The sequence below is a fragment of the Acomys russatus genome, chromosome 1 (assembly GCF_903995435.1).
Source record: "Acomys russatus chromosome 1, mAcoRus1.1, whole genome shotgun sequence".
Lineage (NCBI taxonomy): Eukaryota > Metazoa > Chordata > Mammalia > Rodentia > Muridae > Acomys > Acomys russatus.
Genome location: NC_067137.1, coordinates 66126867 through 66198408, shown reverse-complemented (window position 1 = coordinate 66198408; position 71542 = coordinate 66126867). Strand labels below are relative to the sequence as shown.

Genomic DNA, 71542 nt, shown 5'->3' with positions numbered 1-71542 from the left:
CCTCTTACTCACAGAGATCTCTCTCCTGTTCCCAAGACCTGGGATTAAAAGTGTACTTTTTAAAAGACTTTTTTGACAGAATTTTAGGTTGATGGCAACACTGAGCTGTGGGAACAGAGACACCCCATACACCCACCACCCCGACACAGCAGCATCCCACAGCAGACTGGACCAATGTTTCATTCTGTGGACCACACCGATGTGTCCTTGTCACTCAGCACTCACAGCTCACATTAGGGCTTATGTTTTGTAGTACAACCTTAGGTTTGACAAGTATATCCACCATATATATATAACAGGAAATAATCCCAGCACTCAGGAGGCTAAGGGAAGTGGAGGTCAAAGCCAGTCTGGGCTACAGAGTCAGACCTTGCCTAAAAAATAAATTGATAAGGAGGGAGGGAAAGGGAGAGAGATAGGAGGGAAAGAGTTGGGGGGGGAGGGAAAGAGTTGGGGGGGAGGGAAAGGGTGCTCCTCCTAGTCACCACCACTCCCTTCTTAAGCTCTGGCAACCACTGATCTTGCCTACCAGCTCCACGGTTTTGCCTTTTTCCTAAGGTATAGTTAGAATCAGAGAGCATGTGCTTGGCGTCTTTTATTATTAGGTATTTAAGTATTTGAGGTGCCTGCTTTCTTTTTCTTTCTCTCTCTCTTCCTTCCTTATTTATTTTTGTTTTGTTTTTCGAGACAGGGTTTCTCTTGTAGTTCTGGCTGTCCTGGACTCCCTTTGCAGACCAGGCTGGCCTCAAACTCACAGTGATCCATCCACCTGCCTCTGCCTCCCAAGTTCTGGGATTAAAGGCGTGTGCCACCATGCTCGTCGCCTTACTTCTTTTCATAGCTTTGAATCTCTTTCTTTCTTTCTTTCTTTTTTTTTTTTTTTTTTTTTTTTTTTTTTTTTTTTTTCTTTTTCTGAGACAGGGTCTCTTTGTGTAGCTTTGGCTGTCCTGGACTCTCTTTTTAGACCAGGCTGGCCTCAAACTCACAGCGATCTGCCTGCCTCTGCCTCCCAAATGTGGGGATTAAAGGAGTGTGCCACCACACCTGGCCTGAATCTCACTTCTTTTAGTGCTGGACTGATATTCCACTGTCTGGATATACTGCAGTTTATCCACTCCACTGTGCAAGACGTTTGTTTGGCAGGGAGTATTGTTGACACAGGGTCTCATATACCCCACGATGACCTTGTGCTACTAACACGCCTGCCTCTACCTCCCAAGTGCTGGGATTTACAAATGTGTGTCAATATCCTGGCAAAATATCTTTCTCGGTGTGTGTGTGTGTGTGTGTGTGTGTGTGTGTGTGTTGTATTCAAACATGTGTGAGAGTGTCTTGAGACAGCATTTCTCATGGAACCTGGAGTTAGGTTATAGCCAGCAAGCCCCAGCAACCCTGTCTCCACCTCCAAACAGTGAGGCCATGCTCTCAGTTTAATATGGGTGCTGGATCCGAACTGTCAGGTCTTCATACTTGACCACCTTTCTAGCCCCTTTTTGTTTTGAGACAGGATCTCGCTCCTTAATCCAGACTGACCTCAAGGGCACATCTTAGCCGATACTGACTTTGAACTTCTGATTCTGTCTCAGCTTCCTAAGTGCCAGAAAAACAGGTCTGTTGCCAGGACACCCAGGCAGACGCAACTTTCACAGATGTTTTCTTGAACTCTGTGGCTTGCTTTCTCATTCTCTGGGAGTTACTGTTAAATTATGTGTTTAATGTTAATACACCCCAAATCCATTCTATAGTCCAATGGGCACACCCCTATAGTAATGCCAAAGCATCTTCCAGAGAAACTAAAGCAGTTAAAGCAGAGGACTCCATGACCACCTTCTATGGTGTGTAAGGCCAAGCCCGCCCTCTAGTGGCCACCTCAGCAAAGACAAGCACTAATAAAGCTTTCAAGACTCAAGAAAATACTTGAAATTGAGGGTAATTCTTGTTCCCTCTCCCTTCCTTCCTTTCTATTGGTTTTGGTTTTGGTTTTTCGAGACAAGGTCTCTCTGTGAATCCTTGGCTGTCCTGGACTTGCTTTGTAGACCAGACTGGCCTCGAACTCACAGCGATCAACCCGCCTCTACCTCCCCGAGTGCTGGGATTAAAGGCGTGGGCCACTAGGCCCAGCTGTGCGCCGGCTTTTATAAAATCAGGATTTACTTTGTTATGTGAAGGGGTGGTTTTTGCCTGCATGTACCCCATGCATGCCTTGCTTTTATAGGACAGAAGAATGTCAAATCTCTTGGGGTTGGAGTACAGATGGTTATGAGTTGCCGTGTGGGTGCTGAGAATTGAAACCCAGTCATGACTGCTGAGCCACCTCTCCAGCCCCAGATTTTACCTCTTGAAAAGAGAAATTCTTTCTGTTGTATGTAGTAGCAGGTTTATATTCCCAGCAACATGGGATGCTGAGACAGGAGAATCAAAAGTTCGAGTCTCTCAAAATATGTTGTATACATTTTTTTTTTCAATTAAAAAAAAGTGTAAGGCCTATGCGGGCAGCTTAGCAAGACTTTGTCTCAAAATAAAGAGTCAAAAGAGTACTAAGGTTGTGTGTGGGTCAGTGGTAGGATGCCCATCTGTGTTTCATTCATAAAGAAGACCCTGGGTCAGTCCCCAGCATCACAAAAAAAGAGCTACATTTTATTGAAGAATGTACAGCCTCCTTTTTACTAGCTTTTCAACTTCTGATGAATTTATAATGATCTAAAAATGAATGAAGTGACTTAGGCCTAATACAGTGATACACAGCTATAATCCTTCCCACGGTGGGGGTGGGTGAGGCAGGAGAGGCAGAAGTTCAAAAATCACCCTGAGATACCTAGTGAGTGAGGCTATCCTGGGCTACATGAGACCATGTCTCAAAAGAAGTTAAAACAGAAGAATAGGTTGCTGTGGCTCAAGCTTATAATCACAATAAGTAGCGAGCTGAAGCAGGAGGATAACTGTGAGCTTGAGGCTAGCCTGAGCTGTACCTAGTAGTCCAGGTTAGCCTGGACTACAGAGTGAGTCTTTGTTCAAAACACAGACAAGCTGGGGGTGGGGGCAGGGCAGGGGGAGGGGCGGTACACACCTTTAATGGCAGCTCTCAGGGAGGCAGAGGCAGGCAGATCTCTGTGATACGAGGCTAGCCTGGTCTACATATCGAGTTCTAGGATAGCCAGGGTTACACAGAGAAACCCTGTCTTGGGAAAAAAAAAAAAAGACAAGTTCAAAGCCAGCCTGGTCCACAAAGTGACTGCAGGACAGCCAAGGCTACACAGAGAAACCCTGTCTCAAAACAAAACAAAACAAAACAAAACAAACAAAAGCAACCAAAAAACATGGCTAAGAGAGGTGGTTTAGTGAATAAAAATGTTTGGTGTGTAAACCCAATGACCTGGAACACAAGTGAAAAGCCCAACGCAGTGATGCACACCTGTAATCCCAGTACTTGTTTAGCAAAAGATCAGGGAGGGACAGAGCTGGCCAGAGGCCTGCAGGCCCGCTAGCCTGGGGTACATAGCGCAGAGGCAGAAGCTAGAGACTGCCTCAAAACAAGGTGCAAGGAAAAAGCCAAGTAACTTCCAAAAAACCAGACCTCCAGATTATGCATTCTCTCTCTCTCTCTCTCCCCCCCCCCCTCTCATTTCTTAATTAATTAAAAATAAAATGGCTTGGTATAGGTGCACTCACCTTTAATCCCAGTGCTTGGGAGATAAAGGTAGGTAGGTTTCTTTGAGGTCCAGACCAGCCTGATCTGCATAATGAGCTCCAGGCCAACCAGAGCTACACAGTTAGACCCTGTCTCCCAAACAAATATTGTTTTGTCTTTGTAGATCAGCCTGGCCTTGAATTCACAGAGATCCACCTGCCTCTGCCTACTGAGTGCTGGGATTACAAGCATGAGCCACCATATCTGGCTCAAATAAATTAATATAATATAATAAAGTACATGAGCCAGGCGTGGTGGCACGTGGAGGCAGAGGCAGGTGGATCTCTGTGAGTTTGAGGCCAGTCTGGTCTACAAAGCAAGTCCAGAATGTCCAACATAACAGAGAAACCCTATCTCAAAAAACCAAAATAAATATGTGGGAAAGAAAAAGCCTTGTCACAGGTGGGAGCAGTCTTTGCAGGCTTTACCCTTGGGGCACCCCATGAATACCTTGTGACAGACTAAGTGGAGCCATCCTGGGTCTGGAATTCAGGAAGCAGACCTGGGAACCCCACCTGGACTATTGTCTTTCTAATGGACCCTCACCGGGAGAAGGAGCCGGTCCTTCCCACGTGACTCAGGCAGTTGGGGAAGAGAGAATAACAAAGTCGGCTGCAGAGGGAGCACACAGGCCAGAGAGACACCTAAGGACCCGTCCCGTGGAACGGCTACCGGAAGGTTCACTCTTTTGTCCCTTTAACCTTTTTCCTTCTTGTATAAGCTAGTTGGGTTGTATAATAAAGTTTAATTGCTAAGAAACAGAGTCAACATAAATAAATTAATAAATAAAGTACATGAGCCAGGTATGATAGCACACTCCTGTAATCCCAGACTCAGGGAGGCAGAGGCAAGTGGCTCTTCATGAGTTTGAGGCCAGCCTAGTCTACAAAGTGAGTCAAGGACAGCCAAAGTTACACAGAGAAACCCTAACTCAGGAGGGGGGGGGGAAGCCCATGAACTTTATTCTGGCCTCTGCTGAGAATTCAGAGATTTGGATTGAGACTTGGCTTCTATGGTCCAACATTGTCCCAAATTGCTTTCTGCTCCCAACCCCTATAGGGCATCCTAGAAGAAGGGATGAAGTTGTTTACACTCACTAGGAAAGGAGAGTAATCCAAAGTTCCTTTAGAGTATGCACATGTCCTCAGTGCACCTCGACACAGAGAATGCCTTGTATTCATGGCTTCTGCATCCTGCAAAACGAAACACTCTGTCTTGTGTACATTCCCCATTGTCAGTTCCTGCCTTGTCTTACCACACATGAGCAGACAGCAGCAGAGAGGTTGGAGCAGGGATCTGGGCTTGTGTTGTTTGAGTAAGAGTGACTATGGGTAGACTATGACAAAATATGATTTTTAAGAGTGTGGATACTTGCCTACCACGTTGGGCATCTCTTATTGTTTTTAAATTATCTGTATTATCAGTAGATCTGGCCAGCAATCAATCAAAACACAGACACCTGTTATATTTTAAAATTTTAAAATAGCCTTAGTTAACCTGGGGCAGGGCAGATATCAAACCTCTAAACTATTTCCCGGAGTGGGGCAAGTATCCCATACTTGCTAATGCTTTTTATCTGGGCCAAATCTCCATCCACGCCTGCCACGTGTTTCTCTTCCATCTAACCCATGGTGGCCTTCCTGCTCCTCTGGTCTCTCTTTGGGTCTTCTTCCTCCTCATGGCGCTCATTTTTCTTCCCAGGATTCCTCTCCCCCACCCCCCAAGGAATCTTAGCCACACTGCTATTTCCTTTGCCCTGCCCAGGGGAGATGGTTTTTTATTAATTAAAAGGTGGGCCACAGAGACAGCAAGCAGTAATTAGCATCAAAATACATCAGACCATCACCCAACAACCCCTCCCCCCACTTATATATTTGAATGCTTAGTCACCAGGGAGTGAAACTCTTTAAGGATTGGAATGATTAGGAGGTGTGGCCTTGTTGCAGGAAGTGTGTCACAGGAGGTGGGGTAGGGGTGAGTTTGAGGTATGAAAACCCCCATTGTAGCGCCCTCCTCCCCCGTCTCTGCCTCTTTCAGTCTACAGGTCAGGGTGTAGCTCTCAGCAACCTCATTCTTGCCTACTTGTGTGCTCCCTGCCATGATAATAATGGACCAAGCTCCTGAAACTGTAAGGCAGCCCCAATTAAACGCTTTCCTTTACGAGTTGCCTTGGTCATGATGTCTCCTCACAGCAATAGAACAGTGGCTAAGACAGATTTATCTCTTTCTTTCTCCCGCATCTCTCCCTCCCCCTGCATTAGGGACCAATGGAGTCTCACTGTGGAACTACTGAGTTTATGGGGTACAGATTGAAAGCCAGTCACTGCCCGCAGCTGGACCTGGTGGTACAGGCTTGATTGACAGCTCTTTGGGAGGCTGAGGCAGGTAGTTCAGATTTTCAAGGTCTGCTTAGAGTACAGAGCACACATTTAGTCCTTGGAATTTATCTCAAAGAGAAAAGAAAAGGAAGAATGAGCCACGAAAGTACTTAAACCCTCTATTTTAGAGAGGAAAAAAGTGTGTCCCAGAGGTGGCAAGTTGCTAGTCTGGACCTGGGACTGGGAGTGTAGAGATCCAAAGCCTTGGTTCCCGCCGGTGCAGCATGTTTCTTCTCTTTCCACACAGAACCGACCCACGTCCTTCATATCCACAAGGCAGGAGCCCACCAGTGGGCCACACCCCCAGCCTACTTGTATTTCTGTGAAGATGTATTTGTTCTCTGTCCTGTCCCCTGGGGGCCAGCAGTAGGTCATTAATCCTTGAAGGCAGCTTCATCGACTAATCTGTAATTGGACGTTTATGGACAAGTTTAGCTTAGTAAATGGTGTCAATCAAGGTGTAGCTGTCACAGTCCCAAGAGGAAACAGATGGCACAGTCAATTAGCAGAACTCACGGGAAGGCCAGTAAAGACACAGTGTGACGACTGTCTAGGGAAACCACAAGGCTTTTACTCCTAGGGGCTGGCACCATGGAGAGGCACCCACCAGCCCTAGCTGAGGATGAAGTTGGGCGATAACGCCATCTAATCCGATCTCCATGAACAATTGCTTTGGCTGGACTCTAGTGGAAGGCGGACATTGAAGCACTCTACACAGGCCAAGATAAGGGAGGTTGGAGAGCAGCTCCAAGGCAAAAGGAAGATACACAGTCATGCCATCCTAGTCAGTTTCTATTGCTGTGATAAGCACCAAAAGCAAAAGCAACTTGCAAGAAGAGGGTCTTTATTTGGCTTACTCGTCTACATCCTATCATCAAGGACAAAGCATGACTCGAGGCAGAAACTGAGGCAGAGACCTCGAAGGAATGATGCCTGGGCCTGCTCCCTGAGGCTTGCTCAGCCTGCTTTCTCATAGCACCTAGGACCACCTGCCTAAGGGTGCCACCACCCACAGTGAACTGGGTCCTTCTTCATCAGTCATCAGTCAAGAAAACGGCTCCACAGGCTTATGTACAGGCTGATCTGCTAGGGAGGCATTTTCTCAAGTAAGGCTCCTATTAATCCGAAAGATAGGAAGCGAAAGACCACTGACACAAAGCAGCATGGCCAAATTAATTTTTTTTTGGGGGGGGGGGGTGTTTCGAGACAGGGTTTCTCTGTGTAGCCTTGGCCATCCTGGACTCATTTTGTAGACCAGGCTGGCCTCGAACTCACAGCGATCCACCTGCCTCTGCCTCCCGAGTGCTGGGATTAAAGGTGTGCACCACCATGCCCAGCCCTCTTTTTATTATAGGCTTAGAGCTCTCTGAAAATATAGTTTAAAGATGGGGAGGTAGGGCCTGGAGAGATGGCTCAGAAGCTAAGAGCACTGTCTGCTCTTCCAGAGGTCCTGAGTTCAATTCCCAGCAGCCACGTGGTGGCTCACAGCCATCTATACTGGGATCTGATGCCCTCTTCTGGCATCCAGGTGCACATGCAGGTAGAGCATTGTATACATAAAATAAACAAATCTTAAAAAAAAAAAAAAAAAAAAAAGATAGGATGGTCATACAGGTTACACCCCCTGAAGGAATAAAATTCAGTAAATAAGATAGATTGACTAAAATAAACTTTTCCTAGTTGATAGCGTAGATGATAAAACCTATAGTAAAAGAAGTTAGGTAATAGTATTTGCAATTCATTGATAGGAATTCTCCTGCTGACAAAATGAACCAATTCAGGCCAAGTTAAAGTATAAAGGCAGGTTTATTGGGGACAGCTTTCAAGCTGGCTCACCAGTCCTAAGGAAAAGGTCCAAGGAAGTCAGGGAGACAGAGAAGGGTAGTGGGGAGAAAAAAAGAGCATGTGCTCACCTGTACAGACACACACACACACACACACACACACACACACACACACACAGTCTGACTTATGTAGTAAAGAGCCTCTGGGGGAGAGAAAGCCCAGCTCCTGGGGGAGAGAAAGCCCAACTCCTGGGCTGAAAAGTTTAGTGTAGAGGGTAGGATATGTCATGCCAGCCACGCCTTGTAACAGTCAGGGACTGAGGGATGCTGGGAGAATCCGGAGGCCAGGTCCACTTTGATATTTTTGTTTTGTTTTGTTTTTTGAGAAAGGGTTTCTGATTTTTTTTTTTTTTTAAGATTTATGTGTTATGTATACAGTGCTCTGCCTGCATATACACCTTCAGGCCAGAAGAGGGCATCAGATCCCATTATAGATGGTTGTGAGCCATTATGTGGTTACTGAATTGAACTCAGGACCTTTAGAAAAACAAACAGCCGGGCGTGGTGGCGCACGCCTTTAATCCCAGCACTCGGGAGGCAGAGGCAGGTGGATCGCTGTGAGTTCAAGGCCAGCCTGGTCTACAAAGTGAGTCCAGGATGGCCAAGGCTACACAGAGAAACCCTGTCTCGAAAAAACCAAAAAAAAAAAAAAAGAAAAGAAAAGAAAAGAAAAACAAACAGTGCTATTAACCTCTGAGCCATCTCTCCAGCCCCCCATTTTGATATGTTAAATAGGCACATCAGTGGATTGTGCAGGGTCTGAAACCCAACATTTGTAAAAAGACTAGTTCAGGCCGGGCGTGGTGGCACTTGGGAGGGAGAGGGAAGTAGATTGCTGTGAGTTCGAGGTTAGCTTGGTCTACAAGGGGAGTCCAGGACAGGCAAGGCTACACAGAGTAGCCCTGTCTCACAAACAAAGAAACAAAAGACTTGTTCAGATATTTTCTGCTTGTCTGGAATGCTCTCAGACTACAAACATTGTCAGCCTAAAAGCAGGCTGTCATATATTAAATGTGTTTGCTTGGGGCCTGGAGAGAGAGCTCAGAGGCTAAGAGCACTGGCTGCTCTTCCAAACATCCTGAGTTCAATTCCTAGCAACCACATGGTGGCTCACAACCATCTATGGTGAGATCTGGTGCCCTCTTCTGGCATGCAGGCACACATGTGGGCAGAACACTGTAGAAAATAATAATAATAATAATAAAAACTAAACTGGGCTGTAGTGGCTCACGCCTTTAATCCCAGCACTTAGGAGGCAAAGGCAGGCAGATTGCTGTGAGTTCCAGGCCAGCTTGGTCTAAAAAGTGAGTCCAGGATAGCCAAGGTTACATAGAGAAACCCTGTCTCGAAAAAACAAAAGAAAAGAGAAAGAAAGAAAGAGAAAACCCTAAATCTTTTTTAAAAGTGTGTTTGCTTTGGAAGAGATATTCTTTTTTGCGGGGTCGGATTTTGTTTTTTTGGTTTTTCAAGACAGGTTTCTATTGTAGTCCTGGCTGGCTGTCCTGGACTCCCTTTGTAGACCAGGCTGGCTTCAAACTCACAGAGATCCGCCTACCTCTGCCTCCCTAGTGCTAGGATTAAAGGCAAGCGCCACCACCACACCTGGTGGAGGAGACATTCTTTAGGTTCTTTTAGTTGGACTTATAAGGCTAATACCAATAATAAAATCTATTCTGTTTGGTGTTTTTATTTTTTAATTTTTATTTATTTATTTATTTTTGAGACAGGGTCTCTCTGCATAACCTTGGCTGTCCTGGGCTTACTTTGTAGACCAGGCTGGCCTCGAACTCACAGAGATCTGCCTGCCTCTGCCTCCCGAGTGCTGGGATTAAAGGCATGCGCCACCACGCCCGGCTTTCTGTTTGGTGTTTTTAATTGTAACTAAACTTGTAACCCTAGATATGTAATGAGAAATTAAACACATATTCTGTACCACTTGGATAATCAATAATCTATCTTTGTTCTGTGAAACTTGTATAAAGAAAGAAGCACCTGGTTGCAAGTGAATCAGAGCCACAGAAGGGGCCTGACTGCTTGACAGTCAGTACAGAACCTTTTGTAGTTCTGGGGCATAGTTCAATCCTTAAGAAACAAAGGTTTAATCATAAACAGGATAGAACCTAATTTGTCTTTACTACAAGATGGCTTTTAAGCCTAAGATGGAGGCAGGCTGGTTCTTCAGTTCTCTCTTCCCAGATGACCCTAGCTTGTGTCAAGTTGACAAAACCATAACCACACACACACACACACACACACACACACACACACACTGCACTGCACACAATCTAGAAAGGCCCCCTAGAGCCATCTCAGAACACCAAAAACCTACCCTGTGTTCACTTAATCACCACATTGCTGGGGGAAATCTAGGAATGTGTGGAGAGCAAGGAAGCCAAAGCTCCTTCTATACTCTCTCTGGTTCCAAGATACAGTTTCCTTCATCTTATTTAAATTTAAAATCAGGATGTAGCTTATGGTTGGCATGGACACTTAATATGCTTTTCCGTCTTCCTCAGGCACCATCAGCACTTATTGGAATTGCAGAATAAACTATGTCAAAGGGTGCCTGTGTCTTTTTACTTCTCCTTGGTCCGTGGGAGAATATGATGACTACAGTAATATGTGTGCTTCACAAAGTGACGCTCACATCCTGCTGCCTTCTGGGAACTGGCTGGCGTGCTGCCCTGTGCATATTTACAACAGCCAGCTGCAGAGTTAAGCACTTTTATTCTAAAAGCTTAGAGTGCTTTAGAGACACTGGCTGATACTCCACAGTGAACAGCAAAACCTCTTATGTGTCCAATAAAAGGCCATACACACATTTTCTTGGAAAAAGGCTCCCCCCACCCCCTGGGACAGGGTTTCTCTGTGTAGCCTTGGCTGTCCTGGACTCACTTTGTAGACCAGGCTGGCCTCGAACTCAATGAGATCTGCCTGCCTCTGTCTCCCAAGTGCTAGGATTAAAGGTGTGTACCACCACCACAGGGTCTTACCATGTAACTCTGACTAACCTGGAACTCCTCGTGTACATCAGATTGACCATAAACTCAACAGACCAGCCTGCTTGTATCTCCCCAGTGCTGGGATTACAAGTGTGCACCCCCTGGCCAGTAATGGGTAGATTCTTAATTAGGCATAAGGTTAATAAATAGTCCCTTTTGAGATTTCCATAAACTATGGCAAATGAAGAATTTGATGATAGTTAAAATAGCTGAGGCAGGGGCCAGCAAGATGGCTCAGCAGGGAGAGGGACTTTCCACCAACTCTGAAGACCTGAGTTTGGGTCCTGGGACCCACGTGATGGGAGTCACAATCAATTCCTGCAAATTTTTCTCTGACCCCACCCCTTCCCACAAGTTAATAAAACTGTTATTGAAGTGAGTGAGTCAGAAAATAGCCTCTTTAAGCCTCAGATTTTTCCTCTTTCCTTTTTTTTTTTTTTTCAACACAGCGTTTCTCTGTGTAGCCCTGGCTGTCCTGGACTTGCTTTGTATTCCAGGCTGGGCCTTGAACTCCCAGAGATCCACCTGCCTCTGCCTCCTGAGTGCTGGGATTAAAAGTATGTACCACCATGCCCAGCTCTTTTCTTTTTTTACATAGGGTCTTTCTATGTAGTCTTGGATGTCCTGAACTGGTTATGTAGACCAGGCTGGCCTCAAACTCACAGAGATCCAGCTCCCTCTGCCTCTGGAAAGCTGGGATTAAAGGAAGGCACCACCACCACCTGGCTGGTGGCCTTTTCTTTCTCTTTACTTTTTCCTTTCTTTATAGCCGAAGTTGGCCTTGAATTCACAAGTAGCCCAGGCTGAATTTGAGATCCTCCTGTCACTGCCTCTCCAGTGCTGGCATTACAAATATGTATCACTATGCCCACTTTGCCATAGGTCTTTGAAGGGTAAGCCATGAGATATGCTTTGGCCTCTAACATCTCTCATATCGGGGACAAGGAGCTCCCTGTGGAAAAGTCCACATGGCAAAGAACTGCACCACCCAGTCACAAGCCAGCATCACTATATGTAGGCAAGCAGACCTCACCACTACCAACACACACACACACACACACACACACACACACACACACACACACGCACACAGAGTTAAGCCTTCACATGACTGCTAAAGTCAGTTTGCAACTTCAGGACAGATCTAAGAAAGAACATTCTGAGCCAGGCATGGTGGCGCATGCCTTTAATCCCAGCACTCAGGAGGCAGAGGCAGGTGGATTGCTGTGAGTTTGAGGCTAGCCTGGCCTATAAAGTGACTCCAAGACATCCAAGATAACATAGAGAAACTCTGTCTCAGGGGGAAAAAAGAAAGAAAGAAAGAACATTCTGGCTAGGCCCTTTAAAATTCCCAACACACATACACACACACACACCAGGAGAAATAAATGCATCTCTCTCTCTCTCTCTCTCTCTCTCTCTCTCTCTCCTCCTCCTCTCTCTCTCTCTCTCCTCTCCTCCTCTCCTCCCCTCTCTCTGTTTCTTTGAGACGAAGTTTCTCTTTGTAATAGCTCTGGCTGTCCTGGAACTCTCTTTGTAGACCAGGGAAAGTCCTGCGTCTGTAATCAGAATGTTGCTCAGACTTAGGCTCTCTGCCAGCTGAGTAACAGGAAGTACATTTGCTGGCCGGGCATGGTGGTGCACGCCTGTAATCCCAGCACTCGGGAGGCAGTGGCAGGTGGATCGCTGTGAGTTCGAGGCCAGCCCTGGTCTACAAAGTGAGTCTAGGACAGCCAAAGCTACACAGAGAAACCACGTCTCATAAAAACCAAAAAAAAAAAGAAAGAAAAGAAAGAAAAAAAGAAAAAAAAAGAAAAACAGAGCTTTCTTTCTTTCTTTTTTTTAAGGAGAACAAAGTTTTGAAATAACAGTTGAGATGTCTGTCAGTGGACCTTGAAAGGTGGGGCCTGGGCCTCCAGGGGGCTGGAATTACAGATGTGTTGCCGCCACGTACAGTTGTCTTCAGGCTGTGAGGAGAACCACGAAAAAGAAGTGGGTAGAGTTGAATGATTTTTTTTTTCCTCTAGCACTGATTTTTTTCCCTTTAATGAGAAGTATTGTTTAATCACATGGGAACCGTTGGAAATTGAGTTGCAAAACAAAACCAGCTCAAACTAGCTCCAGAAAAATAGGAATTTAAGAGAATTTCAGCTCTACAGCATGTAGGGCGTCATGTATATTACTTCCCCACTGCTGTGCCAAATCCCTCTAAGCTTGCAACTGGGATGAGCTCAGTAGGCTTGCCTAGCAAGCCTGTAATTCCAGCGCACTGTGGAGGTAGAGACAGCAGGATCAAAAAGCCAAGGTCATGCTCACCCTCATAGTGAGTCCCAGGCCAGGCTAGGCTTTTAGGACTCAGGTTTTGTTGTTGTTGTTCTTGGTTTTTGGTTTTTTGGTTTTTCAAGACAATGTTTTTCTGTGTAGCCTTGGCTGTCCTGGATTTGCTTTTGTAGACCAGGTTGGCCTTAAACTCACAGTGAGCCTGCCTCTGCCTCCTAAATGCTAGGATTAAAGGTGTGAGCCACCACATCCAGGTCCCCTCCCCCCTTTTTCTTTTCCAAGACAGGGGTTCTCTGTATAGCCTTGGCTGTCCTAGGCTTGCTTTGTAGACCAAGCTGGCCTCGAACTCACAGTGATCCACCTGCCTCTGCCTCCTGAGTGCTGGGATTAAAGGCATGCACCACCATGCTGGGCTAGGGTTCTGTTTAAAAAAAAAAAAAAAAAAGTGTGGCGGCGATACACACTTTTAATCCTAGCACTTGGGAGGTAGAGGTAGGTGGATCTATGTAACTTCAAGGCCAGCTTGGCCTACATAGTAAATTCCAAGCCAACCAGGGCTACACAGTGAGACCCTGTTTTAAGACAAAACAACCAAACCAAACCTAAATAAAGCCCCAAAAGCCAACACCCAAAACCAAAACACTAATAAGGCTGTGAATTGTCAGAGTACAAAGGAAACTTCATTAAAATTGAGGTCTCCGATCAGGCTGGTGGCAGAGCTGGAGCCCATGTGGAGACTGCTCTTGTTCTGCTTCAGGTCACTTCTGCCTGAAGTGCCAGAAACTGTCTTTCTCCCAGTGCTACCTCAGTCCCCTGCTCTGCCTCACTCCCCCACTTGTAAGAACAGCCTCTGGACTATATGGGGCTCATCTATGTAGTCCAGAAGGACGTCTGGTCTCCAGGTCTTTATCCCCCCTGCAAACTTACTTGTCCTTTGCCGTGAAAGTCAGTACAGTCGCAGTTGGTGGTAGTTAGAGCCTGGGCCTGAGGGTATGCTCATTATCTTGCCCACTCCATTGCTTAACATTAAGCATAGAACTATACCAGCAGGGGCTGGAGAGATGGCTCAGTGGTTAAGAGTGCCACCTGCTCTTCCAAAGGTCTTGAGTTCAATTCCCAGCAACCACATGGTGGCTCACAACCATCTGTAGTGTGATATGGCACCCTCTTCTGGCTTGCAGGAGTACATGCAAGCAGAACACTGTATACATAATAAATAAATAAATCTTTTTTAAAAAGAAGTATACCAGCACTGTGGGAGCTCAGAGATCTGCCTGACTCCGCCTCCCAAGTGCATCACCACTGCCCAGCTAATGCCAAAGATTTTACTTGATCATCTAAAACAGCTGTTCTCAGCCCATGGGTCACAACCCTTTTGGGGGTTGAATGACCCTTTCACAGGGGTCGCCTAAGACCACCGGAAAACACACAGATATATACATTATGAATCATTACCGTAGCAAAATTGCAGTTATGAAAAAACAACAAAAAATGATTTTATGGCTAGAGGGGGTCACCACACTGTGAGAAACCGTATTGAAGGATCACAGTTTAGGAAGGGTGAGAACCACTGGTGTAGAATATACAGAGACGGTAGTAGATGATTACTAAGGAAGTGAAGGACACCCCAAGACAACTGTGGGCCCTGGGTCTGCGGCATTCCAAGTCCCCCCAGGTACCACACTCTAATCAGTGTGCAGAGTCTTCAACACAGGGGACTTCAGGTCACAGGACACTTTAGCAACTTGACATTTTTTTTTTCTTGCCAGTCTGAAGACCAGTCTACCCAGTCGAGGTGGCTCATGTGTTTGTCACATGACAGGTCTTGCATTCCATCTCAAGTGCTGTCATTACCTTTGGTCTGCTTATGCCTGGTGCCCTTTGCCTCCACTTCCTCCCCACAATGGCACTTTCAGGCTGTCAGTCAAGGACTGCTGCTCCTGCTCCTCTGGAGTTAGATTCCCAGTCTCCACACAGGCTACAACGTGCCCTTCCCCAGCATCCTCACTCACTTTCTCAGCACATGGCTAACGTGGTACCTATTTAACACAGCAAAGCACACCTTGGCCTCCTGCCTCTGTCCACACGTACCTGCTACAGAGTCCTGGCACTTCTCACTCTTGCCCTGACCCTAAACCTCTCCAGCACCTGCACTGCCCTTCTCTTCTCTTCCCTTCCCTTCCCTTCCCCCGGCTTGTGATTTCTATAAAACCTGCCATTTCGGCCACAAATTCTCTGTGTCCTTTGGTCCCCTCTCTGGCTCCTCCAATCTCTCTCCTTTCATAGCCTGGTCTTTTCTGCAGGCCATATTCAGTCTGGACTCTTCTAGATGCCTCTGACTGCTCTCTCCCTCATATCTACAACAATACTTTCTCCTCAGGGGTATCTAGAAGCAGTCATGTCTTCCTTTTCATTCAGTATAAAATTACAGTCTAGCTCTTCCTCTCTTCCTTTCTTGTTGTCTCTATCTCCCTCTCTCTCTGTCTCTCTCTTTGTCTCTGTGGTACCCTCTCACTTCCCTGCTCTCCCATGTTCATTTGTTTGTTTGGTTTTGGTTTTTCAAGACAGTTTCTCGGTGTAGCCTTGGCTGTCCTAGACTCACTTTGTAGACTAGGCTGGTCTTGAACTCACAGAGATTCACCTGCCTCTGCCTCTGGACTGCTGGGATTACAGGCATGTGCCACCTTGCCCGGCATCTCCCATGCTCATTTAATGAATTTCTCCATATAAAAAGAAAAAGAAGTCAGGCCTGGTGTCACATGCCTTTAATCCCAACACCTAGGATTTATTTTTATTTTTTTGCATAATAGGCTTATTTAAGGGAAAGGAGTATAGCTCAGTGGTAAAGCACATACCTAACATTTACAAAGCCCTGGATTTGGTCTCTAGTACCACGAAGAAACAACAAATGAAGACATAGTCGAAGGACCTGGGTGTGATGGTGCATGCCTGTACTCTTACCTCTAGGAGACAAGAGACTAGCCTGGTCTATATGTTAATCAAAGCAAGGCATGCTGTCTCTTCCCCCTTAGAGCTTCCATTCAGGTAAAGCCAAACCCTTGATCATGAAACAGTTTTAGGGTGAGTCTGAGTGAAGCAAAGTGACTGTGATTTGTTAAGGTAAGGTAAGGGAGACTACACACTCTAGATTTAAATGGAGGCTTTAGAAAATGGGGCGTATACAGTGAAGTGCTTTGCACCCCCCATGGATGTACATTGCAACTTCTTCTTCTTCTTCTTCTTCTTCTTGTTTGTTGAGACAGGGTTTCTCTGTGTGGCCTTGGCTATCTTGACTTACTTTGTAGACAGAGATCCACCTGCCTCTGTCTCCTGAGTGCTGGGATTAAAGGAGTCTGCCACAACACCTGGCTTCTCTTTCTTTCTTTCCTTCTTTTCTTCTTCCTTCCTGTCTTCTTTTAATTAATTAATTAATTTCTTTTGGTTTTTTGAGACAGGGTTTCTCTGTGTATTCTTAGCTGTCCTGGACTCGCTTTGTAGACCAGGCTGGCCTCGAACGCACAGCAATCTGCCTGCCTCTGTTATTTTTTATTTTTATTTTATTTTTGAAACAGGTTCTCATGTAGCATAAGCTGGCCTCAAAGCCAAGGATGACCTTAAACCCTAAACTTAGGATCCTCTTACTTGCACCTCCCATGTGCTAGGATGATAGCCATGCCATTAGAACCAGATCCCTGACTATTTAAGTTACAATGTTCCTAGGATAGAATTTACAACAAAGTTTAAAGATTAAGCAAAGCTTAAAAACAAAACCCAAACGCTTAATAATTAAATAAAAACATGGTTTACTTATTTCTCTTATCCTAAAGAATTTCCTTTTGCGAACGAAACTCAAGTGCGGTTTATGAGCTTTAGATTTAAGGATCACAGGAATGCTAAATAGTAAAACTCAGGGTTACAAACATTCTGGCCCTGCCTGACTAAGCATGGCTTGTTTGAGTAGTCTTTAGGAAAACACACAGTATCTCTGTAGGCAATGTGGACATTATCAGCTGTGTTCAAGTTTCTTAACCTTTGGTCAGCGGGCAAGGCAAGCTAGACCCCAGGGTGTTTTCCCTTCTTTTGTGCCCTTATTTAACTGTTCTTGTCTACAGCTACATAGCTATATCCTGTCTCCAAAAACCAACCAACCAACAACAAAAAAGAAGGCAGGATGGTCAAAAGGGAGCCAGCCTAGCCTAACCTAGCGAAGCACAACAGTAGTCCCAAACGCAGAGGGAGCTGAGGTAGGATTGTGAGTCTGAGGCCCCACCTTGGAAACATACTGAAACCCTGCCTGAAAAACAAATGGTCCAGGAAGATGGCTCAGTGGGTAAAGGGGCTTACTTGCCTCTAAGCCAAAGGACCTGTGTTCCACCCCCAGGACCCACACTAGGAGGAAGAAAAGCGACTCTTGAAAGTTATTCTCTGACTTCCACGTGCTCTCACTGCCTCCCAATAAATACAGAACTAAATAAATGTAAAAAAACAAAAAATGTTAAGCCGGGCGTGGTGGTGCACGCCTTTAATCCCAGCACTCGGGAGGCAGAGGCAGGCAGATCGATGTGAGTTCGAGGCCAGCCTGGTCTACAAAGTGAGTCCAGGATGGCCAAGGCTACACAGAGAAACCCTGTCTCGAAAAACAAAAAAAAAAAAAAAAAAAAAAAAAGTTTAAAAAATATCAAAAGTCAAAGCAGGAAGAATTAAGCAGAATCTTTGGAGTGATGTAAGAAAGGATCATAAAACCAAGAATGCAGAAGCATGGAGGGCAAGGACGTGCACCTTCTGCAAGTCTCTAGAAGGAGCTAGATCTGCCTGTTAGCATACCTGCCTCCAGGTTGCCTGGCAACCTATGACATCATCACTGCCTGTCACTAGGTGTGCCAGGTACCCAGGATATAAAAGGCCAAGCATTGTCCCACCTCTTCTCTCTCTCTCTCTCTCTCTCTCTCTCTCTCTCTCTCTCTCTCTCTCTCTCCCTCCCATGTTTCTACAATAAACTTCACCATATCATATCTGTTGCTTGGCATCTTATTTTTTTATTTTTATTTATTTTTTTTGATTTATTTGTTTTTTTTTTTCAAGACAGGGTCTCTCTGTGTAGCCTTCGCTGTCCTGGACTCACTTTGTAGACCAGGCTGGCCTCGAACTCACAGTGATCTACCAGCCTCTGCCTCCTAAGTGCTGGGATTAAAGGCATGTGCCACCACGCCCGGCTATTTATTTATTTTTTATTTTTTTTATTTTTTGGTTTTTCGAGACAGGGTTTCTCTGGGTAGCCTTGGCCATCCTGGACTCACTTTGTAGACCAGGCTGGCCTCGAACTCACAGCGATCCACCTGCCTCTGTTTCCTGAGTGCTGGGATTAAAGGCACACACCACCAAATCTTATTTTTTAATCATAGTGCTGCCAACTCCTGACTTTAGCCATGTGAGGGGCTTATTGGGGGGTAGATATGGGCACATCATTTCCAGTTGTTGTCCATTGGAATCTCTTACACAGCTGCTCCTGTCTGCAGAAGTGACATCATGAACAAAGAGATCCTGAGAATATCTGACCTGCCTCCTCTATAGACTTTAATGGAAGTTTCTAGACATTGGGTACCAAAAGTTAGATAAATGCCTTAGGCTCCACATGAATGACAAACTTAAAGGGGGAAAAAAAAGAGTAATGCACACATTGGCCACACCGGTCATGTCTTGGTGAATTCTGCACAGCTGAGGTTGGTTTCTTTTGGAAGTTTCTTTCTTTTCTTTTTTTTTTTTTTTTTTTTTTGTGTGTGTGTGTGTGTGTGTGTGGTTTTTCGAAACAGTGTTTCTCTGTGTAGCCTTGGCTGTCCTGGACTCGCTTTGTAGACCAGGCTGGCCTCGAACTCACAGCAATCCGCCTGCCTCCGCCTCCCAAGTGCTGGGATTAAAGGCATGCGCCACCACGCCCGGCTAAGTTTCTTTCTTTCTTTCTCTCAGGTTCTGTTTGTTTAGTTGGTTGGTTCATTGGTTGGTTTTTTGAGACATGGTTTCTCTGTTACACAGAGCCCTGGCTGTCCTGGATTTACTTTATAGACCAGGCTGGCCTTGAATTCCCAGCTATCTGTCTGCCTCTGAAGTGGGATTGAAGGCATGCACTACCGCCCAGCTTTTTTCCAGAAGTTTTGATGGTTTCCTCAAGCACAGGTAAGGGTGGTACCTGTTCTGTTAAATGTAAGAGGGAGAAAGAAATACTCTGAATAACTCTGAATTCGGTGTATGCTGCGGAGAATACACATGGTCTGTGTTACTTGCCCTTAGAAAGTGCAGGGCTAAGCCAGGCATGGTGGTGCATGTCTTTAATCCCAGCATTTGGGAGGCAGCGGCAGGCGGATCGCTGTGAGTTCAAGGCCAGCCTGGTCTACAAAGTGAGTCTAGGATAGCCAAGGCTACACACACAGACCCTGTCTCAAAAAAAAAAAAAAAAAAAAAAAGTGCAGGGCTAAGGAAATTATGTAAACAGCAAGATCAAGGAAGGGGCTGACTAATCTGGTTGTGGAATTTGAAAGTAAATGATTCAGTTCGTTTTCGGAAAAGCAGAAATGAACAGCAAGAGGTTTTGGGTACTGGCTCTGGGCTTCTCAGAAAGCCAGGACTGAATTCATCCTAGATGCGGTGAGGAATGGGGACAGACAAAGGATAGAAACTGAGACAGAAAGAAAGTTTAAGCATAGGCTTTCTTTTGTCCCCTCTCCCTCCCTCTCTTATTTTTTTTTTCTCTCCCCATTCCATTACCCCTCCCCCCTCCTCCCCCACTTCTACTCCTCTATTGTTTTAATTGAAAAATCCAAAATTCTATTTCACCAACACAGACTCCAGAGCCAGATGTTGTGGTGAAAAATCTGCTCGCTCAGAGAGGCAGAGAAAGCACCCAGCTGACCTTCCTACTCAGCTTACATCCCAATGGAGAAGGCCCAAAATGCTCACTAGCTCAGCTGACAGACAGCCCAGGAGGAAAAGGCCAAGGAGCTGAAGAGCTCTAGAGCCAGAGAGCTAAAAGCTAAAGAGCTAAAGCTAAAATCCCAAGAGTAAAGCCCAGGAGCTAAAAGTGCCAAAGACCTCCTCCTTCTACTTCTACACGCTGTCTTAAATGCCCCTCACCTCAGAGTCCCTCCCACTCTCTAACCCCTGTCAGCTGGTTTCTTGCTCCGCCTCTCAACATAGGGTTAACTTGTTCATTCGATCTCGGGATCACAATGGGATCAGTGACAGATTTTTACATTTCAGTCTCATGAGTCACATTGGGATCAATATCTTTCAACACTCCCCCTTCTCTTCCTATTTGATATAGGTCTTGCTATGTAGCCTGGGACTTATTAATACATAGACCAGGTTGCTCTTAAACTTGTGATAATCCTCTTGCCTTAGCCTCCCAAACCGAGGATTACAGGTATGTGCCCCCATTGCCTGGCTGTAGAGGTGTTCCGAGTTTTGTCTGAGTCCTCCATAGACTTCCACTTACACCCTGACTTCAGGCCTGCCTCGCCAGGAGCCTCACACTGGGAAGACCTGATACACAGACGAGGCTGCCTCCCAGAGTTTGAGGAACTCATGCAGATTGAGAAAAGGAGTTGGAGTTTCCATCATAGCACAGGGAAAACCTCGAGACTTCCCCCTGCCTGATGGAGCAGCACTGATTAGTAAGGGAGCAGCCGGCTGGCACCTCACCTCACAGTGCTCATGTGGGAAACAAGAGCCTCAACTTGGGCCAGTTAACCTCCAGACTCTTAGCCTCTTGGGATTCAGGCCTTGAACAAGCGGCTGAGGTGCCTATGTAACCAAAGCAGACCTGGCCTCCAAGTTCTCTCACCCACCATGCCTCAGTCTCTACCTATTACAGGGCATGGCTGGCATACCCCACCCTCTACCCTGAACTTTCCAGCTCAGGGGTGGGGCTTCCTCTTCCCCAGAAGCTCTTCACTAGATAATCCAGACATTTTGGGTCCCTGTTCTCTCTGCATTTCCCCTCTCTCCTCTCTCCCTGGGGTGTGCTCTCTCCCCCCCCCCCCCCACTTTTCTGTCTCCCTTTGCATAGAGACTTCCCTGGCCCATTCCTTTGGGACTAGTAAACCCACCTGAGAGCTACCCCCAATAAGCCTACCTTTATATACTTTTTGGCGGGGGAGGTTCGAGACAGGGTTTCTCTATGTAACAACCCTGGCTGTCCTGGACTCTCTTTGTAGACCAGGCTGGCCTCAAACTCCCCAGAGATCCATCTGCCTCTGCCTCCCAAGTGCTGGGATTAAAGGTGTGCGCCACCACGCCTGACTAAAGATTTATTTATTATTATGTATACAGTGTTCTCCTTGCATGTACACCTTCATACCCGAAGAGGGCATCAAATCACATTATAGACGGTTGTGAGCCACCATGTGGTTGCTGGGAATTGAACTCAGGACCCCCTGAGGCACAGTCAGTGCCTTTAACCACTGAGCCATCTCTCCAGCCCCTTTATATACTTTAATTTGGTTTGAATTGGTTCATTTCATCAGTGGAGAGAATAGCTCCGCAGCCTAGAAATGGAAAATTGGAGAGGAACATTTAGAGATCAAAATTTAGAAATTTAAATTTGGTATTCATTCATTCATTCAAGACAGGGTCTCACTATACAGCCCTAGCTGTCCTGGAACTTACTATGTAGAATAGGCTGACCTCAAATTCACAAAGATCCACCTGTCTCTGCCTCCCAAGTGCTAGGCCTAAAGGCATGTGACACTACACCCAGCTAAACTTGGGATTTTAGTATTCACAAAAGCAAACCTTATTTTATGTAGGTGGCAAGTCAGGACTCAAGTCCAAGCAATTCTGTCTGATTTAAGTCAATGCTTGAAAACCCCATTCTCTAACTTTTCTGCTCATTGTTAGCCTTGCTTTCTATTTTTCAGCTTTTTCTTGCATTTTGTTGCAACTCAATTAAAAATACTTGCTGAAGGTCTGTTAAGGAATTCTCCCTAGTCTACTATCATAGTAGACAGACAGCTTTCTTCTGGATTTAAGTGAGATCTGCAGAAATGGCTCAGCAGCTAAGAAGCACTTGCTGCTCTTGGGGAGGACCTGAGTTTGGTTCCTAGCACCCACACTGGGCAGTAGTCAACCAACTGTAACTCCAGTCCCAGGGCATCTGCCACCCTCTTCTACCTTCTGCAGGCATGCACATGCTCACATGACTATGTGCCTGCACAGATACACACATACTCATAATTAAAGACAAAATTAAATCGTTTGTTTGTTTTGTTTTTCGAGACAAGGTTTCTCTGTGTAGGCTTGGCTGTCCTGGACTCGCTTTGTAGACCAGGCTGGCCTCCAACTCACAGTGATCTGCCTGCCTCTGCCTCCCGGAGTGCTGGGATTAAAGGCGTGTGCCACCACGCCCGGCTTGAGATAGTCTTTCTATGTAGCTCTGGCTGTCCTGGAATTCACTATGTAGATCAGACTGACCTTAAACTTGAATGGACCCACAAGTATCTGGCTCCCTGCGCTGAGATTAAAGGTGTGTACTACAATGCTCTACTGATAATTACTTCTTATCACTCACAGAATATTGCTTGTGACCTTAGCTCAAAAAGGAAAGCTTAGGTATTAGTTAACAACTTTATTATTTTCAAGGACAAGTTCTTTATGCATGTGAGTTTTCTGCTACGGATTACAGCAGCAGTAATTACCATAGATCTTTGTTAGTCATTTTAATTGTGCTACTTGTATTTTCTTTGTTTGTTTGTTTTTGGTTTTTTATTTTGTTTTTTTCTAGACAGGGTCTCTCTATGTTATCTTGACTGTCCTGGACTCCCTTTGTAGACCAGGCTGGCCTCTAACTCTTATCGATCCACCTGCCTCTGCCTCCCAAATGCTGGGATTAAAGGTGTGTGCCACCACGCCCGGCCACCACTTGTATTTTCTTTTGTTTGTTTTCAAGACAGGGTTTCTCTGTGTAGTATTGGCTGTCCTGGACATGCTTTGTAGACCAGGCTGGCCTCAAACTCACAGAGATCCCTCTGCCTCTGCCTCCCTGAGTTCTGGGTCTAAAGGCATGCACCATGGTGCCTGGCTGCTACTTGTATTTTCAATCCCATCCTGTATGTTTTTTTATAAGTATGGATTTTAACCTTTTGTCATTTAAAAATTACAGTGTCTCTGAGCTGAATGTTGACATTTAAGACTCTTGGATAATGACTGAGGGAGGGCCAGGGAGATGGCCTAGTGGGTAAAGCTGTTTCCCACGCAGAGCTGACATATTGAGTTCAGGGCTTTGAACACATAGTGGAGGGAGAGAAACAACTCCCAAAAGTTGTTCTCTGACCTCTACATGTGCACTGTGGCACACCCCCTCACATCACACTCAAATATTGATAAGTAAGACGTTTAAAATTACTGAGTCCAGGAAAGCCAGGGCTGTTATACAGAGAAACCCTGTCTCAAAAAGACAAGCAAACAAACAAACAATAACAACAAAAGAAAAAGTAATTGAGGCATTTGAAGTGTTTCTGTATGACCCTTTTCAACCTTCATCCTCACAGACAAACATGACTCTTCCGTGAGTTGTTCACAAACCCGGCTCATTAGCTGTAGCCCCACACCCCTTTCCAAACCTACTCATTACAGGTACCATTATCTTCAACCAAAACAAACAAATTAGCACTTTTTAGTTGTTAACAAATCATTTAAGAACTCCCTTTTTAGGTATGTGTATGGCGGGGGGGGGGGGTGGCAGGGGAAAGTGGGGAGGAAGGGGGCTGAGGGCTGAAGGGAGGAGAGGCGAGGAGAGAGGCAGGGAGGGAGGATCCCATGTGGCTTAGGCTGCTCTCAAATTCCCTGTGTAGCTGAGGAAGACCTCGAGGTCCTGATCTTCCTGCCACTGCCTTTTAGACTTACAATGTTGGTTTTTTGATTCACATGTAGCCTAGGCTGTCCTAGAACTACTATGTAGGCTATCTGGGCCTCCAACTCATGGCAATTCTCCTGCCTTAGCCTCCGAAGTACTGGGATTACCACTGTGAACCACCACATATGCTTGGCTCACTAAAACGTTTCTCCTGATAGTTTATCATTCCTCATTGATACAGCACGCTACTTCATGGCTCGAAGTTTAGGACACCATTTTAGGGGTTATGGAGGTGGCTTCAGAAGTAACTTCTATCCCTAGAACCTGAGTTACCGGTTTGTAATGCCAATGCTTGAGGAGGGCGTCTTGCTAGGATGCCAGTCTTGTCTAATTAGTGAGCTTCAGTCGAAGAAAGACCCTGTGCCATAGAAGTGAATAGCCTTCCTTAGGAGGACACCGGAGGTTGTCTTTTGGCCTCTGCATGTATACATACATGTGCACATACACACAAACATGTTGTTTTGTTTTTAATTTTTATGATTTATTATTATGTATACATAATAATACATGTACACCTGCATACCGGAAGAGAGCATCAGATGTCATTATAGATGGTTGTGAGCCACCATGTGGTGGCTGGGAATTGAACTCAGGACCTCAGAATGAGCAGCCAGTGCTCTTAACCTCTGAGCCATCACTCCAGTCCCGTGGTGATACATTTTTAAAGGTCTCTTTAGTAGCCATTCAATGCTTCGAGAAAACAGAAACAAAAGACGAAATGTAAAGTCCTCCTTCACACCATTTTGGGGAGGAACAGTCCGGCTCAACTCTCCAGGCATACAAAATAACTGCACGGAATTATTAGCAAATTTGCCATTTCTTAGGAGCTTCAACTCAGTGAGATAGGGTGAAGGATGTGGCAAGGTAGGGAGGTATTCAAGTAGGAAGGGCTTAGAATTGTAGACTGACCAGTCTGGACCATTAAGGAGTGATGGTGGCTCATTAAGATAACTGAGAGGGGCCGGGCATGGTGGCCCGTGCCTTTAATCCCAGCACTTGGGAAGCAGAGGCAGGCAGATCTCTGTGAGTTCGAGGCTAACCTGGTCTATAGAGTGAGTTCCAGGACAGCTAAGGCTATACAAAGAAACCCTGTCTCAAAAAAAAAAAAAAAAAAAAGGAAAAGAAGTCATCCACATCTCTGTTGTAGGATAACAACAGTATCTGTGTACAATATGGAAAAATTAGGAGCTATTGAGTAGTGATGGAACACATCTATAATCCTAGCATTTAGGAGGCTGAGGCAGAAGGATCACAAGTCTGAGGGCAAGAGAAGAAGGGGAGGGTACAGCCTGAGGAGTCTGGAAGAGCCCAGAGCAGGAAGAGAAAGACTGAACATGGCCAAAAGCCTGGACCAGGCCAGGAGAGGAGGTGTCAGGATGGGGTGAGGAGAGTGAAAGAGGAAGGGAAGAGAGAGCCAAGAGGAGAGATCCAACAAAGCAAAGAGAGAGCCAAGAGGACCAGGAGACAGAAAGAGAACCAAGGGCCAGAATCGCTTACAGGAATGAGAAGCCATGGGGAGGGAAGCCCAGGAGCTGCAGAGTTTAGGTAGGGAGCATGGTGAACCGAGCTGGGCGGGGCCAGGACACTGGCATGGACTCTGGAACAGACACTTGGAATGCTGAGAGAGCCTGGAGGCCTGCATTCACTGTGACTTGCTAATAGGCACCACAGCCATTTGCTTGGAGGTTTTTTTTTTTTTAAATCTGACATTCCAGATTTATTATTGATGATAAGGGGCACTGCACTCTCTTCTGTAACTGCTTCTAAGCTGAAATTAGAGTGTCATTGTTGGGGCCCAGGAAGGTTGGGGTGCTAGTAAGGCCAGGGCTGGGGAGAGAAATCAGGCCAGGGGATGGAGACATAGATGTACCTGTGTGGGAAGGAAGGTGGCATTTGTTTGCATGTGAGGAGTGAGGAAGATGAAGGATACGAATAGGACAGGTTTCTGGTTAGAACCTTTGAAGTGATGACGTCATTAAATCAATGGGGACACAAGGATTGCTTGGGCGTTCCTTTGCAGAGGTGAGGGATAGTGTGTTAGAAATGTTTTTTTCTTGTATATGGATGGCTGTCAAAGGACAACCTGCAGTACCTTTCTACCTTGTGGGTCAGTCCCTATTTTGTGGTGTGTGTGTGTGTGTGTGTGTGTGTGAAAGGACAACCCCTAGTACCTTTCTACCTTGTGGGTCAGTCTTGGGGATTGAACTCATGTCACTAGACTTAGCAGCAAGTACTTTTCCTCACTGCTAAACTATCATGCTGGGCGGAGGAATTATTTCCTTTTTGTTGTTTATTCTAGGCAGGGTTTCTCTGTGTAATAGCCCTGGTTGTCCCAGACTCACTTTGTAGATCAAACTGGCCTTGAACTCACAGCGCTCCGCCTGCCTCTGCCTTCCTGAGTGCTGGGATAAAAGCTATGCCACCATGCCCAGCTGATTTCCATGTTTTGAAGTGTCTGGTGCTATTCAGCTGAACAGTTAGATTAGGTCTCAGGACTGTTCTTAGTATAAAGGCAAGAATGAGAGCAGTAATGAGAGCAGCTCTTTTTTTTTTTTTAATGAGTGCTCAGTCATTAGCACTCCGAACTGAGGTATTTATTACTTCCCCAGCAGTAAAAGCTTGATTATAGCCCCTGTCTGCGAACTGTGCGCAGGCTCTTGGTTCCTGAAACTTCCACAGGCAATATGGTATTAATGGTGACTAATCATCAAGTAGCTCAATACAATGAAAAGAACATTTACTGTGGCTTCCGGGGGGTGCTTGCACAGTTTTTCTGGGGCCCTCGGGGTAAGGGAAGTGGACAGCTCTCCCAGGAGCCCTTGGGCCTTCCCAAGCTTTGAGCTGGCCAGCAGGGAGCTGTGACTACTGCTCTGGGTCCTCTTACCTGACTCAAAGATTCCTGTGTCCTCCACCCCCTCACCCCCCACCCCGTCCTGCGCGCGGGCAGGGGGCGGGACTGGCCCTCGGCTCCTCCCTCCGCCCCACCCGCGCGGCCCGCTCGGTTCGTGGCCTTGCTTGTGCGTCTGCGCGAGCCCTGGACTCGGAGCAGCCATGATGGTGGGTGTTCACGGCGGCGCCGAACTCGGGGCGCGCGGTGGGGGCGGCGGGCGCGGGGACGGCGCGGGCCGGGCGCTAATGTCTCTCTTTGTGTCTCCCTCTTCCCTTCCTCTCCCTCGGTGTGCCGGGCCCGCCGACTCCGCAGGAAGGCCTGGATGACGGCCCCGACTTCCTCTCGGAGGAAGACCGCGGAGTAAGTTGTGTCTTCTCTCGCCTTGGACCCTCGGTCCCATCCCCGCCGTGGCCTGAGCCCTGCGCCGCCCTTCCGACCTCCGCGGGGTGCGCCCCGCCCTTCTGCAGCCATTCTTCCCTGGGGTCCCGTGCTTCTCGGTTCCGCGGGTCCCGCGGGTCCCGCGGCCGCTTTCTTGACCTGGGCAAGTGATCCATTCCTATGCGGAGCTCTGCTCTTCCCAGGCCCCGTTGCAGGTGGGGTGGCGAAGGTGGATGGAGGTCGGGTTGGAACGCCCCCATCCTCGACTCCTTGGCCCAGGAAACCCATTCTCCGACCTTCCCGGTGGTACCGTCAGAATCTTCTTTCTGTGGCTTTCTGGAACCCCGTTTCCCCTTTTTTTTCTGCCGAATGGTATGGATTTAGTCTAAATTTACTCTTGTAATGATTTTTTGCAATCAGCAAATCTCAGTTGAGCCCTAACAGATTTTGTAAAGGTAGCCCTCGGTGGCTTTACTTTTTCTAGTATAACCCCTAATCTCCTTCCATTTAAAGGTTCTCTGGGTATTGTTTCCCATCTCTAGCACTATTGAAGTTTGACTTAGAAAACAATAATTTATATAATTAAGATGTACAGCGTGGTATTTCCATGCTTGTAGAGGTTGTGAAATGATTACCATTGTCAAGTTAATCAGCATATACCTCACCCAGTTTCTATCTGATGAGAATACTTGGTCTACGCTCAGCAAGTTTCAAGTATACATTATTATTAATCACATTAAGTATCCAGAACTTGAACCTGAAAGTTTGTATCCTTTGACTACCCCCCACTGTTCCCCATCCCAGCTCCTTGTATAAAGCTCTGACTTCTCCCTCCCTGCGCCTCATTTGTCTTTTAGTGAAGGGTAACAGTGCATGTAGTGACTTGTACAAGTGCTGAATTGAAAAATACTGATAGTGATGTGTGATTGCCAGTAAGCAAAGTTCCAGTGTCACCTACCATTTTGGCATTTAACAGCTCGCACTTACTTTTTAGGCTTTTTTTTTTTTTTTTTTTTTAAGATACGTTTCCATGTAGCCTGGGTTGGCCTGGAGCTTAAGGCATTTTTTCTGCCTCTGCCTTCCAAGTGTGGATTACAGGTGCATGCCACCCAGCCTAGTTTTTACTTTTGTTTTCCATTTTGCTTTTATTCATCCTAAACAATGTGAGAGATACAGGTGTTGGAGATAGAAGCTAGACATTGCAGGCGTTGTTGTTGGAAAGACATTAGGAGTTGATGAGCTGGTCATGATGGTTTATTCTTCCAATCCTAGCACTCTAGAGGGCAGAGGCAGGTGGATCTCTGAATTAGAGTCATAGCCAATTCCAAGTCAGCAAGGGCTAACTAGTAAGACCCTGGGAAGAGAGGAGTTTAAGGATTCTATATCTGTGTGTATGTGCACGCGCATCTGTGTGCAGATGCTTGTGGAAGTCAGAAGGCATCACAGTCTGAGGCTGGAGTTACGGGTGGTTGGGAGCAGTCTGTGGATGCTGGGGATTGAACTCAGGTCTCTGTAAAAACAGTGTGCTCTGAGTCCTGAAGCCATCTCACCAGCCCCTGAAGCAGAGGGGCACACACTACTGCTGATCCCTTTTCTTCCTCCAGATAATCCCCTTGCTGCTTCCACGTTGTACATGTATTCTGTTACAGAGAACAATTTAGAGCAGTCAGCTCTCTCCTTCCGCCTTTTACATGGGTTCTGGGATTAAACTCAGATTGTTAGGTTTACGCAGCAAGCACTTTACTTACTGAGCCATCTTGCTTGTCAAGGTTAGGGTTCAATAAAGACAATATTTTAACACAGGCTTAAGCATGACAGTTGAGAAAGAGCCACTCCCCCTGACAGACAGACAGACACACCCAAGAGCATGGGATGTGAGCTTCTATATGAAGTCTCATACTATGGATATAGGCTCACCAAGACTCATACGAATATGATTTCTGATTTTTAAAACCTCTAGTTACTACAAAAAAATGTGTGTGTATGTGTGTGTGTGTGTAATTCTTGGATAAGACACTTAGAATTTACTAATTGTGTTCTGGGTTTTGTTTTATTTGATGTTGGGAGGTCTTACTTTGTAGCTATGGCTAGCCTGGAACTCACAGATGCTTGCTTGCCTCTGCCTCCCCAGTACTAAGATTAAAGGCATGTGCCACTGCCTGGCATATTTTGAATTTTAAGGGAAAAGGACTGGGGTTGTAAATCTGGTGAGTGTACTTGCCTAGCATGCATAAGACCTTCACCTCAATCCTTGGTACTGGAAATAAAATAGGAGAAACAAGATGAAAGAAATTAGTTCAGTTAAACTGGTTGTTCTTAAAGCATGTAGTCTTTTTTGGTTTTGTTTTTGATTTTTCGAGACAGTGTCTCTCTGTGTAGCCTTGGCTGTCCTGGACTCACTTTGTAGAGCATGTAGTCTTTTTTAGATTAAAAAAAAAAAGTCTTTTGTTATGTACCATAAAAAGCAAACAGTTCAGGCAGGGGAGGCGCACACCTTTAATCCCAGATTGAGAGGAAGAGTCAGGTGGATCTCTGTGCGTTCGAGGCCAGCCTGGTCTACAAAGTGAGTCCAGGACAGCCAAGGCTACACAGAGAAACTTTGTCTTGAAACAAACAAACAAAAAATAGAATAGAAAGAGCAAACAGGATTTGTTTGTCAAAAGTGTTAATTTTGTAAAAAATGTTTTTACATCAGTGACATGAAAGGTGGAATGTTTTCTAATGCATAATTTGTTTTTGCCTTCATAAGATTTGTGTACAGAACACAAAGTACTTGGATGATATGTCTGAGAACTTTCCACATGGCTGAAAATTAGAGGGAGAGGAAGCAAAAAGCACAGCTGACCAGGGGGTTAGTGTAGAATGTTGTAAGTGAAAATGATTTTATTTATTTATATTTAGTAGAGCAAATATTGATTGATTGATTGATTATTTATTTATTTATTTTGAGACAGGGTTTCTCTGTGTAATAGCCCTAGCTATCCTGGAACTCTCTTTGTAGATCAGGCTGGCCTGGTGTGCCACCACACCTAATCCAAATGTTGATTTATTAAGGAAATGTGAGAAAGACTCCAGAGAGTGAAAGGGGTTCCAAGGAGGATTAATAGCCCTGGATGAAAATTTTTAGTATGAAAGAGGAAAAACAAATACTCAAACCAAACACAGGTTGGAGGTGTAGCTCAAGAGCAGAGCTTGTACAGCACAGTTATGTGACTGGGTTTGGTTTCCCCTCCCCTAAGTGGAAAGAAAACATGTTATAAATTTTGAACTGCAAGATGGTTCCACTGAGGCTGAGGACCTGAGTTCAAGCCCTGCGATGCAGATGATGAAGAAAACAAAAAACAAAAATATCAGTTCTCACGAGCTGCCCTCTTTAGGGCCTCTGCATGTATTCTGTGGCATGCCTCATGCATAAAAAAGAAGTAAAATGTTTTTTTTTTTTTAAAAGCCTAAATCTCCAAAAAGAACTGTTTTAGGAAGTAGTGATAGCTGTGTACATCTGTCCAGTTCTTTCTTATTTTGGTGCTGTGGAACTGGTAAATCAGCAGTTATAACTGGACATATATTAAGCACTGTGCAGCTGGGTGTGGTGGTGCACGTCTTTAATCCCAGCACTCGGGAGCCAGAGGCAGGCGGATCGCTATGAGTTCGAGGCCAGCCTCGTCTACAAAGTGAGTCCAGGATGGCCAAGGCTACACAGAGAAACCCTGTCTCGAAAAACCAAAAAAAAAAAAAAAAAAAAAAAAAGCACTGTGCAAACTGTTCAGTCAATATCTGAAGCCTGGTTTTCTCTCCTTTTACATTTATTTATATAGCATATGTATGGCTGGAGTGGTGGTGGCATACACCTTTAATCCAAGCACTTGGGAGGCAAAGGCAGGCTGAGGCCAGCCTCATCTACCTGTCTACCCAGTATAGCCAAGGCTATGCAAAGAAACCCTGTCTTGAAGTAGAGTGAGTGTGTATATATGGGGGCATGTATGCCATGGCAAACTTATGGAGGTCAGAGGACAGTGTGGGCCCTGGGAGCAAACTCAGGTCATTGGGCAAGCACCTTTACTTGTGAGCCATCATGCTGGCTCCTCTGTGAAATCTTTACTGTACCCCCTTTATAGCTGAGAAATTGAAAACTTGTGAAGAACTTTAGTAGTTTGGGGTCACACAACATGGAGTAAGAGCTGGATTTTAATGCCTTGATTCTGCCAGCTAGTACATGTGTTTCTCAAGCATTCTTGAAATGCATTTATCATGTTGGTTGTAGTAGGGTGTGCCTGTAATCCCAGCATTTGACAGGAGGATTGCCTTGAGTTCCAGGGTGGACTGTGTTACATAGAGAGTGCTAGGACAGCGTAGACTACAAATCGAGCTCTTATCTCAACCCCTGCCCAAGAAAAGACTTGCATCAGAGTCACCTGGTGTCCTGGATGACGTAGTGCATTCCTATGGCACTCTAGAAATTGAAGTGGACGAGGGCCAACCAGTTCAAGGCCACCCTGGGCTAGAAAGCAAGACCCTATCTCAAAAAAGGTCCAACCAAACCAGAATCACTTGGTGTGTTTGAAAAGCAAAATAAATATTTTGGGGTCCTTGTCCTAACTAAATCAGAACCTCTTGGTTGGAGAGGACAACCACTGTTTCAATTTATTTTAGGACTTAAAAAAAAAAAAAAAAAAAAAAAAGACAGGGTCTCTCTGTGTAGCTTTGGCCGTCCTAAACTGCTTTGTAGACCAGGCTGGCCTTGAACTCGCAGAGAGCCACCTGCCTCTGCCTTCTGAGTGCTGGGATTAAAGATGTGCAATACCAGCCGGGCATGGTGGCGCACGCCTTTAATCCCAGCACTCGGGAGGCAGAGGCAGGCGGATCGCTGTGAGTTCGAGGCCAGCCTGGTCTACAAAGTGAGTCCAGGATGGCCAAGGCTACACAGAGAAACCCTGTCTCGAAAAACAAACAAACAAACAAACAAACAAACAAAAAGATGTGCAATACCATGACCAGCTCCGTAGTCAGATTTTAAGGCATGGTGGTTCTTGTTTAGACTTTAGATCAGTGGTTCATGACCTCTTGGGGGAAAAAAAAAATCTAAGGACCCTTCCACAGTGTTTGCCTAAGACCATTGGAAAACAGAGATGTTTATAGAACGATTCCCAACAGTAGCAGAATAACAGTTATGAAGTAGTAACACAAATAGTGTTCTGGTTGGAGGGTTCGCCACAGCATGAGGACCTATATTAAAGGGTTGCAACGTCAGGAAGATTGACTGAGAACCTTCCTGCTTTCCATCACCTACCTTCACATTGTATTTCTTTGGTGTTTATTTTCTGTGGGGGACACACGTGTGAGGTCTGAGGACAACTAATGGGAGTTGGCTCTCCTTCTATCAAGTTGTTGGCTGGGCTCCTTCACCCACTGAGGCGTTGCACCTCTTCTCTTTTTCCTCCTCTCTGACTCTTTTCTTCTGTTTTGTTTTTCAAATAGGTTTCCCTATGTAGCCCCACCCCAAATCCTAGTTCTCCTGCCTCACCTTCCCTGTATTGGGACTGCCCATGTGAACCACCACACCCAGTTTTTGAAAAGTATAAAGTGAACATTTGATTTGTGTTGCAAAAAGAGACATTAAAGATTCAGAAATAACAGGCATATAGGGCAATAAGTAGGTAAAACTAAAGCCAGTAGTTTAAAGTAAGTCTTTAAAAGCAGACAGGTTTCCGTGATGGTATTTTTATCAGCTCTGATGAGAAGAAAATGTTTTCAGTAGCGAAAAAGAAGGCTTAAAGTAATAATTAGCTGGATGTAGTGATACATACCTGTAGCCCATGCTTTTGGGAGAACTGAGGCAGAGGGATGGCTGGCCTGGAGTGTGAGACTTAACCCCTGCCCCCCCCAAAAAAAAGTTAAAAGACAAAGCAAAGCCTTAGAGTATGGGAAGCTGTTGGCTAAGCTTTGTTTTCTTTAGCCCCACCTCTTCAGAGGCCACACACAGAGAAATAAAGGACAGTGACATATTATTTAATAAACAAATGAGTCCTTTGAACTGGGTGAACTTTGTTTTGATGTGCAGTGCATATCAGAGTGATGGCCTAGTTCTCTTAGCATGTGGTTTCAATTCTAAATGGCATGCTGTTTTAAAAAATGACTTTAGGCTGGGTGTGGTGGCGCACGCCTGTGATCCCAGCACTGGGGAGGCAAAGGCAGAGGCAGGCGGATCACTGAGTTTGAGGCCAGCCTGGTCTACAAAGGGAGCCCAGGACAACCAAGGCTACACAGAGAAACCCTGTCTCAAAAACAAAGACTTTAGAGTTCCTTAGTGGTGACACATGCCTTTAATTCCAGCGCTTGGGAGGCAGAGATAGGCAAATCTGAGTGTGAGTACAGCCTGGTCTACAGAGTGAGTTCTAGGACAGCCAGAGCTACACAGGGAAACCCTGTCTCAAAGCTCACCCTCCCCTGCAAAAAAAGAAAGAAAAAGAAAAAAAATGACTTTAGGTTGGTCAGTTGCATCATCTGGCCTCCTAGTCCTACCCTTCCTCTGCATTCCTTGTCTTGTTATCACTTTCCAGTTGTGCAAAGAACTCTGGATCATACATATCTCCTCGTATCAGAACCATCACTGAGCCCAACTTCACCTTGGAAATATTTGCTCTATCTTTAAAAAAAAAAAAAGTTTAAAGCTTTTGTTTATTGTTATTGAAAGTATGGAGCATGCCTTTAATCCCAGCACTCGGGAGGCAGAGGCAGGCGGAACGCTGTGAGTTCAAGGCCAGCCTGGTCTACAAAGTGAGTCCAGGATGGCCAAGGCTACACAGAGAAACCCTATCTCGAAAAAAAAAAAAAAAAAAAAAAAGAAAGAAAAGAAAAGAAAAGAAAAAGAAAGAAAGTATGGTGGCCAGAGGACAAGTCCATGAAGTTGGTTCTTCCTTCCACTTTTACATGGGGTTCCAGAGATAGGTCATCAGGCTCGCGCTGTTGAGTGACCTGCTGTGGGAAGGAAAAGCTTTATTTGGCTTATAGGGTATGAAATCCATCAGTGAGGGAAGGCAGGAGGAGCTCAAGGTAGGAACCTGAAGCAGAGGTGGGGAGGAATGCTGCTTTCTGACTTGCTCAGCAGCTTTACTTACACAGCCCAGGCTCACCTGAGTAGGACTGGCTCCACCTACAGTGGGCTAGTCTGATAGAGTCAGTTCCTTAGTTGAAGTTTGCTCTTCTCCAGTGACTCCTAATTTGTGTTAAGTTGACAAAAACTGGCACAAGTGGCCGGTGCCTTCATCCACTGAGGCAGCTCATTGGTCCTGCCCTACTTTTTTACCTATTAGCTTTGGTGTTTCTCTGGATTGTAGCAGTACGGTCTTTCTGTTTTCCACGCACCCTTTTTGTTTACTTAGAGTTTCATAATTAAAATTATTAAATCATTTCACTTTCCAAAACTACTTCCTTGTACTCCATTTCTTTTGGAGGAAGACCCAAACATCTTATGCTGTGTTTATCAACCCTTTGTGGCTGGCCAATGCATACCCCTCCCACCCCATACAGACTTGGTCTGCTTGTCTTTTAGGAAGCACTTCCACACCTGTCTACTATGTGTATGCGTCCCAATGCTGTAGGGTGTTCGACACACACATTTTCTTTGCCTGGAAATTCTGTTTTTAAAACCTGGCACAGGGATGGAAAGATAACTCGCGTTAAGAGCACTGACTTCTTCCAGAGGTGTCCTGAGTTCAATTCCCAGTCACCATATGGTGGCTCAGGACCATCTATAATGGTATAGTACATTAGTACTATAATACATTAGTAAATTACATTAGTACATTAGTAATACATTAGTAAATAATACATTAGTAATAATGTATTAGTAATACATTAGTAAATTAAATAATAATACATTAGTAAATTAAAACCAAAACAAAACCTGGCACACATATTTGCATTATTTCTGTGCCTATATTTACACGGATTCAGAAAGATTAAACAACTGGTTACAGTCATGTACAGCTAGTAGGAGCTGTAGTCAGACACACTATTTAGCTTCAGGGTCTGGGCTCTTAACCTTTGTGTTGTCACCAAAATGAACTAACTCCTGAATACTGATCTAGAATATTGTAGAATCTGAGAGAAAGGGAGGAGTGCTACCAGAAAGAAGCCAGGCAAGGTGGCACACGCCTGTAATCCCAGCACTTGGAGGCAAAGGCAGGCAAAGACACTGTGAGTTCAAGGCCAGCCTGGTCTAAAGCAAGTCCAGGACAGCCAAACAGCCAAAGCTACACAGAGAAACCCTGTCTTGAAAAACCACACACACACCAAAAAAAAAAAAAAAAAAAAAAAAAAAAAAGAAAGAAAGAAAAGAAAGAAAGGCAGACTGTGAGAGAGTCCTGGGATAGAGAATCTAGTGAGTACCAGGCAAGATTGATTTTGATTGTTTTACCTACATGTTGTGTGTATGTCCTAGCATGGGGTGAGCCCATGAGGCTGTAAGAGTGCTCTCATCCCCTGGGGCTGTAGATGGCTGCCTTTGTGAACCTTGTGACCTGTGTGCTGAGAACTGGACTTGGGTTTTTTACAAGAGCAATGAATGCTCTTAACTACTAAGATGCCTCTCCAGCTCCTATTTTTATTCGTTTTTAAAGCACTTTATTTTATTTATTTATTTATTTCTATTTATTTATTTATTTATTTATTTTTGGTTTTTTGAGACAGGGTTTCTCTGTGTAGCCTTGGCCATCCTGAACTCACTTTGTAGACCAGGCTGGCCTCGAACTCACAGCGATCCGCCTGCCTCTGCCTCCATAGTGCTGGGATTAAAGGTGTGCACCACCACGCCCGGCCACTTTATTTTTTTAAAAGGTAAACATATATAATTGAAATTAGCACCCATTCTAGACTGTTCTGTGTATATGTTTGGGTGAAATTCAACTTGGAATAATTAGGACGCTCACTTATACCAACAAATGATGGCAACTTGATCAAGTTAGTAAAAATTATAGACTTGGCTATATGGACATAATATGTAGGGAAATTATGGTAAGATTGGTACATAAAATACATGAAAAAAGTTTATTATTAGCATACATAATAATAGATTTCATTATGGCATTTTTTTTTCTTTCTTAAAAAAGGAGATTACGCCGGGCGTGGTGGCGCACGCCTATAATCCCAGCACTCGGGAGGCAGAGGCAGGCGGATCGCTGTGAGTTCAAGGCCAGCCTGGACTACAAAGTGAGTCCAGGATGGTCAAAGCTACACAGAGAAACCCTGTCTCGAAAAACCAAAAAAAAAAAGGAGATTACATGTATTTATTTTGTGTGTAAGGGAGGAAAAGGGCACACTCATGCCAGGGTGTTCAGGTGGAGACAGACAAAGAACAACTTACAGGAGCCAGTTTTCTCGTTCTACATGTTATTTATTTTGGGTTTTTTGAGACAGAGTCTCGTTATGTAGCTTTGGCTGGCCTGTAACTCAACCATGTAGACCAGGCTGGCCTCAAACTTACAGAGATCCACCTCCTGGGTGCTAGAATTAAAGGTATGTACCAACAGCCCCCACACTTAGTTAATTAATTTTTGATTTTTTTTTTTAAGGCAGAGTTTTGCTGTGTGGCCCTGACTGTCCTGGAACTCACTCTGTAGACCAGGCTAGACCCACAGGGATTCAACTGCCTTTGCCTCCCAAATGCTTGTGTCACCAGCAACTGGCTTGTTTGGTTGGTTGGTTGGTTTTTTGAGACAGGGTTTCTCTGTGTAGCCCAGGCTGTACTGGACTCTCTTTATAGCCTGGCTGACCTCAAATTTACAGAGATCTACCTGTCTCTGCCTCCCTAGTGCTAGGATTAAAGACATGCGCCACCATACTCAGCATTTGTTTGTTTTAAAGGATTTATTTATTTATGTACGTGGGCACTCTTGTCTGCATGTGCCCCTTCAGGCCAGAAGAGGGCATCAGATCCCATTATAGATGGTTGTGAGCCACCATGTGGTTGCTGGGACTTAACTCAGGACCTCTGGAAGAGTAGCCAGTGTTCTTAACTGCTGAGGCATCTCTCTGGTCCTTACTTTAATTTTTGTTTTGTTTTGGTTTTCAGGACAGGGTTTCTCTGTGTAGCCTTGGCTGTCCTAGACTCACTTTGCAGACCAGGCTGGCCTCGAACTCACAGGGATCTTCCTGCCTCTGCCTCCCGAGTGCTGGGATTAAAGGCATGTACCACCATACTCAGCTACAGATTTGTTTGTTTATTTTAATTTATGTGTATTGGTGTTTTGCCTGCATGTAGGTATGTCTTTGTGAAGGTTGGAGTTACAGACATTTGTGAGCTGCCATGTGGGTACTGGGAGTTGAACCCTGGTTTTCTTGAGGACCAGTCAGTGTTCTTACTGCTGAGCCATCTGTCCATCCCCAGCTTTATTTTTTATTTAATGTGTATGAATAAGTGTTTTGCCTGCGTGTATGTAATTATATTTGTGCATGCCTGGTACCAGCAGAGGCAGGAAGAGAGTGGCAGATCCCCTGGAACTGGAGTTAAGGACAGTTGTAGTGGCTATGTAGGTACTGGGAACTGAACATGGGTCCAAGAACAGAAAGTACTCTTGATCGCTGAGCCATCTCTTTACCAAGAATATATAAGACAATTGAAGGGGAAAGTAAAAATGCTTGTTATTAAGCCTTATGTCCTGAATTCAATCCAGGGCCAACATAGTTGGAGGGAACTGTGCATTGTGTGTGTGTGTGTGTGTGTGTGTGTGTGTGTGTGTGTGTGTGTGTGTGTGTGTGTGTAGGCACACACAAATAGATACGTAGTAAGAGGAAACACATTTGAAAAATATATTTGGTGTGTATGTGTTTGTGTATGTATGATAATGGTGGTAGTGATGGTCAGGGGACAACTTGCTGGAGTTGATTCTGCCTTCCCCCTGGGTGCAGATGGCATCCAGGACCAGAACTCTGTCACAGGCTTGGTATTGAGCTTTTGTACCTATGGAGCCATCTCACTACTCTATAAGGATGTGTTTGTGCAAGTAGTTACAAATGGAGACTCAACCAACCAGCAACCAGTCAGCATCTCTTTTCTTTTTATGTTCTGGTGCTTTGAGCCAGGGTCTTGAGCACAGGTTAGCCTCGGCTTACTGTACAGATGGAGATGGCTTTGCCCTCGTGATCATCAGGATTTCACTTCCCAAGAGCTGAGATTACTTGTGTGCCCCACCACCACACCTGGCTAATGGTCTTTAAATGATTATCATCATCATCATTATTACAAAGTTTATTAATTAATTATTATTAGTGAATTTTTTGTTTTTCGAGACAGGGTTTCTGTGTGTAGCCTTGGCTGTCCTGGACTTGCCTTGTAGAACTCACAGAGATCTGCCTGCATCTGCCTCTCGAGTGCTGGGATTGCAGGTGTTCTCCACCACGCCTGCCTATAAAGTTTGTTTTTCAGTATGTGTTTATGTGCTTGTACAAATGCCTGCAGTGCAGGTACCTCTGAAAGTCAGAAGAGGGCATTGGGTCTTCTGGGGTTATCAGTGGTTAGGAGCCACCATGTGAGTGCTATAAATCAAACTCTTCTCCTCAGCAAGTACTCTTCAATGGCCAAGTGATCTCTCCAGCCCAAGGTCTTTAAATTTTTATTTTATTGATTGATTGATTGATTGATTGATGTGTATGTTTTGAGACAGAGCTTGTTGTGTAGATCAAACTGGCCTTATTCTCTGATATCTACCTGGCTCTGCCTCTAGTGCTTGAATTAAAGTTGTGTGCCACCTCCCTGGCCTTTACATTTTTTAAAATGATACTGTATTTCTGTTGCTTAATTTTCATGTCCTTCTCTTTCTTATGAACAGCAGCACAAATGTTTAACCTACTCTCTAACTAAAAGTACAAAGTTTATTGGTCCAAATAAAGATTAAACCAGTTAAAGTCTAATTAGAAATTTAATTGGGGTGGGTGTGGGGTGTGGGTGTGGGGTAGAGGCGTGGCAGCTCTCGGGAGGTAGAGGCAGGTGGATCTGTGAGTTCTAGCCTGGTCTACAGAGAAAGTCCAGGAAAGCCAAGGCTACATAGAGAAACCCTGTCTTGAAAAACTTTTTTAACAACAATAATAATAATCAGCAGCTAGTGATCACAGGATCTGCATTAAGTCTTTCCCTTAATAAAACCTAGGGGCTGGAGAGATGGCTTTGAGGTTAAGAGCACTGGTTGCTCTTCCAAAGGTTCAGTTCCTAGCAACCACATGGTGGCGTACAGCCATCTATAATAAGATCTGATGTCCTCTTCTGTTTTTTGTTTTGTTTTTCGAGACAAGCTTTCCCTGTGTAGCCCTGGCTATCCTGGACTCATTTTGTAGGTCAGGCTGACCTTGAACTCACTGCATTCCACCTGCCTCTGCCTCCCAAGTGCTAGGATTAAAGGCGTGCGGTCCAGCTGATGTCCTCTTCTGGTCTGCAGTTGTACATGCAGGCCCAGCGCTGTATACATAATAATAAATAAATAAATCTTTTTTATAAAAGGAATGAAAATTTTCTGTGTAATACTAAAAAAAAGTAGTTAAAATGTAGCTTTATCATTAACTGAAAGATCTATTTCAAGTATATTAAAATATAAAAATGTTCATTGAGTTCACCACTCTGTAGCATAAAAACACATACCAGATTGTCAGTGGTGGTGCAGCCCTTTAGCCTCAGCTCTTGGGAGGTGGAAGCAGGCAGATAGATCTCTGTGAGTGTAAGGTCAGTCTGGTCTACAAAGCAAATTCCAGGACAGCCAGGGCTTCCCAGAGAAACCTTGTCTTAAAACCCAGGGGGGGAGCCGGGCGTGGTGGCGCACGCCTTTAATCCCAGCACTCGGGAGGCAGAGGCAGGCGGATCGCTGTGAGTTCGAGGCCAGCCTGGTCTACAAAGTGAGTCCAGGATGGCCAAGGCTACACAGAGAAACCCTGTCTCGAAAAAACCAAAAAAAAAAAAAAAAAAAAAAAAAAACCCAGGGGGGGAAATGCACTGAAACACTATAGCAGATTACCCTCCAGTGAATTGTTGTGTTGATGTGGCACACCTTTAATAAGAAGCAGCCGGAAAGGCCTGGCTAACCACGGGCAAGGGTCAGTGCTGGCATCCCGCCCCGCCCACCCCCAGCTTGTACATGTCTGTACCAAAAAACAACAAAACAGAGAAATGCAAAGTTATTCTCCAAACTATAGTTTGCTTAGGGTGTTGCAACAGATCTCCACAAATGGGTCGAAACAACAGTAATTTAGTCTCACAATTCCAAAGGATAGAAGTTAGAAATCTGCACTCCAGCCCCGAGGCCCAGGTGACTTCACTCTAGAGCCCTGTAGGGTCTTTTCCTTTCTCTCTCAACTTGAAAGTAGCTGCCTGCAATCCATCCTGGTGGCAGCGATGCTCTGATCTTTGCAGACATGTTGTCTTCTCTCAGTTGTCCTCAAAAAGAGGTTCTTGCTTTTAGACAGTTTCACCTGCTTCTGTCTCCAGAGCTCAGGGACTGCCATGCCAGGTTGTTTGTCCTTCAAAATTTAAGGTACACCTAGATAAGTCAGGATAATCTTATCTGGAAAAACCGTAATTGAATCATATCTGTAGAGTCCTTTGGTCACATACAGCCCATTCACAGATTGCGGGGATTTGGATACAGATACCTTTTGGGAGCCATTAGCCAGCCTGCCACAATAATTATTTGAAAAGTGGCTTTTTGCTGGGTATGGTGGCACACACCTTTAGTCCCAGCACTTGAGAGGCAGAGGCAGGCAGTTTGAGGCCAGCCTAGTCTACAGAACAAGTCCAGGACAGCCAAGGCGACACAGAGAAACCCTGTCTTGAAAAAAAAGTGGCTTGTTAAAAAACAAAGTAACATTCTCTGTGAGTTTGAGGCCAACCTGGTCTACAAATCGAGTCCAGGACAGCTAAGGCTGCACAGAGAAACTCTGTCTCAAAAAACCAAACCAGAGGGCCAGAGAGATGTCTCAGTGGTTAAGAACATTGGCTTCTCTTCCAGAGGACCGGGGTTCAATTCCCAGCAACCACATGGCAGCTCACAACTGTCTGAAACTCAAGTTCCAGTGGATCTGACTCCCTCACACAGGCATACATGTAGACCAAATCCAAGATATACTTTAAAAATAAATATTTAAAAAGCTTCAAAGCACCGAAAACAGAAAGGAAAAAGATTCCCTACATTGTTAGTGGTGGAGGTTAAGATGGGGGTCTAGCTGGTCTTGTATTCACCATTCTGCCTCTTCCTGAGTCCTAGGACCACAGAGATGCGTGCCTGGTCCCTGCTTGGGTTTTGTGTTGTCTTATTGTTGGAAGAAGTGAAATTACATAAAAGTACACAGAATGGGGTTTGGTGATAGGTACCTTTGGATCCAGCCCTCAGAAGGCAGAGGCAGGAGGATCACAAGTTTGATGCCAACCTGACTTTAAAGAGGGATGGAAAGACAGCTCATTGGTTAAGGCTACTTACTGCTCTTACACAGACCCTGGTTCAGTTTCCAGCACCCACGTGGTAGTTCATGACCCATGTGGGCTCCTTCATGCTTGGGGTGCACATAAATACGCGCAGGCACTTGCGCACACATCACATAAAATGAAATTTTTTCTTATGCTGTACTTTTTTTATTTTTTTAAGCTTAAAGCAATAAATGTAGATCTCCAAAGTGATGCCGCTCTGCAGGTGGACATCTCGGACGCGCTCAGTGAAAGGGATAAAGTCAAATTTACTGTTCACACAAAGGTAATGTGTAACTTTTTATTATGTTCCGTTAGAAATGCTGTTACTTGTGTAATATGTTGATTGTAATTTAAATTTTGAATGTATTGGTGTAGGTCTTCATTGACTGCTACGTTAACAAATAAGGTCAGGGAAGTTACTTTCTGTTTGTTTTTGTGGGTTTTGTTTTATGTTTTGGAGATGGTACGTAGTTCTGCCTGTTTGGGAACAGGCTGCATAGACCAGGCTGGAAGAGTGACATGTCATGATTTTAGAAATTGTCACAGAACCTAGACATAAATTTAATTTCTAGGTGTCTCTGTATGTCTCTGTGTCTGTCTGACTTGTCTGTCTCACCATGTAGCTCTGGCTGTCCTGGGACTCACTGTATAGACCAGGCTGACCTCAATTACCAGATCTGCCTGTCTCTGCCTCCTGTCTGCTGGGACTAAAAGTGAGGACCACCACACCCAGCTAACAATATAAATTTTAAGTGATAATAGCAGTACAATATATTAATGCCTCTTAACTTGTTTTTCAAACAATTATCCAAGGACGATTTTGCTTTTATTCAAGAGAATTGCTGTCTTTGCAGAGCTCATTGCCAAATTTTAAACAAAATGAATTTTCAGTCGTTCGACAACATGAGGAATTTATCTGGCTTCATGATTCCTTCGTTGAGAATGAAGACTATGCAGGTTACATTGTAAGTACTGGGATTTTACTTTCTTTTTAATATATATTTTTGGGTGTGCATGCATCTAGGTGTTTTGTGTTCAGGTGCCCACAGAGGCCAGAAATGGTGCCCTAGAGTTGGAGTTAGAGGAAGTTGTGAGCTGCTTGGCACGGGTGCTAGGAAGAGCACCGAACTTGAGCCATCTCTCCAGCTCTGGTTTGGCTTTGGTTTTGATTTTGTTTTTGTTTTTGTTTTTTTTTGGGGGGGTTTGTTTTGTTTGTTTGTTTGTTTTTTAGCTTTTGAAGACAGAGTTTCTCTGTGTTATCTTGACAGTCCTAGACCAAGCTAGCCTCGAACTCATAGAGATATGCCTGCCTCTACCTCCTGAGTTCAGGCACCATCACGCCTGGTTTTTTTGTTTTGGATTTTTGTTTTGGTTTGTTGTTGTTGTTGTTTTGAGACCGGGTTTCTCTATGTAGCCTTGGCTGTCCTGGACTCACTCTGTAGACCAGGATGGCCTTGAACTCACAGCAATCCACCTGCCTCTGCCTCCCTGAGTGCTGGAATTACAGGTATGCACCACTGTATCTGGCTTCCAGTTCTTATTTTATTTTTATTACATATGTGGGGGAGGGGTGCACGTGAATACAGCCGCCTGTGAAGGCTGGAGACTTGGGATGTCCCTGGAGCTGGAGCTCTAGTGGCCGTGACCACTCGACAGTATCAGGAACTGATCTTGGGTCCTCTGCAAGAGTGCTATGTGTCTTTCCTGCTAAGCATCTCCCCAGCCTGAGCTTCCATATTCTAAAGCATTTAAGAAACTCAAGTGTTCTTTTGCTTTTTTTTTTTTTTTTTTTTTTTTAATAATTTAGTTTAGGGGCTGGAGAAGTGGCTCAGTGGTTAAGAGCACTGTCTGCTCTTCCAGAGGTCCTGAGTTCAATTCCTAGCAACCACCTGGTGACTCACAACCATCTGTAATGTGATCTGATGCCCTCTTTTAGCAAGCAGATGTGCATGTGATAGAGCACTCCTATGCATAAAATAAATAAATATTTTTTAAAAATTTATCTTAGCCTGAGGCATTTTTAAAAAGATAGATTGATTTGTTTGTTTGTTTATTATACAGTATTTTGCCTGCATGTACATCTGCACACCAGAAGAGACCAGATCTTATCATAGATGGTTGTGAGCCACCATGTGGTTGCTGGGAATTGAACTCAGGACCTTTGGAAGAGCAGGCAGTGCTCTTAACCTCTGAGCCATCTCTCCAGCCCCTCAAGTGGTTTTATTTATCATTTTAATAACAGATGTAATTTGTAAATGCTACCTATAAGGCATTGGTCTGCCCCCGTTATCCTGAGCTGTCTTATCTTACTTTAAGAATGTTACACCTTTTTACTTGACTTCGAATTCTTTGTTGTTTCAGAAGAGAGTGTTGCTGTTTTGCCTAGCCCCTTCCTGCTCTAGAACTCTGTGGAGTTGAGGTGACGCTTCTGCCTCTCAAGCGCTAGGGTTGTAGACATGAGCCCTTCTCAACTTGGATGCCTACTCTTAGTAGTAGAGTAGATAACCAAGGAAAATTATACAGAGCGTTTGGTTTGGGGGCCCTGAGTGGACAGACACTTAGAGGTTGTGAAGATGTTGTGATCGAGGGCAAGTGGCTGTTCTTCATCAGCTGTTGGATTGTATGCGTCTCCAGCCTGAGCCCAGCGCCCTCTGACCTGTGTCTCCTTCTGCAGCTCTGATTTAGGGAATGGTCAATAGTGAAGTCTTCTCTTTGCATTCTAATTCCATCTTTCCCCTTCTTCTTGTATGATGGTGCCATTTTTCTACTCTCTCTAACAGGAGGCTGAATATTCCTCATCGATTAAGACAGTCTTGTTTATCTTTATATACCCTTTGCTTGACATGGTACTTCCTGTTTAATGTATATATGCAGAACTGTACCGGATGCTGTCTGACTCTGTCCCTTTTCTCATAGCAGTTTTTTTTTTTTTTTTCAATTTTTTATTTATTTAAGGGGACTGGAGAAATGATTCAACAGTTAGGAGCACTTGTTGCTCTTGCAGAGGACCCAATTTCAGTTCCCAGCACCCACATGGCAGCTCACAACCTAGAACTCCAGTTCAGGGATCCTGTGCCGCCTTCTGGCTCCTGTGGCCATCTGGCACACAGCTGGTGCACAGACATACACACAGGCAATACACGAATACACATCAATTTTTTAAATTAAAAAGATAGTATTTATTTGATCTTTATTTAAAAAAATTGAAATAGATAATTTTTCATGCAATAAATCCTAATTGGTTTCCCCTCCCTTAACGTCTCCCAGATTGTCCCTAATGCACCACCCACCCAGCTCCACACCTTTCTTTTTAGAGAACAGACAAAAACAAACAGGGAGGGGCCACGAGAAGAGTATGTGTGCACATGCATACATGTGTGCACGCACACACACAGATTGGAAACCACATTATATAAGTGAAAGACAATTAAGGTTAAGACTGCCCAGACAAAACATGATAGAAAACAAATCTAAAAATACTATTGAGATCTTTTTGTGTTGGCCACTTTGCTGCTGGGTATGGTGCCTGCTTAAGTGTGATTTGTACACCCAGTGAGACTCTACTGGAGAAAACTAATTTTCCTTTGAGAGAGATTATCAATTAGAGCTAGTTTCTTGGTTTGCTCTACTTCCTCCTATCAGTGCTGGGACCTCATCTGGCTTAGACCTGTGCATGCTGCCACAGTCTGTGAGTTCTTTTTTTTAGGAGGGGTAGGGCTGGGCGGGGCTTCAGACAGGGTTTCTCTGTATAGCCTTGGCTGTCCTGGGCTTGCTTTGTAGACCAGGGTGGCCTCGAACTCACAGGGATCCACCTGCCTCTGCCTCCCAAGTGCTGGGATTAAAGGCGTGCGCCACCATAGCCCAGCTTAGTCTGTGAGCTCTTATGTGTGTCAGTCCTGTTGTGTCTAGAAGGCCTTACTCCTTGGTGTCTTTGTCTCCTCTGGCTCTACAAAATTACAATCACCTCTTCTGCAGAGTTTCTGATCCCTGAAGGGGGAAGTTTGGTGGAGACATCCACTGAGAAGCAGGTATTCCAGGGTCTCTCACTCTCTCACTCTCTGTACGTTCCCAGAGCAGCACTACCACTGTCTTTTAAGTCAAAATCTCAAACAAGGCTGGCCTGTTTGCTGTGCAAAAAACGCTGGCTTTGACCTCTTATTTCTCCTCTCTCTGTCCTTGAGTTTGTTGCCCTCATGCCTCAGCCTTCTAGAATTGCTTATATGGTCCACTATTCCTGACTGAGAACTACCTATTTTATTTTATTTTTGGTGTGTACTCCAATTGGCTATTACCTAGGGGTGTATATGTGTGTGTGTCTGTACCTAGCTGGCCTGTGTTAAACTCTATGTAGACCAGGCTGTCTCAGAGTTATAGAGTGCTAGGATTAAAGGTGTTTGATACCAAGCCTAGCTTGTTGTCTAAGTTTTAAATAAAATCTTTCTGCTTCAGATATATTCGTGTAATCTTGGACCCCTTTTAATACCTTGTGCTGGATGATAGTAATCATTAATTAAAAAATAAAGTCCCAACCAGGTGTAGTGGTACACATCTTTATTCTCAGCACTCGGAAGGCAGAGGCAGGTGGATCTCTGAGTTTGAGGCCAGCCTGGTCTACAGAGTGACTTCCAGGATGGCCAGGGCTGCACAGAGAAACCCTATCTCAACAACACAATGTTTGTGTTTAATCTTTTGCACTTTAAAAAAAAATGGTACACTTTTTTATTTTTATTTCTTAAAGGAATCTACATTAGTGCAAAGGCTATTTTATTTTATTTTTGGTTTTTTGAGGCAGGGTTTCTTTGTGTATAGCTTTGGCTGTCCTGAAACTCAGGCTGGCCTCCAATTCATAGAACTCCATCTGCCTCTGTGTCCCAACTGCTGGGATAAAAGACATATGCCACTACTACCCCAAAGTACATCTCTCTCTCTCTCTCTCTCTCTCTCTCTCTCTCTCTCTCTCTCTCTCTCTCTCTCTCGCTCTCTCTTTCTCTCTCTCTCTAATTTTATCAAGGCAGGGTTTCTATGTGTAGCCTAGGCTGTGCTGAACTCACTTTGTAGACCAGGCTGGCCTTGAACTCACATTGATCTGCCTGCCTCTGCGTCCCAAGTGCTGGTAATGAAGGTCTGCACTGCCACTTCGAGTAGAACTTACAGATCTCAATTTCTAGAACTACTGAAGTTTTCTAATCTAAGTTTTAGCATTTCTGGTGCTTAGTTCATTTGTTATACTTTGGCACTATCAAGACAGTGTTGTATTTTGTTTTGTTTGTGGCAGGGTTTAACTTTGTAATAAAAGCTGTATCAGGTAAGCCAGGTTGGCCTCAAATTTACAGCCATTCTGCATCAGTCTGCTGAGTCCTAAAGCCACCATCTTTAGATACCATGGTACAATCGTGAAAAAAAGAAAAGAAACAGGGCTGGTGAGGTGGTTTATCAGGTTTTTAAAAAAAAATGTGTGTGCTACCAAGCCCTGAAGTCCCGAGTTTGATCCCTGGGTGTCATGTGATGGAAGGGAAGCACCAAGTCTGCAAGCTGTCCTCTGACCCCTACCCATGCCTAAATATGTGTGTGTGCGCGTGTACACACACACACACCTCTCTCTCTGTCTCTCTCTCTAAATGTTTAAAAGACATGTACTGGTTCCTTAAAGTTAGTTATTTTGTGCTGTTATAGATCCCACCAGCACCACCAAGACCTGATTTTGATGCTTCACGGGAAAAACTGCAGAAGCTTGGAGAAGGAGAAGGGTCGATGACAAAGGAGGAATTCACGAAGATGAAACAGGAGCTGGAGGCGTATGTGATGGGCTTTTTGTTACTTTTGTTAACTGTGTACTCGAGCTCTGATATCCATTCGTTTAACCATTTCACCGTAGTGACTGAAAAATCCAGGCTAAGTCATAACTGTCTCTGCCAATGGTCATGAGCAGAGCGTCTTCAGGAATTTATGCAGCTGTCTCTATTGTCAGGTGTTTTTTTTTTGTTTGTTTGTTTGTTTTGTTTTTGTTTTTGTTTTTTGAGATAGGGTCTCTCTGTGTAGCCTTGGCTGTCCTAGACTTGCTTTGTAGACCAGGCTGGCCTTGAACTCACAGTGAGCCGCCTACCTCTGCCTCCCAAGGGCTAGGATTAAAGGCATGTGCCACCATGCCCAGCTATTTTAAAAATATTTTTAAAATTTTAAATATTTTTTAAATCAGATTTTTAAATTATTTAAATAGACTTTGAAAATTGAGGATCTAAAACCTTATTTAGTAGTAGGAAGGGAATATGATTTTTAAAAACAATATAAATATTTTGAAAATTATTATTTATAAGGCCTCAGTCATTACTAGCCTACTCTATTTTGTGTTTTGTTTTTTGTTTTTTTCAGCATGTACCTTCTTTACAACTTCCATTTCTTGTAGAGAAAGTGTGCTGAGCAGTTTATTTTATGCAGTGCTCTGCCTGCATATACATCTTCAGGCCAGAAGAGGGCATCAAATCCCAGTATAAATGGTTGTGAGCCTCCTCTCCAGTACCCCTTCATGTTTTCTTCAAAAAATAAGACAAATACGGGCCAAATCTACAGAGTGAGTTCCAGGGAAGCCAAGGCTACACAGAAAAAACTTGTCTTGAAAAACAAACTAAAAAAGATAAATAATAAAATAAAACAGGCATGGTGGAGCATGCCTTTGCTTCTAGCCCTTGGGAAACGAAAGCAGGTGGATCTCTCTGAGCTCCACAACAATCTGGTCTACACAGTGATTCCAGGCCAGCCAGGGCTACACAGAGAAACCCTGTCTCAAAAAACAAAACAAAACAAAAAAAGAATACTCAAAGGCCTTATCAGTATTCTGAGAGTTGTCCAAGAGAATACATGTTCTTGTATTATTGTCACCTTCATTTCTCTGTTTGTTTCTCTGTGTAGCCTTGGCTATCCTGGACTCCTTTTGTAGACCAGGCTGGCCTGCAACTCACAGAGATCCTCCTGCCTCTGCCTCCTTAGTGCTGGGACTAAAGGCGGGCGCCACCATGCCCAACACCTTTATTTCTCTTTTTCTGGCCATTTCTCTTTGTGCATTTTTTACTCTTCTTTTTAAGTTTGTTTTCAAGCATCTAATGACAGTGCCACTAAACCCCTTTTCGGAATGCTAAGTAAGTTACTGTGAAATGATAAATGAGCAATGTAGATCTTCGCTGGCGTGTAAAGTGACACATCGGAATTGCCAGTTCTGGGTGCAGCAGTAGTCTAATAGACTAATGTCATCACCGCTTATAGGCCTGGAAGCTGGAAATCAGCCAGACACATTACTGCTGAAGCCTCTGGGTTCCAGTGGCCCTGATCATGGTTCTCTTGTGGTCTGGTTAGGGGTTGGATAACAGCCTTGGGTTTGTTCTACTGCCACCTCCATCCTCTGCACCCTTCTTTTTTGTCTTCACTGAATGCCTACTCTCTCAGAGGTCAAACTGCTCCCAACACTGAGCCTGCTGGTGTGCTGGTACGTAAAGCTTAACACTTCCTGCACGAAGTTGAAAGAAGAGTATTGGGCTTTTCCTTGAGTGGTCCTACCACCAGCACCACACACACATAACAAAGCTGTTGTGTGCTGCTCTGTTGTTGCTGGGGTTCATTGACAATATACCTTAAACACATTTCTTCAATATACTGTCATAAATAGTTACTCTGTGGTTTTATATATAGGTGAAAATAATTATTAACACTGAAAATATGATTAATGAGATTTGGATTTGTGTGTGTGTGATTAGGTGTCTAAAGGCTATAATTATATAAACATTGAGTTGTTAAGATTGTATCAAATAATGACTCTATAGTTAAAAAAAAAAATACCCAATAGTGACCTAACATCAACTTGCATAATAGAAACGTTTGTAAGACTTGAGATATTAACATTCAGATACAATAAATACTAAAATAGCATGAGGCTTTCTTAGAAATGAATTTTGTATTTTTACTAAACAGTTCAACTAAAAGCTTTGCTGATGTGAATTATGTCTTTGCAGTCCTAGTTTTATATTTAGAATGCTCCAGAGAATAATCGCTAGAATGACTTTCTTGTTGGTGCCATTGTTTACTCTTAATTTTGTGTTGTTTCTAGTGAATATCTGGCAATTTTCAAGAAGACAGTTGCAATGCATGAAGTGTTCCTGTGTCGTGTGGCAGCACATCCTATTTTGAGAAAAGATTTAAATTTCCACGTCTTCTTGGAATATAATCAAGATGTAAGTGTCAGACTAATGAAAGCAGTGGTGGACGTTGTTTCTGCTCTTTGTCATTTTCTGTAAGGGTTTGGCAGGGCGGGGAGCTATCACTAGCCTGCATGGGCCCTGCCTTGGGCTGGATAGCCACTACCAGGAGTTTTATAGTCGCAGAGAGGGTCAAAGGCCTTTTTCAGAATACTTTTATTTCTTTTTTTGATTCTTCGAGACAGGATTTCTCTGTGTAACAGCTCTGGGGCTGTCCTAGACTCACTTTGTAGACCAGGATGGCCTCAACTCACAGAGATCCACCTGCCTTTGCCTCCCGAGTGCTGGGATTAAAGGCATACACAGCCATGCCCAGCTTTTTTGCTTTTTTTTTCTTTTAAATAGGCTTTTGGTGGCGCACGCCTTTAATCCCAGCACTCGGGAGGCAGCGGCAGGCGGATCACTGTGAGTTCGAGGCCAGCCTGGTCTACAAAGGCAGTCCATGATGGCCAAGGCTACACAGAGAAACCCTGTCTCGAAAAACCAAAAAAAAAAAAAAAGGCTTTTGGACTTTCTTTTATTTTGTAAAGTTAGCTATCTTTACAGCAGGCACCTGTACCTATCAGCCATCTCACTGGTCCGCATGCTTTGCCTTCTCCAGGCAGTGTGAAGGGCCACATTTCAGTGGGGAGGCAGAGTTTCAGTAGAACTAGAATGGATCAGTAAAACCAAATTAGAAATTGAATTTTCATAATCCAAAAGCCTGAAATTAAAAACTTGTTTTGTTTCTCTGAGACAGAGACTGAGGTATCCCAGGTTGGCCTCAAGCTCCACACAGCCCTGGATGACATAGACCGTATGGTCCTCTTTCCCTCCAGAGTGCTGGGATATGGGCTGTAGAGATGGCTCAGTGGTTAAGAGCACTGACTGCCCTTCCATAAGTCCTGAGTTCAATTCCCAGCAACCACATGGTGGCTCACAACCATCTATAATGTGATCTGATGCATACTGTATACATAATAAAAAATAAATCTTTAAAAAAAAAAAAAAAAGAGTGCTGGGATTATAGACATCTATTGCCGTGCTCAGTTGAATGTGCTGCTAGGGGTAGAACTCAGAGATTTATTTAGCTTCTGTGAACTAAGCTACATCCCTAGCCCCAAAACTCCACCTCCCACCATACCCCACATTTTAGTCTGTATTTCAGGCAAGCCTCAAACTCTCAACACTGCCTTTGTTTACTTACTTAGTACTTAAAATCACAGGCATGCACCATCAGAGCCAGACTCAAACCCAAACCTTTTGTTGTTGGTTGAGACAGGGTCTCTCTGTGTAGCCTTGGCTGTCCTGGACTCATTCTGTAGACCAGACCGGCCTGGAACTCACAGAGATCCACCTGCCTCTGCCTTCTGAGTGCTGGGATTAAAGGCATGTGCCACCACTCCTGGCATTAGCTTGGTTTTTAATACCAGGCATAACATCTCTCTTGTTGAGTGGGTCTTAAGTTCAACTAGAGAGTTGTTGGGTACCACCAAGTATGTGTGCCACTACTGCCCCTGTACGGTTATCACGACATGCTGGTTGCTGATTTGGTTCATACGCATCATAGCTAGGTAGGCTGTTGGTTGTCTCCCTCCTTTGTAAGCTTACATGTCACCTTCTGGTACCGTGAAAGCTCGTCCTCAGGGAGGGATTGTTCAGGTCAGTGCCAGCTCAGAAGTCTCTGGGCTGTGTTTGTTAAGTACATGATGTGTTTAGCAGTACAGACTTCCTCCCACCTGTGGGGGGATGGGTAACCAAGAGCAACAAAGGTATACTGTTTATTCTGGGATTCTCTTAGACATCCTGGCCCACAGACAAAAGAGGGCTTCTTGTGTTTGATATTGGGATTTCTGTTAGACAGTTTTTCCCTAGTAACCTTCACGCTGCTTAAAGTTTTCTTTGTCTCCCTTGCACTTTGAGTTGATGATCCTAACAGAAGATGAAAGGTCCTGTTCAGCGTAAAGGGAATCAGAAATGTGCCTAACGTGTTTCAGAGCTACAGCTGAATCATGATGATGTGTTGTACTCCACTGTACCTCTGTTTAAAGCAAGTCCTGTAGTAAACTTCCACTTATGTATTTTGTTTGTCTTTTTACTGCCTTTCTTTCAGTTGAGTGTGCGAGGAAAAAATAAAAAAGAAAAACTCGAGGATTTCTTTAAAAACATGGTTAAGTCAGCGGATGGAGTAATTGTTTCGGGAGTAAAGGTAAAGTTTATACTTGATAAGCAGCCTTAGTGGTAATAAATACTTTTTGTTTTGTAGATAGGGTCTTACAATATGGCCCTGTTTGGCCTGGAATTCACACTATCCACCTGCTTGTGCCTCTTAAATCCTGAGATTAAAGGTGTGTGCCGCCATACCTGGCTACCCTATGTATTCCATGGATGTTCTGGGGATCTGACCATGAGGCATCTGGGTAGAAGAGAGAGAAAAGGAGAAATGTCTGTGTAGAATGGATATTAAATCACATGTGCATGGGGCCTTCAGGATGCAGGGGCCACAGCTAGAGCATGGGCCACCTCCATGCATTTGCTCGTGCTTGCAAATACTGGGGCAGACCTAGGGTTGGGTGTAGGTGGATCTCAGCTGAGGTTTTCGTAGTGTCTTTGAATAAATGTGTGATCTTGGGGAAAGCTGTCTTCTTTAAATCTGTTTCTCCATTTTATAAATGAAATAATATCTGGTTCTCAGGATTGTGGGAAAGATGAATGAAATATTAATAGAAATATTTTTTCTAAAATGTATTTGTTTTATGTCTACGAGTACACTGTCTTCATGCATGCATACCAGAAGAAGAGGGTATTGGATCGTATTACAGATGATTGTGAGCCACCACGTGGTTGCTGGGAATTGAGCTCAGGACCTCTGGAAGAGCAGCCAGTACTCTTAACCGCTGAGCCGTCTCTCCAGCCCGAGTAAAAATATTTTAATAGTCAGTTACTAAATAGTAACTATTTTTTTCTTAATGCTATTTTTAAAATGGTATGAGAATTTACTTACTTGACATCTTTTCCAGTAAATGTTATAATATCAGTAAACATTAAGATAGATAGTGCTTCTATTTCATTGTTACTGCCTGCTCTTATGGCTACGGGAAAACTTGTGTGTGCTATTTGCTTACACTCTGAGCTTGTGTTGACTGTCCAGGTACTGACTACTGCAGCAACGACTCAGTCTGCCTCCTCCCAATACTGCTGTGCATTGAGAGTTAACATTTTTCTTATCTAGTAGATGTAAGCCACAGTTAGTTATGACTTTGGTATCAATGGATATATGTAACGTGTAATATATTAATTTGTACTTACAGTCTTCACTATAACCCTGCAAGTTAGATATGTTGATACCCATTTTTATGGTAACGACAACTGATATTGATATGTTTGAATTGATGGTTAAATGGTACTTTTTGTATCCCGCAGGATGTAGACGACTTCTTTGAACATGAACGAACATTCCTTTTAGAATATCATAACCGAGTTAAGGATGCATCTGCTAAATCTGACAGAATGACAAGATCTCACAAAAGTAAGACTTCTGTGGTGAAACTTTTTTGTTGTTGTTGTTTTATTTTAAATGTTTGTTTGCTTTGCTAGGCATAATGCTACTGCGTGTCTTTAATCCCAGCACTCAGAAGGCAGAGGAAGACAGATCTCTGTGAGTTCAAGGTCAGGACAGCCAGGGGTCTGTAGGGAAACCCTGCCTCAACCCTTCACCCCCAAATATATTGTTTTATGTGCATGTGTGTATGCACCTCAGTTTATGTATGTGCACCGTGGAAGCCAGAAGAGGGCATCCAATGGTCTGGAACTGCAGTTAGGTGGCTGTGAGCAAGCCGAAGAAAGTGCTGGGAACCAAACCCGGGCCCTTCATGGGAATGGCAGACACTCTTAGCCAGTGTGTCTTCTCTCTACCCTCAAACTTATGTTCTAATTCAAATAAGTGTGAACATTACCTACAGTTTAGGAAAGTCCGAGAGTAGAACAGTGGTTAATTGTGGCCTGTAACACTCAGGCCCTTCATGTGTCCTCTTTGGGACAGAATGCATCCCAAGCTCTTCTTGAAGTCAGGAAGTCAGGCAGTGGTGGCGCATGCCTTTAACCCCAGCACTAGGAGGCGGAGGCAGCGGGTCTCTGAGTCTGAGGCCAGCCTGGTCTGCAGGGTTCTAAGACAGCCAGGGCTGTGCAGAGAGGCTCTAGCTTCTAACAACACAACACAAAACCAAAAACCAAAAAAGAAGTCATTATGTAACCAAAAATGGCCTAGAGCCTCTGACCCTCCTGCCTGTGTTTTGATTATAGATATGCACTGTATCCAGTTTTTATGTAGTGCTGGCCGTCAAACCCAGCACTTTGTGAATGTGAAAAACACACCCTCCCAGTTGAGCTCCAGTCCTAGGCCCCACCCCCCTGCCCACCCACCCCACCTGTTTTAGTTTTGTTTGGCCTTGAACTGTGAGGCTTCCTGCCTCAACTGTCCCAAAGACCCCTCTCTCCTTTTTTTTTTTTTTTTCCTTCTTTTCGGTTTTTCAGACAGGGTTTGTCTGTGCAGCCCTGGCTGTTCTGAAGCTCACTTTGTAGACCAGGTTGGTCTCAAACTCGGATCCACCTCCCTCTGCCTCCCAAGTGCTGAGATTAAAGGCATTCGCCATCATGCTTGGCTTCCCAAGACCTTTTTAAGATGCGTCTGCTGGTTTTGTTTGTATAACTAGCAATTCCATTACTTAGGGGCCAGCCTGGGCTATGTAGCAAGCAAGATGAGATGGCTCAGTGGCTTGCTGCACAAGCATGATGACTTCAGTTCCATTCTGGAAAAATCCATATAAAGTTGGAAGAAGAGAATCAACTCAATAGTGTAGTCCTGTAGCCTCATGCTGTGACATGCCTGTGCACAAACTCACACATCAAACACTCCAAATAATAATGAAGTTTAAGTAAGTACATTTCTAAGGAAGAAAAAGAAAATGGAAGGGATGGGGGGGAAGGATAAATTGAAGAAAATATTGGTGATTCCTATTCATTTGGCAAATAGATGGTACTTAAAGAAAAACGATATGTATGTTCCTAGTTGATAATCACAAAATAAAATGGGCCTGGTCATGGAATATGCCTTGTATATGGCAGGAGGGTTGTCAGTGAGCCGTGGGCCACCTCGTGTTAAATTCTGGAATTACAGATATGTATTACCATACCAAATTTATTCAAAATGTAATATATGGAGAGATGCCTCAGTGGCTAAGAGCACTTGTTCTTCCAGAGGCCCTAAGTTTGATTCCCAGCACCCATGTTGGACAGCTCACAACCGCCTGTAACTCCAGTTCCAGGGGATTTCACAACTGTCCTCTTTTGGCCCCCAAGGACTTCGGCGCGCGCGCGCGCGCACACACACACACACACACACACACACACACACACACACACACACACACAAACACACAAAACAAAAACCAAAAACCCATATACAGACACACATAACTTAAAATATTTTTAAACTATAAAAAGATAGGATAAGTCTAATTTAAATAACAATAATAGTCAAGTGCTTATCAGTTTAAAGTAATTTGTGCAGCATAAGTATAAGGGTTTTGGTCTTGTTAAGAAACAAACAGTAGGGGGCTGGAGAGATGGCTCAGAGGATAAGAGCACTGACTGTTCTTCCAGAAGTCCTGAGTTCAATTCCCAGCAACCACATGGAGGCTCACAACCATATATAATGTGATCTGATGCCCTTTGCTGGTATGCAGGTGTACATGCAGGCAGAGCACTGTATAAATAAATAAATTAATTAATAAATCTTTAAAAAGAAAGAAAAAACCACTAGTTAAAATACTGTTACTTTATTCCCAGACAGCCAAGTTATTATTTATTACTAGCTAATATGTGGTCATTACTTTGTGCTGTGTTCCTGTATGTAATTTATATTCCAGACATTTTGTAATATATAATAACTGATTTTCTACATAAGCATGAGGAGGGTACCACTGTTAACCTCATTTCCACATGAGGCTGCTAAGACATAACCGAGGTCATGAGGGTGAGGCCGCATTGCATGTATGCCTCTTACTCTGAACTAAAGCAGCACTTACTTTAATCCCCCCTCAGTGAGTGAGCGGCTGTGGGTAAATCTGTTGAGTCCTTTGCCCTGTAGTATCTGTGAATAAAGGAGCTGTCATTTGTGTGTGTGTCTCAAGTCTCTTGTTCTAGTTCGTACCCATCAGACCTCCTCAGTGACTTAGCTTCGCTAGGATTTATTACCAGATTATTGTAAGTCTCTTGGCTGGTCACTCTGCCTTTTCTGTCTTTCCACTTTTAGACTGTAGATAGCAGCTTTTACTGGAGGCCTGGAAGGCTGTAAGATCCTTATTAGGTTGAGTTTAGCACCTTATGACTTAAATATTTAGTGATTGTCTATCCCACTAAACCAAACTCCTGGTTTGCAAGACCTTGACCTCCAAAATGCTTACAGTTTTTCTGTCCTCAGTTCATTGTCTCCCTTTGTTCCCAACAGTACTGAGTCCCACCTGCCCTCTGCCTGTGTCTCCTCATTCCTGTCACTTCCCCCCCCCCTGCTCTTGTTTCCTTTAGTCAGTGTGTGCTCACCTGGTAAAGATTTGCTCATCCTGCAGTCTTCACCTCACTCTGTAGTTTCATAGTCTTCTCAGCTTAGGTGACATTACATACATCTGCTCCTAAAGCAGTTTTTGTGTGTCTGACAGATCCGTCATATTGCACTACAGTTGCTTGCATCATTTCCCTTACTGGGTGGCTTATGTTACATTGTGCAGATTGGTCATCGGTAAATACTTTTCAATCAACAGAGTAGTATGTTATTAAGACTTGCTTTTTAATTCTTGAACTTTCTCCATAGGTGCTGCTGATGATTACAATAGAATTGGGTCTTCGTTATATGCTTTAGGAACTCAGGACTCTACAGATATATGCAAGTAAGGATTATAGTTAAGCTCTTTATAAGTAAAGCAGAGGAAAGGCTTTGCTGGCAGAGAAGGAAATAGTGCTTGTAGTTTACTTAATTAGACCATTTTTGATAACCTTGGATTTTTATTATAATAAAATGGCTGGTTTCTTTTTTCACTTCTCATTTTTAATTATTATTTTAAAATTTCCAACATTTCGGGCTGGGCATGGTAGTGCATCCTTTAATCCCAGCACCTAGGAAACAGAGCCAGGCAGGTATCAGTGAATTTGAGGCTAGCCTGGTCTACATAATTAGTTCTTAGGCCAGCCATGGCTACATAGTGAGACACTATCAATCAATCAATCAATCAATCAATAAATATTGGACGCTTCACAAATTTGCTCTGTGTTTAATTGGAAGTCAAACTAAACTTTTTTTAATGTCTTGGTTTCCCCTCCCCTCAAGTCCTGGGACCAAACCATGCCAGGCATGGTGGCTCACACCTTTAATCCCAGCAGTCGAGGCAGGTGGATTGCTGTGAGTTTGAGGCCAACCTGGTCTACAAAGTGAGTCTAAGAGAAACAGAGACAGAGAAACCCTGTCTCAAAAAACAAAAACAAACAAAAAAAGTAGTCTGCCACTGAGCTAAATACTCAGTGCCCCCCAAACTCCCCCATACTTTGTCACAAAGTCCCATGTAGCCCATACATACAAGCTTCAAACTTACTGTATAGCCAAGAGTGACTGTGGTCTCTGGACTCTCCTGCCTCTGCTACCTGACTGCTGAATGCTAGGATTTGCAGGCATGCGCCACAATTCCTAGTGCTCATTTTGAAATTAAAAAAAAAATTTTTTTGTTTTTGTTTCTGTTTGGTTTTTTGTTTGGTTTTCAACAGGGTCTCTGTGTAACTTTGGCTGTCCTGGACACACTTTGTACACCAGGCTGCCCTTGAATTCACAGAGGTCCAGCTGCCTCTGCCTCCCAGAGTGATGGGATTATAGGCATCTTCCCCTGTGCCTGGACACATTGAAGTTTAAACAACTTTTTTTTTTTTTTAACATTTACTTATTTTGTGTGTGTGTGTGTGTGTGTGTGTGTGTGTATGTATGTATGTATGTATGTATGCATGTATGTTTGTATGTCCGTCCGTCTGTCCGTCCTAGGGATGTATACCGCAGGAAATCATGGAATTGAGGCTGAAACAAGTCTGGTATACATGACAGACACCTTGTCTCAAAAATAAAATGGGGGGGCAGAGTAGTACACATCTTGTCCCAGTACCTAGGAGGCTAGGAAGAACAATTTTGAATTCTAGGCTGGCCTTGACCACATTGTAAGACTCGGTCTCATAAAACCAAAAAAGAAGGGAAAAAATTAATCTTAGAACTGGAAAAATGGCTCAGCTTGGTTCCCAACGTGTCTGTGTGTGGCTTACGACCAGCTGTAACTTCAGTTCCAGGAGATGTATCACTCTCTTCTGCACAGATATGGCATGCTCATATTTAAATTTATATTTAAGTTTATACTTCTGCACAGATATGGCATACCTACATTTAAATTTTAAAATTTATATACGCTTACATGCAGGCACATAAAAATAAATAAGGTATATATGTATATATATTCTTTTATAATCTATATATATACACACATATTTCTTTTCATTTGTATGTATATGTTTGTCTGTGTAAGTGTATGACAACTGTGTGCTGGTGCCCTCAGAGGTCAAATAGTGTGTCAGATACCCTGGAGCTGGCGTTACAGTAATTGTGATCTGCAAGACATGGATGCTGTAAACAGAGCTCAGGTCCTCTGGGACAGTAGCAAGGGCTCTTAACTGCCAAGCCACCCACTCCAGGCCCCCTCCCGCTCCACCCTCTTTTTGTTGAGATACATTCTTATTTGTAACTCTGGTGTCTCTCTCTCTCTCTCTCTCTTTCTTTTTTCTTTTTCTTTTCTTTTTTGGTTTTTTGAGACAGGGTCTCTCTGTGTATCCTTGGCTGTCCTGGACCCGCTTTGTAGACCAGGCAGGCCTCGAACTCACAGTGATCCACCTGCCTCTGCCTCACAGGTGCTGGGATTAAAGGCGTGTGCCACCACGCCTGGCTGATTCTGGGGATTTTAAATAAGCAGTTTATTGTTTTAAGTGCGTGGAGTCTTTGGTTAACAGGCATCGGACGCTCTGTGTGACAAAACAAGAATGTCCTTTACAATGTGGTTTGGGGTCATTGTCTCTAAACATTTAAAGTAGAAAAAGTAATCAAATGATGCAAAAATACTAATGAAAGTATTTTTCCCTTGCAGGTTTTTCCTCAAAGTTTCTGAACTGTTTGATAAAACAAGAGTGAATACTAAAATTACAGAACTACTGCATAGAATCATACGTGTATTAACAACTTTGTATTGTTCCCCTAAAACAGTGAGGCAGAGCAGATGCCTCCTGACTTCCACACATGCATTGTCAGACAAAATGAAAGTAATATTTTTAAAAAATTGTTCCAAATGCCAATAATCCCAGCACCCAGGAAGCTGAGGCAGGGGGATTTCCAGTTCCAGACCAAACTGCACCACTATCTTTAAAAAAAAAAAAAAAAAAAAAAAAAGTATTAGAAGGTGGCTCAAGGACTAAAGGCCTTTGCTGTCATGACCCGAGTTTGACCTTTAGAACCCACATGATGGAAGAAGAGAACCAACTTCTACATTTTTTGGTTTTTTGAGACAGGGTCTCTCTGTGTAGCCTTGGCTGTCCTGGACTCACTTTGTAGACCAGGCTGGCCTTGAACTCACAGTGATCCACCTGCCTCTGCCTCCCAAGTGCTGGGATTAAAAGACATGTGCCACTATGCCCAGCTGAGAACCAACTTCTAAAGGCTGACCTCTGACCTTCCACACTAGCACTGTGGCACATGTGGCTCCCATTTTACAACATTTTGCTCCTACTAGAATGAATATGAGCATTCAGGTTGCTCTGTGAGCTCACTCACACTTGGTAGTTTTTCACCTGTGTTTTAGCTACTTGGTGATCATGCCTTTTAAGAAAAAAATAGACAACTTTAACAGTAATTTCAGATATAACCCAGGCTAGCCTTGAACTTTTTGTAGTTGAGGATAACCTTGGAATACTGACAGTCCAGTCTCCACCTCTCTAGTGCTGGGATTGCGTGTATGCACCAGCACACCTGGCCTGGTGCATACACGCAATCCCAGCACACCTGGCCTAGTTTCAGATTTGCAGAGACGTATATAGAGTAGTCGTAAAGGTTATGTACGTATTAGCCAGCTTCCCTGAAAAGGACGGCTTCTGTGTGGCTTATAACGCTTTATTCCAGATGTTCAACTTTGTCAGTGTTTTTGTATGCATCTTGATTGCTTTGTTAAAGTTGAAAATCTTTTTTTCGTTTTTCAAGACAGGGTTTCTCTGTGTAGCGTTGGCTGTCCTGGACTCACTTTGTAGACCAGGCTGGCCTCGAGCTCACAGCAATCCACTTGAGTACTAGGATTACAGGTGTGCACCACCATGCCCAGCTATAATAATTGTTTTAAAGATTTATTATTTTATATATGGAGCTCTGCCTTCATTACACCTTAGGCCAGAAGAAGGCAGCAGATCTCATTATAGGTGGTTGTGAGCCACCATGTGGTTGCTGAGAATTAAAGTCAGGACCTCTGGAAGAGCAGTCAGTGCTCTTAACCTCTGAGCCATCTCTCCAGCCCCACAATAATAATTTTTTTTTTTCTCACAATAATAAGTTTTGAAAACTACCCCCTCCAAATGATCAGAGCCAGATGTGATGGACCACGCCCATAATCCCAGCACTTGGAGGCTGGGCTTGGGGGATCATGCCTTCAGGCTGTCCTGGGCTACATAGTGAGACACTGCCTCAAAAACAACATTGCCTTTGTCCTCATCTCTGTTGTAGGTGGCTGTTCAGGACAGGGTTTCCCTGTGTAGCCCTGGCTGTCCTAGAATTCGCTCCATAGACCAAACTCACAGAGATCCACCTGCCTCTGCCTCCTGAGTGTAGGATTACAGGTGTGTGCCACCACCACTACCCACTTTCCCTTGCCATCTCACCTCACATGCCCTCGTCTGTTGATGAGCACCTACCAATCGCCATTGCAGTAGATTCCATAGTAGTGGAGCTAAATGGATAAGAAAGCCAAGTGTTCCATAAACTCATTAATGTTATTTGATTTTTCTGTTCATTTCCTATTGGAATTACAAAGGACTGGCAGAAAACGCAGATTCTCCAGTGTTTTTACTTAAAGTAGAACGTAACAGGTGATTTAATGCCCAGGTCCCCCTTTTTCAGAAAATAGAAGCTCGGGTGTCTGCTGACGAGGACCTCAAGCTTTCCGACCTGCTGAAGTACTACTTGAGGGAGTCTCAGGCAGCTAAGGTAACTTTGTCTTTCTTCAGAGAGTATTGGGTGGAAGGCTGGGAAGATCTGATTTAAGGGGATACTAAGAAGCTGTGTGTGGTCTCTGTCATGGCTGGGACCCCAGCTCTTGATGAGGTGCGCAGGAGAAGTGAGTATGAGGCTAGTGCGGGCTCTGCAGTAGACCCTGTGCAAAAAGATGAATGGTACATGAAAGCAACTAAAGTTGGTTCAGATGGTTATTCAGCTCTGTGCACAAAGTACAAACCCTGAGTTGTAATTTTTTATTTATTTATTTATTTGTTTTTTGTTTGTTTATTTTTGGTTTTTTGAGACAGGGTTTCTCTGTGTAACCCTGACTGTCCTAGACTTTGTAGACCAGGCTGGCCTTAGACTCATAGAGATCCATCTGCCTCTGCCTCCCAAGTGCTGAGATTAAAGGCCTGTACCACCACACCTTGCCCTAGTTGTAAATTTTATTTGTTTTGTTTTGTTGTTTTGTTTTTTTGTTTTTCGAGACAGGGTTTCTCTGTGCAGCCTTGGCTGTCTTGGACTCCCAGTGTAGACCAGGCTGGCCTCAAATTCACAGCAATCCACCTGTCTCTGCCTCCCGAGTACTGGAATTAAACCTAGTTGTAAATTTTAAATGAGTTGTAAAGTGTGTGACTTGTTTCAATTTAGCTGTTATTTTTTACAAACATGTAGAGACTGGGGGCATAATTAGTGATGAAGTATGAGGCCTTGTTCAAGCCCCAGAACAAAGTATTTAGAAATTCCTGCTGTGTAGTGTCACCGCTGCTACTGGTGGTGGTGGTGTGTGCATCTAACTGCAGGAAGGGCACAGCGCACACTGACTGTTGTGTCTTTCAGGACCTCCTCTACAGAAGGTCTAGGTCACTGGTGGACTATGAAAATGCCAATAAAGCACTGGACAAGGCGAGAGCAAAGAACAAAGATGTTCTACAGGCTGAGACTTCCCAGCAGTTGTGCTGTCAGAAGTTTGAAAAAATATCTGAATCTGCAAAGCAAGGTACTGTTGTCCACGGGCCTTTCAGCGCAGGGCGAGCCTTACAACGGGGTCGTTCTAATCACTTTATTTTTATTTTCAGAACTGATAGATTTTAAGACAAGAAGAGTTGCTGCATTCAGAAAAAATTTAGTGGAACTTGCAGAACTAGAACTGAAGCATGCAAAGGTAGTGCCATTAAATACTTAAATTTTAAATTAAGCCAGTTATATAATAGATGCTAGTCCTTTGACCAACGTCCTAGAGGAGGTTGACACACTGTCCTCGGTTTGTTTGGATGGGTTTTTTGTTTGTTTTTTGTTTTTGTTGTTTTGTTTTTTGTTTTGGTTTTTCGAGACAGGGTTTCTCTGTGTAGCTTTGGCTGTCCTAGACTTGCTTTGTAGACCAGGCTGGCCTCAAACTCACAGTGATCTGCCCGCCTCTGCCTACCAAGTGCTGGAATTAAAGGTGTGCGCCACCACAGCCTGGCTTTGGATGCTTTTTTTTTTTTTTTTTTTTTTTTTTTACACTTCTGTGTGTACACATGTGTGCATACTGTGTGGAGGTCACAGGACACCCTCTTTGGGTTTGCTGCTCCTCTTGTATAGTTTCCAGATGGAAGTAGGGACCGAGGCCTATGCAGGAAGTGTTCTTACTTGATTAGCCCTCTCGTTGGCCTTTATTTGGGGTTTTGCTGTTTCGAGTACTAGGATGGCATCTAGGTTCTGTACAAGTTAGTGCATTCTGTCACTCAGCTACGTCCCCTCCTGACAGAATGGGAATATGCTGTTTACTTGTTGTTGTTGAGGCAGCTTCTCACTCTGGGCTCAGCTAGAGCTCACTGGGTAGACCAGGCTGGCCTTGAACTCAGTGACCTTTCTGCCTCGGCCTCTACTTGAGAGGTTGTTCTCTGACCTCCACACATGCTGAGACACACACGCATACATGCTTACACATACAAAATATTGTTTTAAAAAATATACTTGGTGTTTGCCAGTTGTGGTAGTGAATGCCTGTAGGATGCACTTCAGACACACACACACACAAATAAAACCTATCTTTTTAAAAAAAAATAAAATGTCTCATAAGAAAAAAAGCCATGAAATCAGTCAGTTTTCTTTTCAGTGGGTGAATGGATTGTGGTGTATTCCTGGGTAGGCTGTTACTCCGTGAGAGCAACAGAAGGCTATCAAGTCCCGATAGAGCAGGGGGTTGTTGTTTTGGCTTTGGTTTTCTCTCCAGACAGGGTTTCTTTTTCTTTCTTTCTTTCTTTTTTTTTAGATTTATTTATTTATTATGTTTATGGTGTTCTACCTGCATGTGTGTCTGCAGGCCAGAAGAGGGCACCAGATATAATTACAGATGGTTATGATCCTCCATGTGGTTGCTGGGAATTTAACTCAGGACCTTTAGAAGAGCAGGCAGTGCTCTTAACCTCAGAGTCATCCCCAGCCCCCCAGACAGGGTTTCTTTACTATTGCCTTAACTATTCTGGAACTAGTTCTGTAAACCAGGCTGGCCTCCAACTCACAGAGATTTACCTGTCTCTGCCTCCAGAGTGGTGGGATTAAAAGTTTACAACACTGTAGCCCAGCAAGATAATAATTTTTTCTATTATTTATTTTTATTTCAGGTACATTGGTGTTTGCCTGCATGTATGTCTGTGTGAGGGTGTCAAGAGTCTCTGAAACTGGAGTTACAGACAGTTGTGAGCTGCCGTGTGGGTGCTGGGAATTAAACCCAGGTCCTCTGGAAGAACAGCCAGTGCTCTGAACTGCTAAGCCATCTCTCCAGCCCAAGATAATTATTTTTTAAAACCCATCAGTGTGTGTTGGAGAAGTGGCTCAACAGGCAAAGAGCACTTGTTCTTGTAGAGGGGGTGGGTTGGATTCCTAGCCACCCACATGTGATTTGCCCTCTTCTGGCATCTAGAGGTACCAGGCATGCATGTACTAAAAATTTTTTTTAATCGTGGATGGATTTGCTTGAATCTACTACTAATATGCTAGCTGCCGAATGCTGATCTTCACTTTTCTTTTAGGATACTGCATATGTTAGGCAAGCATTCTACCACTGAGCTACAGCCCTGCTTCAAATGTTGATCCCTTCTCTTTCCTCCTCCTTCTGCTCTCCCTCCCTCTCTTTGCCTTTGAGACAAAATCTCCTAAAATTTACTCTGTAACCTCGGCTTGGTTTAACTCTTGGCAGTCCTCTGTCCTGAGTTCCGGGATTACGAGGATGTGCCCCTATGCACAGCTCCGTCATTATGTGTTGGGTGGTCTGAGCAAGAATGGCCCTATTGGGCTGGAGAGATGGCTCAGAGGTTAAGAGCACTGTCTGCTCTTCCAGAGGTCCTGACTTCAAATCCCAGCAACCACATAGTAGCTCATAAGCATCTACAATGAGATCTAGTGCCCTCTTCTGGCCAGCAGACACATAAGCAGTCAGAACATTGTATACATAATAAATAAATAAATCTTTAAAAAAAAAAAAAGAATGGCCCCATTGCAGGTGGTGGTGGTGCACTCCATTAATCCCAGCACCCAGGTGGCAGGTCCATCTCTGAATTCAAGGCTAGCCTGGTCTACTGAGTCAGTTCCAGGACAGCCAGGGCTACACAGAGAATCCCTGTCTTGAAAAAACAAAAACAAAACAAAAGACCCCATAGGCTCATATAATTGAAAGCATCCCTATTAGAGAGTAGAACTCTGGGACTGGAAAGATTAGGAGCTTTGCCTTCTCACTGGGGCTGGACTTGATGTTCCAAACACCCAAGCCAGTCCTAGACTCTCTCTGCCTGTGGATCAGGATGGTAAGTCTCAGAGACTGCCTGCCTGCTGCCATGTTCCCCACCGTGATAGTGAGCTACCCTCTGAAACTATAAGCAAGCCCCCAATTATAATGCTTCCTTTTACAAGAGGTGCCTTGAACATGGTATGGTGGTACACCCCTGTAATCCCAGCAGCAGACAGAAGAGCCCAACCTGGTCTCCAGAGCAAGTTCTAGGACAGCCAAGGCCACAATGAGAAAGCCTGTCTTGAAAAACCAAAAGGAAAGAGAGAGATGCCTTGGGTACGGTGTCTTCACAGAATTAGAACAGTGACTAAGGCATATGGCATTGCACTATAAGAGTAAACTTTTCACTGCATGTAGAGGTTTATAGCCCCTGGGAGTATGAGGCAGGAGATTGTCAGTTTGAGGCCATGCTGGGCCACATAACAAAGCTTTGCCATTTCAGACCTGAGGTGTAGTGGGTGGGAGGCAGGGAAGACTCAACAGATAAAAGCACTTGCTTCACAAGCCTGATGACCTGAGTTCAGGGCCTGCAACCCAGATAAAAAGCAGAATGTGGTGGGAGCATCTGTAATGCCAGATGGTGGCTGGCTAGGGTTTCTCTTGCTGTGAAGAACCGTGATCATGGCAGCTCTGGTAGAGGAAAACGTTTAATTGGGTCTCCTATACAGGTGGGAGGCATTGCTGCATGCAGGCAGTCATGGCGCGGGAGAGGCGCCTGAGAGTTCTACCTCTGAATCAGCAGACTGCAGGAAAAGAGAGAGAGAGAGCCACTGGGCCTGGCTTGGGCATTTGAAACCCCAAAGCCCATCCCCAGGGAAGTGGTCCCTCCGACAAGGCCACGCCTCCTAGTGCTGTTCCTAACTAGTCAACTATGAGTCTTTGGTGGTCATTGTTATTCAGCCCACCCCAGTGGGTGTGGGAGAGTTGAGACAGGGTGTGTGTGTGTGTGTGTGTGTGTGTGTGTCTGTCTGTCTGTCTCTCTCTCTCTCTCTCTCTCTCTCTCTCTCTCTCTCTCTCTCTCCCTCCTCCTGGCTGTCCAGAACTCACATAGCTCTACCTGCCTCTACCTCCCAAATGCTAGGATTGAAGGCGTGCGTACCTTGTTGTCCCTTTCACGTACACCTCTTAAACTTTAAAGCTAGGTCAGATGTTCTACAGATGGCTACCTGCACATGAATTCCGTAGAATACTTTTGCCTGCAATGTTAGTGTTTTTATTTTAAAATACGAGTTTAATCGCCTCTCATACAATCAGAAGTCAGTTCACTACTTGACCCTGGACACAGAAGTCTTTGGAGACAGGGTTTTTTGTTTGTTTGTTTGGTTGGTTAGTTGGTTGGTTTGGTTTTTCAAGATGGGGTTTCTATGTGTAGCCTTGGCTGTCCTGGACTCCCTTTGTAGACCAGGCTGGCCTCAAACTCACAGTGATCTGCTTGCTTCTGCCTCCCAAGTATAGGGATTAAAGGTGTGCGCCACCACGCCTGGCATCAGAAGTCGTATAGGACCCTTGTCAAAGGGTATCAAGGGGCCAGGCCCAGTGGTTCCTGACAACAACTCTTTCAAGCTGTCAGGGCTACAGAGGCTCACGATTAATTTTGTTTCCGCTTTTCTAGGGCAACCTCCAGCTGCTGCAGAACTGCCTCACTGTTTTAAATGGAGACACATAGGCCACACTCACTTTCCGTTGAAAAGGGCTGCCTTCAAATCTGGTTTGTTTTCTGATGATGTCCAGCATCTGAGCTCACTGGGAACAACAGACAGCGGGCACGGTGCGTTGGCTCTTCTTCTGAGAGACAGTGGAGCTGCAGGGCTCACTGCCACCCCGCTGGAGCGTGACCGTCCAAGAAGCCCAAAGTTCAACCTTCTTTCTTTAAGTAGCCTGTCTTAACTGCGTGTTTATTTCCTACGTGGCGACTTTATGGCTGCCGGCCTTATTTACCTATGAATCACTTGTCCGATTTTAACATCCTCAGAGTACGTTGTTCACACAAGATAAAGGCCTTTCTGGATTTTACTTTTTTTTTTTTTTAAAAAGACATTCTGTGTTCTTTTATGTATCCGTGTAAAGCATCTTAATGAGACTTACTTTGAATTAAAGAACTTAGAAGTTTTGGGCCAGACTTTATGTAAGCTTTATAAGTATGATCTCTGAATTGAGAAGCAGATGCGTTAGTATGTTTGCCTTAAATTGTGGACTAAACCGCTGTTGTAAAACCCCCAGGGACGCCAGGGGAGTTTTAACTGCGTGCTCCTTGTATCGCTCTGGAATTTGGGGTAGTGATAATAAATCTACTCCAGTATTATGCTTTACAGTGCAGGTCTTTTTTCTGTTCTCTTTTTTCCCTTCCCTTATTTCTTTTGAGATGGCCACTTGAACCAAGTTCACCAAAAGCTTTACCGTACAGTGACCTGGTCTCCTGGGTCGGTGTACTACACTAAGGTGCGGCTGGACAGAGGCAGGCAACCACTTCCGAATTGCAGGAGCATCCCAGTTCCAGAATCCCACCCCTAGCTCAGCCAGTTAGCCCTGAGACATTTGGTTTTTGTTTTTGTTTTTGTTTTTTAAGATTTATTTATTTCAGTATACAGTTTTTCACCTGGATGCATGCTTGCAAGCCAGAGGGGGGCACCAGATTTCATTATAGATGGTTGTGAGCCACCATGCGGTTGCTGGGAATTGAACTCAGGACCTTTGGAAGAGCAGCCAGTGCTCTTAACCTCTGAGCCATCTCTCCAGCCACTAGCCCTGAGACATTTGTCACGGAGCCACTATCGTTTTCTTAGTCCTTTCCTATTTGGAAACTATTGGGATTTGGCCCGGGCGACCCTGGAATGGATTCCTACTTTGTTTACATTTCTCCAACCATCTTTAAGATCGTTGCCATGACTCCCACCCAGTGTCTCTCGGCTGCATGTTCTCTTGTCCATGTCCTGGTTAGTGTGCCCTCTGACTGACATGTTTCCCTGTGCCGTTCCAAGTCTGCTTCTCCTGTTGTTGGTGGAGAGATCCTCTCCGTCCTTCATGTACGTGACCGTCGCTGGTAGAAATACACACACACGATGTCTACTGGGGCTGAGTGCAGAGCCAAGAGTTCTTGTGCTGGGATTTGGGTCCAGCCCTCACCAGCTGCCCTTGTGGCCTCAGTTGGGTTTGGGCAAGATCCTCTTGTCCTTGGCCTCAGGCCTCTGCTGTGAAGGACATGCTGACCTACCTCACAGGGGTGTTGTGAGGATTAATAAATGTTGGTACCTCGCTTTGGAAATATGAAGGTGCTGTGTAAATGCTGAGAGATAGTAGCGGCCCAGACTGTACAGTGGCTCGCTTAACCATTGGGTTTTTTTGGTTTTTGTTTATTTATTTTACTTGTTTTTGGAAACAGAGTTTCTCTGTGTAACCCTGGCTGTCCTGGACTGACTTTGTAGACCAGGCTGTCCTTAAACTCACAGAGATCTACCTGCCTCTACCTCCCGAGTAGTGGGATTAAGGGCATTTGCCTGCCCATCTGTCTGTGTGTCACAGGTGTGCAGTGACAGAAAATGAGTGAGAAGGCCAGAAAGGGGGTGATGGGGGGTGAAGAGGACATAAGAGCTTCTGAACCAGAGCCTCTGCGTGGGTACTGGAAAATGAACTCAGGTCATAGGGAAGAACAGCCAGTGCCCCCAGTCACCAAAATATCTCTCCAACACCTAAGCTGTGTTTTTACATGAGTGTATGTAGTGTGTGAGGGCAGAGAGCTTGGTGACAGGGGAGGTGCCTGCTAATGAGGTTTCTTCCGCTGTGGGGTTGTGAGGATCAAACTCCAGCTGGCTGCAAGTGTGTTTACCCCCTAAGCATCCATGGCAGGCGCTGGCTTCATTGTCAAGAGTGCCTCCTGGCATAGAGGGTAGATAGGAGCAGCAGTATGTACTAGCTTGCTGGCCTTGGGTAGGGTGCATAACATACATCATGAGTGGACAGTATGCAGGGCTTTCTCACTGACCCCTTGAAAATAATGTATGCTGCTGGGCCTCATGACACATGCCTATAATCCTAGCACCCAGAGCCAGGTGGATCTCTGAGTTTGAGGCCAGCTGATTCTACAAAGAGAGTTCCACAAGAGCCAGGGCTTCCCAGAGAAACTCTGTCTCAAAAAAGAGGTCCACAGATACACACAGAGAATCCTGTCTCAGAAAAAAACAAACAAACCAAAACTGGGAGACCAGGCGTGGGAGTGCACACCTCTATCCCAGAAGCAGGTAGATCCATGAGTTTGGTGCCAGTCTAGTCTACATAGGGAAGTTCTAGGCCAGCCAGGGGCTACATAGATCTTGCCCGCCCATCACATACTCCCCCGCCCCCCAAAAAAAGGATTTGGGGGACAGCAAGGTGGCTCACTGGGTAAAGGTACCTGCTACCAAGCCTGACAAACCTGGGTTTGACTCCCCAGACCTGGGGTGAAGAGAATCAACTCCAGATGTCAGCCTCCGCCCTAAACCGCCATGCTGTACAAGGTGTGCACACATGCACTGGACTAGGTTAATTAATGAAACCCAGTGCAAAAAGAACATACGCAAGTGTAGCTCTGGGGCACACTGAGGAAAGCTTCTGTGTGCTTATAGAACAGGTCATTGACTAGCTCTCTGCTGGTCTCTGTAAACACAGGCATTGTGGACTCCCTGCCGTTGAGGTGTACATCGCCTGTTTACCTATCACCCTGGGAGTCTGGGGAGAGTGGACACTATGTGTAGTGTTCCAAGGCCAGAAGCAGACTTTACCTACCCATTGGGAGGCACAAGGACATGAAGCTGGGCGCTCAAAGCTATGGGAAAGGGTGTGGTGTGTGAGAGAGTTAAGAGCTGTAGCAGTGAGTGTGAGGAAGCGCCGCCCCCCCCCTTCCCTGGACCTATAGAGAAAGTGGGGAGATTTGCTGAAGGGATGGGCAGGCGTAGGCTCAAGACAACCCAAGACAAAGTTTCTGCACAAAGGAGATTTATTTGCATCAGAGGGACAAAGGACAGGGAAGGAGAGACACAGACAGTGGGGTGTGGGGAGTAGGGAGGGAGGGAAGGAGGGACACAGATAGGTGTGGGGAGTAGGGAGAGAGGGAAGGGGTATTTGTTCTGGTAGGAGGCAGTTGGGAGTGGATACAACCACTTCCGATTAGAGAGAAGACAGACAGACAGACAGATGTGGCCCCTAGGCAAAAGACAGTTTAAAAAGGTTAAAGGGGAAACCCTGTGTTCAGATGTGGTGTTTAATTTTTATTTCACATGTTATTTAGAGCAGTCTAAGAGGGGCTTTTGATTGCTGTACTACAAGAGTTTGATAGCTGTACCTTGGTTGTAGGCTTAGAACTTTTATAAACCTAATATATTTGGGGCTCTTTAATGCCTAAACCTCCTTTCCGACCCACCTACGTTAGATAGGAGAGAAAAGAGTTTAATGGACACAGGAAAAATAGACCTTTTTAGACTCAGTTTCTTGGAGCAACTTGGCTTTTCACCGACAATATTTCAGCAGACCCATTAAACAGCAAACCAGCAATTCAACAAAGGTGACTGCAGCTGCAGCAGCCAGACTCTAGAGCAGGAGCCAGAACCTGGATCTTGGCAGCGTTTCTCTCTAGGAACATCTGGAAGCAGAGTGATTAACACTCAACAATGAGACACGATACCAAAAAGCCAAGCCTCTGGTTTGGGGGCGCATATATATCCTCTCAGAGTCCTACGAAGATGTTTGTCATGGCAGAGACCGTGACCCACAAGACGCGGGTCTTCTTTTTTGTGCTTTGATTTTTCAAGACAAGGTTTCTCTGTAGCCTCGGCTGCCCTGGTCTCACTTTGTAGACTAGGCTGGCCTTAAACTCACAACGATCCACCTGCCTCTGCCTCTCAAATGCTGGAATTACAGGGGTGTGTCACTGTGCCCAGCTGGCCTTTCCTCTTCTAGTGGACAAACACCACTCATTCTCTCACAAGCCTGTTTCCAGCTGACAAACACCGCACACCCCCACACAAGTCTGTTTCACATCCCACACTTGGGAACAATACAAAAACATGTTTACATCCACTATACTTGGTGGTTAGCCTCAGGAGGAGGAAGTGACCACATTTAGGAACAGACCTTGGTGGCTGGCTTTAGGACTGCTAAAGGAATGTGATCTAAGGAATGTGAGCAAGGCTGGGGGAAGGAGAAAGAAGGGCAAGGCCTGCCAGAGCCATGTTTCCAACGCCTGGGCTGGCTTGAGTGAGGCTGAAAGGCTGGGTGAAGTGGAGCCCCGTGCAGAAAACGGAGGCAATGTGCAGTCGTTGGATTTTGGGAAGCTACCACTGCCGGGTCACCGATTCATGTTATTTAGCTCGGGAGAAGCCTGGTGTGCCAAGAGCCCGGACCGCTCTTGCTGAGGATCAGAGGGGGACTCTCAGCACCCACATTAG

At 44.6% G+C, this 71542-nt stretch overlaps 1 protein-coding gene across 1 annotated transcript; it reads left to right on the top strand.

The window, feature by feature from the left end:
• Positions 1–27082: 27082 nt before the first annotated feature.
• Positions 27083–67662, top strand: Snx6 (sorting nexin 6). Its single transcript, XM_051146159.1, has 14 exons — positions 27083–27152; positions 27298–27345; positions 41985–42089; positions 42661–42771; positions 47480–47601; positions 49902–50025; positions 52142–52237; positions 53452–53557; positions 56897–56972; positions 59250–59289; positions 61259–61345; positions 62195–62354; positions 62434–62519; positions 66739–67662. Exons 1-14 carry the CDS (start codon positions 27147–27149, stop codon positions 66790–66792), a joined length of 1221 nt encoding a protein of 406 aa, XP_051002116.1. The 5' UTR covers positions 27083–27146; the 3' UTR covers positions 66793–67662.
• The last annotated feature ends 3880 nt before the right edge of the window (positions 67663–71542 follow it).

What these genes read in the sequence shown, in the direction of transcription:
- Snx6 (XM_051146159.1), top strand. An exon ending in TCTCGGAGGAAGACCGCGGA is followed by an intron (nt 27,346 to 41,984) that starts GTAAGTTGTGTC and finishes TATTTTTTTAAG; the next exon opens with CTTAAAGCAATAAATGTAGA. An exon ending in AACTGTTTGATAAAACAAGA is followed by an intron (nt 59,290 to 61,258) that starts GTGAATACTAAA and finishes CCCCTTTTTCAG; the next exon opens with AAAATAGAAGCTCGGGTGTC.